Source organism: Lepisma saccharinum, chromosome 22 (genome assembly GCF_977018435.1).
Source record: "Lepisma saccharinum chromosome 22, izLepSacc3.1, whole genome shotgun sequence".
Lineage (NCBI taxonomy): Eukaryota > Metazoa > Arthropoda > Insecta > Zygentoma > Lepismatidae > Lepisma > Lepisma saccharinum.
This window is the reverse complement of record NC_139250.1, coordinates 64,504,545-64,565,492: the sequence shown is the minus strand read 5'-3', so window position 1 is coordinate 64,565,492 and position 60,948 is coordinate 64,504,545. Positions and strand designations below refer to the sequence as shown.

At 37.7% G+C, this 60,948-nt stretch overlaps 1 protein-coding gene across 1 annotated transcript; it reads right to left on the bottom strand.

The window, feature by feature from the left end:
• Positions 1-252: 252 nt before the first annotated feature.
• Hs3st-B (Heparan sulfate 3-O sulfotransferase-B) lies at positions 253-39,423 on the bottom strand. Its single transcript, XM_083143997.1, has 5 exons — positions 39,139-39,423; positions 29,811-30,360; positions 21,942-22,115; positions 13,417-13,624; positions 253-10,069 (listed from the first exon to the last, which is right to left on the bottom strand). The coding sequence occupies exons 2-5, from the start codon at positions 30,320-30,322 to the stop codon at positions 9,833-9,835; spliced, it is 1,131 nt and encodes a 376-aa protein (XP_083000123.1). The 5' UTR covers positions 30,323-30,360; positions 39,139-39,423; the 3' UTR covers positions 253-9,832.
• Positions 39,424-60,948: the final 21,525 nt, after the last annotated feature.

Sequence of the window (60,948 nt, the reverse complement as noted above, 5' to 3'; positions counted from 1 at the left end):
CAAGTGACACTGAAAACATTAACATGAATTAACTACAATATATGCTATCTTGTAGACATGTAATGGTGTGAAGTTGCTGATATATCACTATGCTGATATGAAAATAAACCAGCCAAGTTTGAGTTCAATTTTAAAATGGGAAACCTGTGAATAAAACTAAACTCCTTGATTAGTGTGTGACCATGACATTGGTGAGCTTGCATCACCAAAAAAAAAAAAAAAAAAAAAAAAAAAAAAAAAAAAAAAACTGTCTTTAAAAGGTTTATTTTACAAGGTACGCAAATAATGCATTTATCTTCATACAAAGACAAGATGATTGACTTCAGGACTGGTTACAATCTGTTGAGATGATAAAAGTTTCAATAATTTTGATAAACCAATATGGCGTTATTGGCACATTCCAATAGCACACCAATTAATTGATCCCATTTCAATTATTTAGTATCTTTTCTTGTTTTGTTTTCTCTACCTATGATGATGAGGGAGAATGATGATAACATGAAGCCATTTTCTCAACAGAATGCATTTAACCCCTTTTTAAGTATGAAAATATTAACTGAAATTCGGTAACAGTTCCATATGGGCACAACGTATTTCTTCAATTTTACAGAAGAAACTACTTACGGAACTGAGTTTCTGTGGCATTTTCAAAGTTCGTGAAGGTATTTTCCGTCATCGTTGAATGTATTCGACCATGAATTCATGTATTTCTGAAGAGGAATATATATCCGATGCACAATTGCCGTTGCTTCTATATGCATCCTCTACGTGAACCAGATGTTGCATACGTTTGATGATGTAACCCCTTGTCAGTGTTTCCAACCTACGCCATGATTTTCTGATGTTGAATTCCACCACGAACCCTTTTTTTTATAACTGTTTACCTAACCTTAAGTGAATGGTTTTTGGGGCTATGCATGAATGGTTTGTGGGACATTTTTCGGTTACGAAGGTTGGAAACATTGAATTCCACACTACTCAAGCTGTGCCCGCCATATTGCATGTTACGGAAAGGAAAAAAGGAAGAACAATAATTACTCTTAATGTGAAACATTGAAATTATTTTCATGAAGAAAGCAACATACCACCTTGAAGAATGTTTCAGAATTCAGAATAGATAAGTATGAATGTTAAAAATGACGAAATAAACGAGTAACAGGTGTTGTGCCCATAGGGAACTGGTAATGAAATTTAAAATCCCGACTCATTCCACACAAAATGGTGCATAAAATACATGTTTGGCACAATTCACATAACTAGGAACATTTTACATTCTTAAGCGTCATTTTGAGTAGTAATGAAGCAATTATTCAGAGAGCAGAAATATGTAGGAGAAAAACTTTAAACTCACTCTGTGAAAGAGCACTCTCCTATGCACATGCAAACTCTAGAGGGAGCAGCATTGGAAAAGAGGCCTGGAGGTGAAATGTCACCTCTGAGTGCACTCGGTGCTCGCCAGGCTCTACAAGTGCATACAAGTTGGCAAAACCTGTTCTAAACTACATAGTGCACACTAAAACTGAGTTTCTCTTTGTATATGCCCAGTCGGAAGAAATTTGGTATTATTGCATTCAAACACAAATTCCTACAATTATACTCTTTATGAAAGACGACAGTTTTATTATTTGAGTTGTCCCGCCACAGGAGTTTTAACAGGTATTTTATAGATTCCGTCACTGGTAAATTTCTCCTTGCTGCACATAATATACATAGACCCAAAGCACGCTGCAACAAAGATTGATGAGAGTTAAATGGACCTGTAATTGGACAGACCCTGTCTACGTAAGCTCTTTCACTTTCCTGCATCTACCATGCTAGCTACTAACTGTGCTCCTTTCAACTTCTTCGTTGCAGACACAACTTGTAACTGCTAACCTAAGGGTCAACATATTAGTGCTATTCTAAAGCTAAAAGTATTTCAATTATTGACATTATTCCATTCTAATTGTTTTAAACATGATTAACTAACAGAAAATCTATTTGTGCTATTAGTACATTGAAACATGTCATGTTCTAAACATATGAAAAATAGAATACTTCTAAAGAAAACTGTAAGTACAAGTCTTGTAGGAAGACCACATATATTCTGGTGCTTATATATTATATCTACTATGTATGGACCATGTTTTCTAATGCTGCTTCCACACACACACACACCAATAAATGTTGGTATCAGAGTCTGCAATTATGTTGGAAGTATGGAGTAGTCAATGTTGAAGTATCACCCAACCCAATGAAGTTATGGTGTGATTGACAAAAGAATGAAATCAAGTTATCCTTTGTCAAGCACAATCGGACCAACGTGTAACGATGCGGAAAAGTCCAGGTTGATTTCGTGGGACGGATGTGAAGAGAACGCAAAGTTCAGCTGCCTCACTGTACATTCAATTAGTGCAAAGGATAAATATAATTAAGTGCATGGAAAATTGTGTGTTCCTTACTGATTTGCACATCAAGCTGTTTCAATCACACACTCTTGTCATAAGGCTCATAACCTGCACAACATATCTGGTGACAAGTGATGGCTTCCAATTAAGGATAACAATGTCACTTCTTAGGGTTTTCTTCGCAGGAGCTGCTTCAAAAACTAAATGCTTGGCCATGGAAGTAGGCAGGTGGCAGAAGTTCGCGCTGTTGCCATGTTGGAGCACAACCCCACGTGTTCGGAAGTTTAGAATGAAAGATCTCGTTGTAGAGTTGGTCTTTGTAATCCACGTGATACAAACTGACAGTATTTGCTCGAAAGGTCAGGAATGACACAGAAGTGCCCCGGAGAGATGTCTGATGCTCGAACTAGGCAACACAGCCTGGTTGACGTTGCCACAGATTGCGCTGGAACCAGCAACTTTTATCCCACTCTCGCTCTGCTTTTCCCATATGTGGCACCAGCACTATTCTGCCCATTTGCCTATTCTCATGCGTTTACTTCAAAATTTGTGTGAAAATAGTGGCTTGACCTGGAATCAAGAATGGGTTTTTGTAGCTCAGTGGTAGAGCACTGCTACGGAATGCCACATCAAGCTGTGGACTCACAGTAACTTGAGAACACTAACGCCACCTCATTACAAATGGAAGAACTAATTTAGAAACTATTTTAAAGTTATGACATTTCATTAACACTATTGTGATTCTATATTTCAGTAATGCTATTTGGTCAGGATGGCTAAAAAAATCTACACTTCACCATCCATAAAGTATTTCCCTTGCATTTAACTTTCTAGTAAAGCAAAATTCTTCACAAATAATTGACCAATAAAGCAGGAAGCTTTACAGTAACATCTGCAGCTAATAATAACATTTTGGTATAGATAAATATGAAAATATTTGTTTTTTGAAAAATCCAGATACCCTACCCAGGACTGTATCTGCAACTTCTAAAATTTACTACTTTCCACACTTCGATAGGAATTAATTAAGTTCTGGCATACTTGATTTGGACTAAATACTGAAGTTGTCATCACACAATTTCAAGCATGATATATATTACAAAATTTCAAATACTTGTTAACTGACAACTTGTAATTTAATCATTTAAGACTGTGTGTTGCAGTCGCAATGTTAATAACTACACCATGTTACAGAAAAATAATTAATGTATTATTAATAAACACATTTTGTTTAATATCTGTAAATACAAACAGCAAATTTTTCTTGCTACAAATGATGACATTCCTCAAACCCCTTGTTCATATACTCAGTGAAGATATAAGCAGCATGTACATCTGATTACATTTTGCAAATAATCAACCAATGGCTATAATGACTACAAATTTTACAACTGAAGACTTGTCACACTAAAATGGAACACATGGTAGCTTCATGTGTAAAGAATCATCATGATTCTGCATACATATTGTTTATGACATTGTTTTGTGTCAAATTTACAAATATATTATTTAAAGCAGCTTTTTCGTTTATTAATTTTTCAATCCAGTTTTCACACAACACTATCTTCATCAGGCAACTGCTGTTGCATAAATATAATAAATAAAGCACTGAAGCTCTTAAAAATGATGCGTCTGGGTACCAGTGGACATTAAATTGAAACAGCTGGGTAGAAATGTGCTGGTGTCATGTATGCAGCAGACAAAGCGAGCAAGGATATTTCTAGGGTCACTTCAGTCTTTCCTAGGGTTAGCAAACACATACTATTTATTGGCCATGTCATACATTATAGTCTAGTACCCAGCATCTTGGAGGAGGGGTGGGGGGGGGGCACCTTGAAAAAGTTAGTAACGTCCTACATTTTGAGGATCACATGATTTGCGATGAGAAGGTGAATTGCCCGTCCTGCACCATAGCCGTGCGGTGTAAAGCATCGTGCTTTGGGACACTTGCAGGTTCGAGTCTCCTGGGGGAAGCAGAACAACTTTTCTCCTGAGATTTCGGCCTGTGTACGGGACCAGTGGTCACCTGCCATCATGATGAAATTAAGCAGCTATGAATGAGTAGCATAACCCAGTGACGGAAACCTATCAGAATGACGGAAAGGGGTGGGGGGGTGTGTTGTGCTGACCACATGTTGCCCCATAACTGATTGGATGATCTCCCACCTCTGGTGGTAGTGAGGCCGGCAGTCGGTAGGCTGCTGCGTCACAGGTTATTATTATTAAGTGTATTGTCTGAAGAAGCAAATATTAAACAGAAAATACTTATCTCCTATAGATTTGGTGGAGTATGGTATTTATAGTAGACACTGTACTATAATTTTCTCATATTCTGTAAAAGATTTGGCACAATTTGAAGGATTTGTAATTATATTTTGACCAAAAGGAGAATTTGCGAACAAACAAACAAAATGGCTCTTCGATGCTAGAAAATGTGTGGAGTAATGTTATTGATTATTAGTTTGGACATTTTGAACATACGACTTTTCACTTAAAAATTATTATTTCTGACCAGAAAATGTTGACTGATTGATTGAGATTGTGTTTCAAGTTCACTTTATGCTCAGTAAGGCTAATCAGGGCTGGACCTACAGTTTAAAGTGGGATCCAAACCACTATGTGCCTCCACCGGGTATTGAACCTGGGACCCCTTGAGACCAGAAAATGTGTATCATTATTTGCAAACATTTCCTTACTGTGAATGATTGTATTCTTCAATTGGGGAGAGTCAGCCCTATACTCAGTTTTCGACTCTGACCTTACCAATAATGGTACTTAAACCCTTGACATACATAATTATCCAATAAATATCTGTGTTCATTCTGTGTAGATCATATTAGGCCCACATTAGACGAAAGCATTTTCCTTAGCATTTGTCCTAACATTTATGGCAGGACCAAAATGCTATTTTATTTTCTTCCCTCAGCTTATATTCGGGCATCATCTTTTTTTGTTTTTGCTCCTTCAAATTTTAGGGTGCGGCTTATATTCGAGCCAATATGGTATTATACATTGTAATCGCAAAAGTTAACCAAAATGTTCCATGAAATACTTCCGTAGTATTATCTGCTATAAGATTTTTGGAAGCATTTATGCTACCAAAAATGTTAAAAGTAAATTCTTCAGTCTCAAGCTGCCCTTAGAAAACCAGACTGCAAATACGCACTTTTGAACTGATGCACCAGCACCATTGCACGAAGGGCACAAATTCTGCTAATCATTTAATTCCATGTCCCCCAATTGTAACCCACATTGGCAACTGAATCTACGCAAACACTTGCAACCTATCTCCATAACTATTATGGTCATCTCCCCACGATTTCTTACACCAAACTACGTGCTTATAATCTCCGAAAACATCTGTGCATGTCCCTGCCAACACCGACACAAGCAGTCACTCTGACACCAATGAGAATCAGTACATGTGTAAGCAACTACACAAAATATTTCAGTAAGTACCTATTAATACAATTAAGCATATACATCAAAGAATTCAAAACAAACGACAAACATAAAAACAAAAACACAGAATTCTTGCAAGGAACTTAAAAAATATTCATAAAAATGCTTCCACCACAGAACAGACATATTTGTCCAACAAATCTCCTCCTTTGCACGTGGAAGTCATCGCTGAGCACCGAATGCTAGATTTCTTTCTCAGGTACTTGTAATAAATCGCCTCTAAATTCATCAATAAAACATTATCAAATGGCATACATAAATTACAAGGAAGTGGTATAAAAGTCTCCAAGGCAACATGAGAGCTCACACAATTATGTCAATCTGTTCTGACTAGTCTTTCAGGTACAGGAAAGAAAGATAGTAACAATTTCAATGTTCTAGCAAATATTTCAACCTACATTAAACAATGTAAATGTGCTTGCAAAATAAAAACTATATTGTATGGCATGTATTACAGAATGCAATGTTGTAAACACTGCAGAGAAATATGGCACCTTGACTGTTTTCTTTGTTGTAGTTTTGAGGTAGTCTCTAATTTCAATGCACCTGTTTCTATTACTAATACTGTTTAGTTGAATAGTTTTCAGTACTCTGGGATAGGCTTGAAACTGCTATTTTCCAATAAGAAACATATATTATAAAATGTGTGACAACTTAATTCCCGGAATGGCCTTGTGAAAGCAAAATTTGCTCACCTGTGCACTAGTGGTCACTATCGGCATCAAAATGCTCTGTGAACCTATGCACTGCTGGAAACAGTTTTCAAATAGTTTTTCGGGATACCTTGCGGTAATGCTGCCATGTTGCATTGGATATCAGGATTGAGGGAAGGTTAGCAAATCTTTGTCTCTTCATAGGAATTTCTTATTTTTGTAAAGAGTCAGTCTAGGTGGATGGTCCATTTTTGTAATGGATTTGTTAGACAGGAACTTGTGAACTCTCAACACCACATGAGCTGGAGCACTGTCATGGTGGAGATTCCACTTGTGGTGCCAGAATTGTGGTATTGTCCTCCAGATTGTCAACATTTCCAAATAACACGGTTGATTCGCCTTTTTTCCTTGTTCAATGAATTCATAGAAACAACTATGGTTTTCATTGTTTGAATTAGGCTATTTTATGACACTTCTCTGCCAGTTTTGGCTAGATGCAATGATGGGGAGGAGTAATGATATGATGAATTGATGAACAGACACTAATCAAAAGGAATGCCCAGGCTGTGATTCAACCCAGGACCCATGACGTTACAGTTCTTTGCTAACCTCAACTGTGAAGGTTGGCTCAAGCAAGGTCTTGAACATGCTTTATTTCTTTTTCCACTACATATTCTGGTGTTTTGTTTCAGTGTCTTATTGACAACACACTGTTTCATCATCACTAACAACCTTATCCTCTCTGCTTTGTGTAAAAATCAGATGAAAGATGAAGCCGACATTGATTTTGGTCATCTGTGAAGATTTTAGGCACCATCAATGTGGACTTTTTTTTATGTTAACAGTATACCACAGACATGTACTACCCTCTGCTGCTCAGGAACGAACAACTTGTTTTGCCTGTGGCTCATGTAAATGCAAGTTGGAACATGTCCACACATGCTTGGGTATGTGAGTTTGCCTGATATACTGCAACCATTCCAGAAATTATATTTGTCACCACACACACACACACAAAATCTATTGTAACCAATTTTTAAAACTTGATAAAAATACAATGCCTCAATTTTACCTTAGTTGCATCCACAAAATTCAGAAATTATGTTTCTCACTATTTTTAGCCTCAGGTTTTTGAAATGAGAAATTTACCGTATTATGTGTATGAACCTACAAGGGAAAGTACCCCTTGCTCTCATAACTGACAAACATTACCACAGTAAGTGGTATATTTCACTGGGAAGCTATATGCATAATGGACACATAAACCCATCATATTCTTTAAAAATATGAACAATTGTGGCATTTTTGCACTTCATAAGATGGATGTATAATCTAAGATGAGAAGAAAATTCAGAAAATATGGCACAACTTTCATGATAAACACTGGTGTTAATATGCATGGATAAGTAATGCACGAATGTCCAAGAAATAAAACAAATTTCATTGGAAGTACAGACATTAGAATCTTTCACCTCTATCTGTAATACTATTGTGGTAACTGCACACAAGTAGGATAGGGAATGTGGCTAATTTTAATTAAAATTAGTGCTTGTCAATATTGCAAAACAAATGCCTTAGTTATTGTATATCTCCGCTTGTATTACAATGTACGAGAATTGGCACATTGCAAAATATTAATGAAAAGTGAGAGAAAAACTTTCAAACTAATGATACAAGGCTTTTGGAGAAATGGATTTACTTCCAAAATGCACATTGCACATGTTTTGAGCAATCAATGAATGTGTATGTTGATATTCCTAAAATGACCTAAAAACTGTTCCATAACTCCTAAAGCTGCACTCCAAAAGGAAACCTCTTGCTTAGCGTGTGGAGAGTCATGTCCCACCCTCTAGCCTCTAAAAGTTAAATCACTTCTACACCAAAGAATATTACAATAACAGAAAATTAGAATCTAAAAATACTGTTAAATATAACAAAAAATTAATTTCAAAAGACATATTACTCCAATCATTTAAAATTGGCATTGTTGATTCAATGCTAAAAACATATAGAAGTGGTTAAGTTAATGTCTAAATAAATAAGTACAATAAAGTAATACATTTCATTAAGAAACTTGGTGCTCATCAGACAAAATGTTCTTAATATGAAATATTGAAAGTACTTTCTGCTAAATTATTGCTGAATTATTATCCAATTCTTGCTTAATAAGTTATATAAGTAAATTAATTAAAATGAGAAACACTGAGTTTGATATATCGCAGACAAAAATTGGTTTATTATCGCTTATATATATTTACTTATATAAATATATGTGCATGTACTTGATATATGTATACATGAATCATGAAATTTATTTTGTAGTTTATCATATTGGTAAAATTGTGCTTAGATAATTTGTACCATTACTTTTATCTCCAGTGGAAAGTTTTTGGATATCTTAGAATTGCAAAAATCAAACTCCATGTCTTGACACAGAACTTAATGTGGAAAGAATAAATGTTAACTCTTGTCTTTTAGTTTTAAAACTAAAAAAAATAAAGTAAATCTATAACTTACGCATATCTAACTACATTTTCTCTCGGTGCCAAATTGTGCTGAAAGACCAGTTCCCGAATAATATTAATTCTTGCTTCAAAATCAAAATTCTAATGTTCAATTCGTGAATTGTCTCACGCTACGCATCGACATCTCTGCTTTTGTGAACTTATTGTGAGTTCTCTTGTATGCCTAGCACCAAACAGAAAAAAAAAGAAACTTCTGTTCCACAGAAGCAATGTATTCAATACAAACACGCATAAATCCTCTAAAAGTTAACATGTTTGGAGAGAGAACGCTACGATGGATGACATGAAATTATTGCTCATCGCAGTCAAAGAACTCCTCGCAAATTCACTGGCTATCAAGTGCAAATCACTCAACCTAAATCGTAGAAACTGTCTCCACTTAGGCATTCACACATTATATGCATACATGGTCGTGAGCATATTAAGTACCCACTACTTGAAGACATCGACATTCGACACACGTTACTTCTTGTAGAGAAAGAGATAGAAGAAAGAGCCTCTTCTGGAAAAAGGCAAAAACTTGCATATGTACAATAATACGTCATCTGCTGTACATTCCTGAACGTAGACTGCAAACATCACAGAATCTTATATTTTTTAAATGAGATCAACCGCACCCATAATATAGCTTATTTTAAAACTGTAGTTTTGCAAAACTGAAAAACAAATGTACATATATACACAAATATAATGATTATTTCTGACTTTTTTTGGTAAATAAATTAAAAACACTGGTGTTCGTGACTTAAATAGTAAGAACAAATGGCACAGTAACAAAAATAATATTCAAATGCATTTTTGGCTATCATAGCCATCCAAAATTAATACCGGTCAACTGATAGAAACGTGCATTAAATGGTCGGTAGAACTCACGCAATCGCTCTATGGCTTCTGGCTCAATGTATGGATGGTTCCGGCCTTTTGTCTTGCCGAGACAATGAGGTTCCGAGCTGCCTTCTGACTTCATCAGACATGGAAAGCCTTTCGTTGAGTTGAAGTAGAAATGCTTCTCGGTAATCACCCTCTTCAAACCAAGGAAATCCTTCAGAGAAAAAATGGAGAGAAAAAACACCATTAAAAAAATGAACCTACATTCTGAAAAGGAGTAAAGAGTAAATCACTCATAACAGTGGAAACATTAATGGAAGATGAATAAAAAAACACGCTGGCAGTGACATATTTTTCCAAAGGTAGCAATCTTGATTAGCAATGATGTTCAGGACATGCTTTTCCTCACGCATTTCTAGCAACACATTGGGTATTCAACTCAACATGTGCCTTCTAAATGATGACCAGTGGCATAAATAACACCCCGCAACTCCCACGGTGTTTGGGGGAGGGGAAGCTATGGGGGTGCAGTGATGATAAACATCTTGCACTTTATTCTAAATCAGTCACATGGAGAAATCATAAACACCACCATTCTTGAATGCCAAGTGGCCTCCTCTCGCCTGGTGTTTTCATATTACACGTTAAAAAAAAAAAAACTCTTCATTGCATGCATAAATGGAATGTTTGCTGACACCTGTCAGCACCGGTGTTATTCTCTTCACCTCACGGCCAGTTTAATTTGATCTTGTTGCCTCAAGGAGGAATGTACAATTAAAATAACTTGCTTGACTTTGAAGAGCTTTTCCCTTCGGATGATGCCCAAAATAACACTCAGGCAAAACTGCACATTGAACAGGAGACCTTGATTCAGCTATTCTCTCTGTTCTACAGCTCGATTAGCAATGAATCACGATAAACATAGGGTTGAAACATTGGGGTGTTCACTGATTCCATGTGCTCTGCAACGTGCTCCAGTCTCACCGAAACTTGCTGTGTCTTCCATGTAATAAGACTGCCCAGTTGGCGAATCTGGACTTCCAAGTTCGTCTGCTCAGTGATTGCAACCGATCAAGTCCACACCTGCTAATGTACCTAGTCTTACAATAAATACTGTCACAAAGTTTTAAGTAAATAGACACAAAATGCTGAGATATTGTAATATCCTAATAACATTACTGAAATGGATGCATGACAAATCAAAATCACAAATCATTATTCAAAATGGCCACGCTTAGCACGCACACATTCCGTACGTCTTTGTGGCCACACATCAATTGAATTACGCAACACATCGAATGGATAATGAGCAACTGCCTTCAGAAGAGGCCGCTTTAAACTTTCAATATTGGGATGTCTCTTCTTGCAAACCATCTCCTGAAGCTTAGACAGGGTATAGGTCCGGACTTGCAGAAGGCCAATCCGAAGTGGAAATTAAGTCTGGTACATTTACCTCCAGCCACTGCTGTGTTGTTCGGGCCCCATATGTTGGGGCTGAATCCTGCTGGAAGCTCCACTTCTGACCATGGAAGAGAGTGTTGTTGACATTCTTGACAAGTCTCTCAAGCACTGTCTGCTGGTACACTTTGGCTGATGTTTTGACCCCTTTTTCACAGAAATGAGACGTGCCCTCATAGCAAATGTTCCAGACTTCATTTCCACTTCAGATTGGCCTTCTGCAAGTTTGGCCTATACCCTTTGGACTACAAATTGTGGTCGCAGCTTCAGGAGATGACTTGCTAGAAGAGACATCCCAATATTGAAAGTTTAAAGTGGTCGGTCTCTTCTGAAGGCAATTCTCATTTTCCAGTCGATGTGTTGCGTAATTCAATTGATGCGTGGTCACAAAGACTTACGGAATGTGTGCATGTTAAGGGCAGCAATTATGAATATTGATTTGTGATTTTGATTTGTCATGCATCCATTTCAGTAATGTTATTAGGATATTAAAATATCTCTCAGCATTTTGTGTCAATTTACTTAAAACTTTGTGACAGTATTTATGGTAAAACTAGGTATGTACTATTTTGTTTTTATATTCCAAATTAAATAACTGTTCTGTTGCAAATATACAGCTATATGGGAATAGAACCAGTCTCAGTGGAACTATATTCTGTGCACATGTTTAGGTCTATGTGTGCGAAAAGTTGCTGCAAACTTAACCTGTTACGCAGCTTAGGCATGTATTGACTAGTGGTCAGGGGTAGAAAACACTTCAAATAATTAGGTGGCAGATTTTTTTTCTTTTGCAAATATGGTGTAAGAAAGCCATGAATCCGACTAAAGTAAAGATACATATTTTACATTTTAAAATATGATGTTAAAACATTCAATTATTAATTAATGCAAGAAGTTTCTTAGATATTATAAGAGAAGATAAATATTGTGAACAGACAAGTAATACGGGTTTCCTGAATTTAACCTTTTTATTTCCTCTTTAACCTTTACACCGCCGAGCAGGTTTTCGAAAGTAACCCCTCTCTGGCTGCAGCCTTTGAACATGATTTTTAAATTTTTACACCTATTTCAGAAAAACGTTATATCTCGGAGACTATTTGAGCAATCTACTTCAGGTAACTTTTGTTTTGCAGCTAGAACATCAGCGCATGCAACCGTGCAGGAATCAAAATGCCAAAGTCAATAAGAGGGGTTAAGTGGGCCGCAGCCCACAACTTTCAATGAAAAAATTATAAAAAAGGGGATTTTGTCACATATTCGATAATGTAATGGTCCCAGATACATGAAATGACTTTCATTCGGTTGAGAAAGAACCATTCTTTGAAAATAATGCTAAAGTTTACCTCTGCTTCCCAAAATAGCGGGGAAAGAGGGGCAAACTCCCAATTTTTATGATTTTTTCATTGAAAGTTGGGGGCCACGGCCCACCCAACCCCTCTTATTGGCTTTGGCATTTTGATTCCTGCACAGTTGCATGCCATGATGTTCTAGCTGCAACACAAAAGTTACCTGAAGTAGATTGGTCAAATAGCCTAAGAGTTATAACATATTTTGTCAAATAAGTGTACAAATTTAAAATTCGCGCCAGCTTCCATACGTAACTTTGGAGTTGGGGGGGAGGGGTTATGGGGGGGGGGTTTCTTCCACATGACATTTCAAAATCTTGTCTGAACATCTGTCAGCGTTTACAACCTCAAATACAAATATGAAGGTGCTAAAAGCACATGAACTTTTTAATCAGCATGATGGGTTACCAGTGACCCATCGGCCGACTACACCTATATTTTCTATGGGTCCCATGTGACCCATTGGCCGAGTAAAGGTTAATATCATTTTCATTTGTTGTTATTAGTCCTAAGTACTTAAATTTGGAAACTGATTCAAACGAGTTATCAATAATTAAATTTTGATTATTACCTAATGCTTATTTAGTTCTCTCTTTGCTAACTTCCAAACCTATCTATTTAGCTGCTTTGAAAAATATTTTAGCATTATTCTTACTTGTATTTATATGATCCCCTAATAAGTCTACATCATCTGCATATGCTAACAACTAAGACCATTAAATTTTAGTCCTATTCTAAATAAGAACTAAAATGCTACCTGGACTCTTGCTAATTCTGCCGCTGGGTCCACCACTAGCTGCTCTCCACTGACAAACAGGAATTGACTCAGAGGGAAGAAACGAAGCCACCTTTCTAAATGTCTCGCATACACACCAATTTTCACTGGTCCCCATGAAGTATCCACAAGCCCCATGCTTTTATTACAGAATGCCAACTCTTCAAATCGCTTCATGCTCCTCTTTTTGCTGCAAAACAAAAAAATGTGAAAGTTTATTCCCCTAAGTAAACATGGTAAAAATGTATCTACAAGAAAGTTGACCATGTGCACAATAACCTTAGTCACATCAAAAGGGAAAAAAGTAATGAATTAACCTGATATACATATATTTGGTTATTTGGTGTTGATTTTCTACAACTAGCAGGGTGCGAAATCCTGGGGGAACAGGGGGGATTTCCCCCACCAACAATCTTGACCTCAAAATTCCCTCCACCAAAAATTTTCAGATGACTTTTTGCATTAACAACCAAAGAAGCAAATAGTTTTTACTTCAAGTATACTTTACTAAGAATAAAATCGAAAACACATACAAAGTAGTGTGATTGTGAGCGTTCAGTCAGTCTTCTTCTTCTTCTTTTCTCTCTCTCTCTCTCTCAAAACCAAAACTATTTCATTTCAACAATTACATAATACAACTAATTCAACTATTTTGTAATTTATAGACATCCTTAAACAGTTAGTAAATTAATTACTTTGCTATGTTATAAATATCTAATACAGTATCTGTAAAAATAAATATTAATTCCTTTGTATGTATTTCATAATAATCTATCTTTAAATATTTAGTTATTTTCTTTTATATTTAATAACATTAAAAATATGTATATCATATAATAATTACACAAATATAAATCTATGTGTATATATTTATATTTGAATGTGTGTGTGTGTGTGGGTGTAGATTAATCTTACTGCTCATACCATACAAGTCTTAAATGACTTCGCACCCTGATAACCTTTACGATGAATATAATGTGCACTTTTTCCAAAATGTTTGCCACCAAAAACTGCGGTGCGTATTATGCATGGAATAATTCGGACAGCCAACATGAAACCATACAGGGTCATTCCATTATTTTGTGACACTTGTATTGATTTTTCATGTTTACGGAACCCTGTCATGTTGTATATGGTTGTAAAGCTTAATTTCTGCAGTTTCTGAATGTGGCAACGGTAATCCATTCAAGATGATGACACTAACGTGCAATGAGGTAGAAATAAGCTCATCACAAAATGAAGGAACGTTCTGATTTTTATGGTACTTTGGATGAAAGAAAAGATAATGAAAAAAAAAATAATAATTAAAATATATTACTGGCCAAATAATATTATATATATGGAGTGGGTACATGCCTCAATGGAAGAAATCTTGAGCTACTAACGGCTTGTTTGAGGGTCCCAAATATGCCTTGTATAAATGTTACGTTAGTCACAGAAAAAGTATATATAACAGTTGGGCTGAAAAGTTCATAGGCTGACTCATAGATGGCGTTACTAGAATTAAATCCATGTGATTTTTACTTAGTACTAACCTTCAAATTTATACGTGTATAAATTTCACAGCTGCCGGAAAATTAGTTCGTGAGATATAGCATTGTGAGTGAAGCAGCTTTGTTATTGTGAAAAAATGGATAAAAAAGAATTTCGTGTGTTAATAAAGCATTGCTTTTTGGCGAAAAAAAAATACTGTTGAAGCCAAGGCTTGGCTTGATAAACATTATTTGAACTCTGCACCAGGAAAATCAACCGTTGAGAAGTGGTTTGCTAAATTTAAAATAGGCGAAATGAGCATCGAAGACGATGCACACAGTGGACGCCCCAAAGAGGCTGTTACCGACGAAAACATCAAAAAAGTTCACAAAATAATTTTAAATGATCGTAAAGTGAAGTTGATCGAGATAGATGAGACTTTAAAAATATCAAAGGAACGTGTTGGACATATTGTGCATGAATATTTGAACATGCGAAAGCTGTGTGCAAAATGGGTGCCGCGCGTGTTGACAATCGATCAAAAGCAACAACGTTTTGATGATTCGGAGGAATGTTTAGCGATATTCAACCGTAATATACACGAATTTTTCCGTCGATATATTACAATGGATGAAACACGGCTCCATATCTACACTCCAGAGTCCAATCGACAGTCAGCCGAGTGGACTGCACGTGATGAACCGAATCCAAAGCGTGGAAAGACGCAACAGTCGGCTGGCAAGGTTATGGCATCAGTATTCTGGGATGCGCATGGTATTATATTCATCGATTACCTCAAAAAGGGCCAAACCATCAACAGCGATTATTACATAGCGTTGTTGGAGCATTTAAAGGATGAAATCACGAAAAAACGGCCCCATTTGAAGAAGAAAAAAGTGCTGTTTCATCAAGACAATGCACCGTATCACAAATCAATGAAAACGATGGCAAAATTATATGAATTATACTACGAATTGCTTCCCCATCCACCATATTCTCCAGATCTGGCCCCCAGTGACTTTTTCCTGTTTGCAGACCTTAAAAGAATGCTCGCTGGAAAGAAATTTAGCACTGATGAAGAAGTAATCGCCGAAACTGAGGCCTATTTTGAGGCTAAAGAGAAATCGTACTATAAAAATGGCATCGAAAAATTGTATGACCGCTATAATCGTTGTATCGCCCTCAAAGGCAACTATATTGAATAATAAAATCGAATTTTGTCAAAAAAGTATTTTTTACTATGTTAGCCTACGAACTTTTCAGCCCAACTGTTATATTGAAGCTTTTCTAGTAAAAGTAAAGAAGGCTATTTCGCACTTTGCAATGTAATGTTCTGCGACACCAAGAAAAGCAGTTCCAAGCCTATTACAGAATGAATAAGGTGGTTAAAGAGTGACAGCTAAACACAGTTGAGGGAGAGGGGGTAGGTGGTGTCGGTTGGTGATTTATTGTTTACACAAGACGATATTCTGCTCTTGGACCACATAGCAACAGGTGACTCACTGAATAGGTATGATGTCATTCACTCTTGATTGGCATAGCAACAGCTTTACGACCTACAACTAAGAAACTGAATTATACTGCACATTATATAGAGATATAATTGTTTGTCACTTATACCCATCAAAATTAGGGTGTGCATTATACACACGTAAATACGGTAACTATAATTATGTATTAATAATAAAATACAGGAAATTTTATGTTAATTTTAGGTATTTTTCTCCCAAGTTCAAGTACCAGTGTCCAAGGTGTGTTGTTCCAGTACTGACACATGTACCATAGTTTGAGAAACCCTGTTGTAGGTCATTTAATCCACCAAGTTATAACTTCATAGTTTCCGTTGACAATACTGGATATAACTGTAGCAAACTTGATTGAATAAGAAAGAAATGTCTTACATTTTCAAGCAAAGAACAAAATATTACATGATAAAATTACATATTCCCATTAACAAGTATATCATTCACTTCAACATGCAAAATTATGTGTGAAACATGAATATTTTGAACCTCCATCCAGCATAACAAATTGTATGTGAAAGACAATTGTACATTAAGCATTGCAGTGTGTTAAGCTGTGGGCAGTTTGGAAGTTTTATTAGTATTATTATTATAATTATTACTACACTGCTAAACATCATTGGACTGAAGAATATATCAACAATTGCAAAATTTTGAGTCTTCTTTATACGCATATAAGTTAACTAGAGCATATACCATAGTTCATTGCATATTTGTCGCCACCCCACAATTGTCGCACTTTATTTTTCAGTCCAAAAATTAGTTTATAACATTTCGATCTTGGGCTGTTCATGCTCGCAAAGAAAACCCCAGCTGAACACGATTTCGATGACCTCCATCAGTTGCAGTTCGCGGCCTTTCATTCCGTTCTCTCACATAGCTGAGATTTTTAAGAGCATGATAAACTCAAGATCGCACAGTACTGATGTCTACACATTCATCCCCATAAAATGCCTTCAGTCTCAGATGAATGTCAATTTGTAGCACATTTTCTGCAGTTATAAAGTCGATCACGGCACGCTACTTCAGTTGCTCCACCGACATTGCATGGTTACATGCTGCCATTTTCCTCGCTATAGTTCAGCACCCCCCTGGTGATAGGAGTTTGAAACCTTCAATGGAGAAGCTGGAAAGTCTTATAACTGCAATGTATGGTTGCTCAAAATCCAAAATGAGTTTACAAGGTAACTTTTCAGCATGCCCTCGTATATATACTTTATTGTAGATCCATTTCAGGATTGAAATGTTGTTGATTGACATTCCAAATTACAGTTTGCAGAATTTTAACACAAAATGTTAATAAGAAATGAAATTAGGCATACCATATTTAATGCAAAATATTGAATTTTTCACGAGTTTTGTATCTCTTAAACCAATTAAATCTCAAACTCAAAATTTTTACTGACGTTACTTATCATGGAGTACTGTATTGTGCACAAATTTCAGATTTTTAAACAACTGCTCACCAGAGATATTTAACCCTGAACTGTAGAAAAAAAAATATTAAAGTCTCAAGCTTCAAATAATTTTGACATATTCTATTGGTACACAGGTACTTGCACAAAAAAATTCAAGTGTGAAACAAACTGCCTTCCCCCCCAAAAAATATCCGAAAATGTCATTTTGAGCGATTAAAATACACAATTTTGACCTTAAAATTTATTATGAAGGAATAATATATAGAAAATTACACAGAAATATAATTGTAGCCTATAATGTGCTTAACATCACAGATTTTGTCTCATTGTTGTAGGACTTACCAGAGCTGAGATAAAAAAGTTGCTGCTGATGCTTACGAATGGAGAAAATGACACGCACCATAAAAAAAATGCCCGCCATCTTCAAATCGGTGATAGTAAAAATAAAATAACAGTGGTTCTGAACTGTCAACATATGAGGCTCACACCACACAAAAGATAAACTTTTTTAAAAATGGTCAAGCAACCATGTTGTATGACTTCATATGGATTGACCCTATAGCAACTTAACTGTGAAAAGAAGCAGTCTGTTTTATTTTTATTTCAAATAAAAAAAATGATCACATTATTTTTTTATTTAAAATTATGAATCCCAAATATCATCAGGTAATTCAAAGTCATCATTGTTTTCACAAAGTCTCTTGATGTTTTCTGTTACATTAAATTTTAAAGATGGTGGCTTACTCCATTTGTGAAAAAGAAAACTCCATACTGGATCTGTGTTACCATTTTCATTATTTAATTTATTCCAGTGTTCTTCTGCAATGAACGAAGCTTCCCAGATATTCAACTCTGTGTTCCCCGTTAATCTTTTTAAAACCCTTCTCTTTTTAATCAAATGCTTCTCTTCGATGATGTGAGTTGACAAACCTGTTCTTGGGTTTAGATTTATAATGTCCAAATCATGTTCGTGCCATCTTATTGCCATACATTCCTGTAGCTACAGCAATGCGTACATACAAGAAAAACTATAACTTTTCTATCATCTGGGTATTGATTGGATAACATAGCAAGATGTTGGGCACACCTGGTACTGCCCTCTGACATGACCTATGTTGCTGGTTCACCTCGTAATTTTGAAAGAAAAAAAAACTACTTTTTTATGAACATGCCATATTTAGCCCCATAAAATCATCTTTAATGCTTAAAAATTTATCACTCTTTTATCAATTTCAAAAATATCCACACAGACCATCGCTACACATTGAAAATTTTGCAAGCAACTCCGCAGCTGTCTTTTATGTTATGTTGCTGTTTTTATTTTAGACAAACTTTTTTAACATTGGTAACTTTCTCTGCATACTGAATGCAGTCGTCGGAAATAGCTTGCTACTTGTAGCATTGCTACTGTAGCTAGCTACAAAATTTGTAGCAGTAGCTGTAGTGAAGCTACAAAATTCCTGTAGTTGTAGCGAAATTTTTGCTACAGCTACATTTCTTCTCACTATTTAGAAGTAAATTTGGAATATAGCAACAGCATAAAAAAAAATCGACAATGATGCTTACTTTTGCAATGAGCTACTTTTTTTTAGTTGCATCGCTATTTTGGGGAGAGACATGCCTCGTTTGTGCCACCCCCAGAACAAATTCTGTGGATATCCATGGTGTAAGAGACAGAAAAATGTTGTTAATTCCTCTGTAAAACACAACTTGCAGTGCAAAAACGAGCGATTCTTTTTTCACTAAATGGTAAAGCAATCAATGGTTCAGTATGTTAACATCTTTGATCATTGTCAGTACATAGGATCTCACCAGAAATAAATTATTGTTACAAGAAGGATAGAAATATACTTTCAGAACTTACTGACTTTCCTGCAGAAACGACAATTTTCTTTAGTAAATATAAAGTTTCTAAATTTAAGTAGTTATCCTACTTTTATGTCGCTTTTCTGTAACTTTCGCTAATCATGGCAATAAGGATGAAAGGTTTATTTAGCAATTAATTCTCTTTTCTAGAATCTCTTTGTGCCACTTATGGCTAATTGGTAGCGTCCTCGCCTTGTAATCAAGGGGTCCTGGGTTCGATACCTGGTGGAAGCACTTGGCACAGTGGCTCAGATCCCACTTTAAACTGTAGGTCCAGTCCCGATTAGCCTTACTGTGAATAAAGTGGACTTAAAACAACAAATCGATCAATCAATCCATTATGGCTATTTGTGAGAATGAGGAAGAATGATGATGAGCAGTGTTGGGAATGGAGGAGCAGGGTGATCCCATCCTCCGAACTAGGGTATTCTCCTAGTTTTTGTTTTGAGTCAGTTTTATGCACAGATAAGCTAATCAAGACTAAATCCGAACCACTATGTGCCTCCACCGGGTATCAAACCTGGGGCACTTTGATTACAACCCAACCCATGGCGCAACAGCCCTCAAAGGGCATTGGCATATCTCCCGACTGCCAGTCTCCCTCTCACAATCCTACCTAGAGGTGTGGAGATCTTCAACCAGTTATGGGGTGAAGTGGGGACACCACGTCGAACCCCCAGCTGTTATAGGAGATATCCGTGACTGGGACTTTGATTACAATGTGTCAAAATTTCCACTGCGTCTTCAGGGAAGCAAACTTACGTAAAGCATCGCTCCACCTGCTTCTCATTTATACCATAGAAACATCCCCAAGGTTCGGGCAAGGAACTAACATTCCATTTAAGAGCTAAGAAGATAAAATTGATAAATATCTCATCTCATATCGCGGTGGCTCAGTCGGTAACGCGTCTGACTACCATGCTCAAGGTCCCGGGTTCGATCCCCGGCCGGTTCAAATCCGGGAACTTTTCTAACGGTGGAAGCGGCCCCGGCACCCACCCAGCGTCGAATAAAATGGGTACCTGGGGGAAACCCTGGGGGGTAAAGGTGGTCAGGGGTGTGATGCTGATCACGTCACCCCCACTCACGACCGGATCAAGAAAGTGTGGGGCGTTACCCCCACACCCCCTATACGCCTTCATGGCATGGTGCTATGCACAGGGGAACACTTTACTTTTTACTTTTTTTACTCATTTTTATGTTATTTTCCGTTTGCACAACACATTATACTAAATTTCGATACATATGATAAATTCCAAATTATTTTTATATGACTTAATGAGAACACACACACACACACATGTGTAAGACCTAGTCTCATTAATCTTCCATGTGGGCAGCATGAATATTTAATAAAAAAATGATTACAAAGATAGTTTGCCCTCCAATTATCGCTCCTTCTTTCATTATTTCATTATTTAAATCTGCACAGATGGTAAAACTTATCAGTGTATTAAAAAATTTAATATGTATTCTCAAGAAAAATATGTTGATATATAAACATAAGTAATCCTACCAAATCGTATTTGAGTGTAGTTGTAATCACTAATTTGGGTATCATCCTAATTGCAATACTCGTCTATCAAATTTGAATTGATTTACTGCTTACATAGGTACGTTACTCTCAAACACTATAGTAAAAATAAATATCTGAAGTAACAATGTTATCAAAATTATCCAATGACTGGAATCATGATAAAAAATAACAATCTATTTTCCAAAGTACAAATATTATACATAGGGGCTTCATTTGAATATCCATGTGCTTGTTTTAAGTATTTTATTCAGAAGTAGTGCAAAAGTAGCAAACAGGAGTAGCATAGCGAGCTATATTTTGGTAAATGTAGATGTAGCGAAGGTACTTTTAAAATTTAGAATTCTGATCACTGACTGAATGATCATGTAGAGCGTGGTTTTCTTGTTTAATATTTTAAAAAATACCCACATAGACGAAGATGATAACCAGTTTAAATTCCATGTCTTATCACTTTATGTACAATAAATTTCAAGTCTTTATCACTTTTTGTACAAAAGTTATGTACATTCAAAGTCCCGGTTGCATGACTTTTTGCACACTGTGTATGTGAAGGGGATTCATAATATTCATGTTACATAGACAGTCTTGCATGTCAAATCAAATAAAATTGATTGAAATGTTTAGTTGAATCATGTAATGTTTCCTTGTAACCCCACAGCTTAAAAAAAAAAGCATCATATATGAACATACCTTGCAGCCTGAGTGTAGTCCGAAATGGCCCTTGTTACTGGATCCCTTACTACAACTATCAACTTGATATGTGGATTCATACGAAACACACGCTGAGGAACTTCTCGAGTGACAAAGTAACTGGGCGACTTCTCCATTGTGATCTGTCCTTCTAGTGTCGGGGGCATGCACGATCTGGAACAAGGAAGAGAACACACTAGAAACCATGCGAGATTCAAGAATGCTGATGTAGGATGTAAAAATGCATATAATCTTGATATCCACAGAATGGGAAATGAAACAAAATGGTTCCCAAGTTCCTCTCAGTGTTGGAACTGATCATAGGTAAAGAGGAACTCTAAATAACACAGAGTGTGCCATAAAAATGGGTTTACTTGTTTTCGTTGGAAGAGTTTCTGCAACACTTATTGTCATTTGCTTCAAAAGTGTACGGCATTCTATAAAAATGGTGACTAGTATCGATGTTATTTTAATCTCGGTACACATGATCTTATTCCATCAGCCAATGCAATCAGGACGTGCCGGAATAACTTGGAAGCTTCGGCAAGTGCATTGAAGCAGAAAAATTCCTATTCACATGCTCTAACATGCCATGGACAATTCTGATCGCCGATTGACCAAGTGTCAAGGACGAAATAGTGGTCACCTGCTGGAGGTAATTTTCAACATATCAACATGACTGTGAGTGTGCATATTTTGCAAATGCCAATGTTTAATAGTGCAGATGATTTGTTTGCATTTTTTGTCTAATAAAACGTAGTTAGTTTCAATGCATATTAAAAAGCCCTTTTTACACCACACCCTTTATTATTTCCAGCATATGGTATTATTACAGTACATTTGGAAACATTTCAAAATTGTTTAAACAAATCTCCACAGAAAATTTAGGTCATAAAACAAACTTGGGCATGTATTCACTAAATCTCATCTTCAATATCTATACTTCTTCATTTCACTACAAGATAAAAAAAACATTGCAACCTTAATGAAACTATGTGATACTTAGGTGATAATTATGGGCTCACATTTTATTTTTAAAAAAGGTGGAAAAGTCTGTGCAGTTGCAATCAATTATATAGTAGTACAGTATTGATTCGGTTCAAATTAAATCTTCCCACTTAAGCTATCTGAGCATAGAGTAAAATTTTCATGTCCACTGTACTGTACCATGAAGGCACAATGAAGGATTTTGAGGTAGGCCCCACACATTCACAATCTAACCATTCTGAAGGTGATGTGATCAGCACTACACTCTCGTTCCCTGAGGCTGGGCGAGAATCCTGTAATGCCTATCACAACACAGCAATACTCTTGTCAAAATTCAGAGGTTCAACCAGAACTCTTCAGACTTTCCATCAGATTTCAACTCCCTGTTGTAGTGTACTAGTGTACCATTGGGACAGTTAGCAGACACACACATTGAAGGGTTTTTCACTGGACAGCAGTTTCCCACCAAGAGTCCAACTGGCCCATGGCAGAGAATTGGGTACATCGACATCTAGTAACATGGAAAACTTTACCGATTCTGAGCTAATGTATTCCAAAAGAACATTATCGATGGCATAGCGGTAACATCATCGATACCCGGTGGAGGTACATAGTGGTTTGGATCCCACTTTAAGCTGTAGGTCCAGTCCTGATCAGCCTTTCTGTGCATAAAGTGGACTTAAAACAACAATTCAACCAACTAAAAGGGCATTCACTTTCATTGGCTGGCCCTTGTTTCACATTATGCGAGGACATTAAACTGAAACCATACAAAAACGTCATACTGTGTGGTCTATATAGACGAACCATATTTTTCATATTTGCAATAATACAAAAATATATTAATCTTTGTCCAAAACTGTTTGTAAATACATTTTGCAGGCATATTAAGTTGAAAAAATATTTAAAAATTAGTATTTTATGCTTCACAAGAATTTTACAATTTGCAGATAGTGTGAAAAATACCATGATAATTGATAATCATAAATTTCCCTGTTATATGAGTTAAGAAAAGTTCCTAGCTACATCTCTGTTATCCATTTTCACACGATAAGTAACGACTTGAAGGGGGTACAGGATCGAGAATACCCACACCACAACATTTTTGCTGCAGGTGTGTAGAGCAGACTTCAGTGTTTCAGACTTCGTAGCTTCAACACTCAACAGGAAAATAAGGCTGATATGTCACTGAGACACTTATATTTGTTTCATATATTTTTGATATAAAATGCTCGTTACAAATCTATAATAGACTAAGTTTTGAGCTGAATCTCAGCTTGAAAGTCTCAAGTGTACATCCAGACAAGAAACTGTGCGAGACACATCCTTCTCACTAGAAACTCAGAGGATTTACAATTAAAAAACTCCAAAATTGTGCTTCACAGTTTGTTTACAAACTTATTTTTGTTCTTTACTTTTTCTTCGATAACTCTGGAAAAATATGTGAAAATTAGTATTTTATACATATTTCTTAGCATACATCTGTTTCACATTTTTATCTTTGTAACTAATCATAAAGACTGTATACGTAGGAACACCCAATAAAACAAACGTAGGATTTTAATGTTTACCGTCTTTCCACATACAGCCCGAATGCCATCTTGCTCTATTGCAGATACAGGCCTCCAACATATGAAAAATGCCACACCAATCAGGCAGTCAAAAAAAATTCCCCAAAACCCACTATTTGGAGAAAACCTATGGTGGGGTACACTACCAGGTGTGCCGGTTAATAATTCTTAATTGATCCAAAAGAAAACAAGTGTATCTGAGAAGAAAGGTAACAAATGCTTTATTCAAGGTATGCACCATCACTAGCTATACATTTTGCCCATCTGGCAGTCAAATTGTGGATGCCCTACCAGAAAAATCGTTCACATTTTGAGGTGATCCAGTCAGCAAGCCATTGTTCGACATCTTCATCATCTTCGTAATTGTTGAAGTGTTGCTGGGGAAAGTGAGTGAGAAATCGATGAAAACAAGTGGTAGTCTGAAGGGGCTAAGTCTGGTGCATATGGCAGGTGGGGCACGAATTCCCAGCCAAGTGCAGAAATGGTGTCACTGACGCCTTTCGATGTGTGTGATGAGGCGTTGTCGTGCTGCAAAATCACTTTTCCGTGTCTTGTCACCCAATCTGGAACTTTCCCATGGCAGGAAGACTATCAGATATGGTTTGGCGACCAACATTTAACTCCTCTGCCAGTTGTTGTTGCATTTGCGTCTTCATCCAACAGTGCTTGCAATTCGGCATCTTGGATTTTTTTTCGGCTGGTCCGTACAATCTTTGTCTTTCAAGTCGAAATCACCACTTTTGAATCGTCGAAACCAACGCACACACGTGTCTTGCATTAGGACATTGTCACCGTACGTTTCCACAAGGATAGGATGGCTTTCTCTCGCATTTTTCTTTTGATTGAACAAGAAAAGCAGGACTTGCCGCACATGCTCCTTATTTGGTTTGAAGATCAACATGTTTACCACATAAAACCCAATATCACGATCACTCGCACTCGGTTGCACATCCACGGCATTTTGACAGGTACTGTCCTGGCAACACACTGACGTAACAGTTGAGACTGTGCACCAACCCTTGCTTCCAGCACCATCCAGCGACGAAATTAAGAATTATTAACCGGCACACCTGGAAGACTTTTATTTGCAACTAAAGGGATACAATGAGAAAAAAGTTTGAGAAAAGCTGCATTAAGATATATTCTTAGACAAAAAGTCTTTTTGAGTGTTCTAATGTGGTCTACTACATCTAATGCACACATTGCCCCAATACATCATATCTCATTTCCATGCACTGCAATATGCATATATCTTTACCATTTGGTTACTGTTATCTTGCTGCTGCTGTATTATGTTCCTGACATGAGGTGTCAGGGTGGCCACTCTAGGAACATGATAAAATTCAAGGATAATTCCCGGTTTTCAAGGCAAACTTTCCAAAAATTCAAGTTCACAAGCAGATGTTTTCTGTATTTCAACCTTACGTATTACTGCCTCTCACCACCCACACACGTACACACGCAAATATAAAAAACAATATAAAATGTCTGCGTGATTCCAAAGTTTCCAAATATTCTGATTTAATTCAATTAAATGGTATATACACTTAAAGGTGTGGGGTCTACATTTGCCATTTCACATATTCAAGCTCGAAATACATTTACAAACACAAGTTACAAATGTTACAGGATGTGATATAATCTACAAAAATTATTAGCATATTGGTTACGTGCGTATTACTCATGATGTATAAATAAAAATATGTTACAGAATTTAATTTCGTCTACTTACGTAAGTGAGTATATGTTCGTTGTAAACTAAGTTTCGGAAGCTTTACTGCTTCCTTCTTCAGGTGGTCGTATTTTAGGCTCGGAACATCAAGCCACGTCAGAGAAGTGTCATGTGAGAATATTAGGTAAAAGGTTGGATTTAAAACACTTCATGGTGCTCGACACATACAAATTTAATACTACCTTTGTTAAAAACCCTTAAAAGGGGTTTATAGGATCGAGTGCGACTGCGGTATGGAATATATTAGACAAACAGGCAGGAACATGCGTGTTAGATGGGGGGAACACGATAAGAATATCAAGGAAAGGGATCCGAAAACGGGGCTTGCAGAGCACGTAATAAAGAGTGGGCATAGGATCATAAAAAGGGAGGTTATCAAAAGAAGTAACAGTAAATTGGATAGGAACGTATACGAAATGGCACTTATTTGTGCAGGAAACAGAAATAAACTGAACCGAGACGACGGCAATTTTGCATGATGTATGGATTAGCTTTTTTAAAAAATTGCATAATATGAATGACAAAGTGCCCCGATAGGCTTCCATGTCACCTCGGAGGTAAAGAAAGCAGCCGAAGTGGAACGCGAATTCTCTTTGGATTGGTGAAGGAAGAAAAAAGGGGAGGGACCACTCATGGGAGAGGAACTACCCCACAAATCCGTAGCGCGGCACCAGTTGCTCGCATGGTTCACCATGGCAAGGAACTAGGGCTTTCAATGGCCACTCAAGCACACCGTGGTGGTGATTTTAACATGTTTTTTTGTGAGTTTTAAGGGTTTTTAACAAAGGCAGTTTTAAATTTGTATGTGTCGAGCACCATGAAGTGTTTTAAATCAAACCTTTTACCTAGTATTCTCACATGACACTTCTCTGACGTGGCTTGATGTTCAGAGCCTAAAATACGACCACCTGAAGAAGGAAGCAGTAAAGCTTCCGAAACATAGTTCACAACGAACATATACACACTTACGTAAGTAGACGAAATTAAATTCTCTAATGTATTTTTATCTACAAAAATTGTTACTTGTATAATAATTCATACAAAATTTTACCTAATCAACTTCAAGATATCTTATCTTGCAATAATCTTACACCTGTCAGATAGATTGTTCTACAAAGGACACTAACCAGGTAAATGGATTACGAGAATTCTGTTTCATTTTCCACGTAGCTTTCTTTCCCTTCCTCGACAAAAATAAAAGCTAAACTGTAAAAAACTTGCTTCCGGGCATTTATAAACATTTATAAATTCAATGGGATTTGGATTTTAATAAAAGTTGGAACTTGCACGTCTACGGAGAAAAATTCATGCATAGTTCCCAGAATTCAAAGAATTCCCGGTGAGTAGCCGCCCTGGGTGTGAAGGGGTTTTATGTCCCTCAATGCTCTTGTTGTTAGGTAGGCAGGTTATGGCTCTTAGCCTTAAAATAATGTCCCTAAATGGTTTCAACAGCTGATGACACTGCTCAAGTATGAAAACCTCTTCCACACATCATTATCCAGGTCTGAGAACAGCTGCTTGCTTTTCTTCAAATCATAATTTCTATGGTACATAATACTTACTGAACTTTTAACTGTGGTATGTTATGTGCCGGAATGAGCGAAGCCAATGATAAACAACGGAGAAATAGTTGGTGAAAATGATGATAGATGGCAGCACAAGCAGAAAAACGGAAAGTAAATTATTAATGAATTAGGAGGAACTAGAAAGTGATTGAAACCAAACAAAACAAATAAAAGGGAACGAATAGTGATTAAATGGTTGTAAATAAAGTGTGAAAAACAAAGGAATACAGGAAACTCAATGGTGGACATACTCCACGTACATTGTACATATAGAAGATTAAAGAAGTTAAGCAGCTGATTCAAAATTTGTTTCTTTTCCTTCTGGCAAGAAGGTAGCTTCTTGCTACAGTTTTGTTTGTTACCCTGGTGGCGCTATATCCATATTTGTCGCCCGCAAAGCATATCGAGTAGCAATAGAAACAACAAGGAGGAATAAAAGGTTATTATTCCGTGAAAGAAGAAAGAAGATGATGATCTTTCAGTAGGAAAAGGAAAAAGAATATAATCTTTCCATAGAAAAAGAAAGAAGAAGATGATCTTTTCCTGAAAGAAGAAGATGACCTTCCCATGACAGAAGAAAGAAAATGATGACCTTTCCATAAAAGAAGAAGGAAGAAAATGTTGTACTAAGAATTCATGCATATAGTCTTTGTATCATGGAAGTTTCAGAATATGTATCTTCTTAATTATATCCATTGGTATATATCGCTGCTGTTTGATTCGCATTCCAAAGAAAAGAACCCACAACCATAGAAATTAGCTGTGGTTTACAGTCTTGCACCCAAAAGACAGGTGACATAATTAAGTGGTGCCCCTAACGTGTGGCATACACAAACAGAGGTGGCAGGTAATTAGTATCCTCAAGCTTCAGATTTACTTCGGTAATGGTTCCAAATGTTTTATGATTTTTCAAAGCTTCATAGGAGAAAGACGAAGCATTGCAGAATTGTAGAAATTATTGTTAAAGTACCTTGGTGAAAGTAATTACCACTGTTTGGAATTCAGAAAAGTGCAATTTATAAAGACTCAAAAATGACCTTATACAAGCATCCACATTTCTCATTACCAATACATTTTTCATTCATAGAAGAAAGATAAAATATCACAGAATAGTGGTAATGATTGAAAGAAAATCTGAAGCTTCCTGAAAGAAATTAACATTGTTTGCAGTTCTGAAAAGTGCTATTTATTGGCAAAAAGGATATGTAAAAAACACCTTACGCAAACATCCCTGTATCCCATCGACAAGAATTTCGCAGACTATTGTTGACACGAGGCTCAAATGGATTTCAAGTTTGAGACCAGCACCAACATGACAAAATGTTGAAAGCATTTAGGGAAATTATTGTAATGCTAAGAACCCTAAACCTGGCCTGCCTAACCTAATCATGAAAGCATTTAGAGAAGTGACCTGAATACTAACAGCCCGAAACCTGACTAGCCTAACCCAACTACGAAACCTTTTGCACCACACATGTGACCTATGTGGCAGCAGGAGTTTGTATCCAAGGTGACAGTAAATGAATGGTGGGTTGCAAGAGAAGAATCATATAGGAGTATACAGAAGTGAAAAACCATTCTCAAGTAAACACACAGTAATCGCTAAAACTCGTAAATATGTGTTAACAGACATAAATAGAAATTAACTAACTCTCTAGCCTTCTTAAACCCGAAGGTTCATGGTTGCAGCAACACAGGCCTTCCATCTTTCCCTATCTTGAGCAAGATCTAATTACTCTTTTCCATCCCTACAGATTTCCCTTAGGTCCATCTCAACGTTGTCCCTCCATCTTCGTCTTGGCCTTCCTACAGGTCTCTTACCATCAGGTTTCCCAACAAGAAATTGAACAATGAAAAAAAAAATATCTGTACACCATGATGAAATCGGAATTAAACAATCAGAACTTGGGCTTTACTTCTATGCACTTCCCCAGCTCTAACACACTTTCTAATAGTTACATAAAACTTGTGAAAATCATTACACATTCAGAATCAGTACCCAAATATTTCTTACCTGTACCATTCCAGGCCAAGTTGGTACCATCTGTCGAAGAAATGAACTTCAAATCCTGCAGCACGGACATTTGGGTGGATACGAATGAATTCTAGCAGAGCCCTCGTGCCACCCTTCTTGACACCAATTATCAGTGCATCTGGGAGGCGGCGAGTTGTCTTCAGGCCCTGCTGCTTCAAAAAGCGATACTTGGGAGTGTGGAAAACACTTACAACCACAGATTCGCTGATCTGTTCGTCATCGTTTGGCTTTGTGCCTCTAGTTTTGTACACTACGTTAACTTGCTGAGGAGAAATTGCTATCTCCTGGACTAAATTGGCACTTTTTGTCTGAGATTCGTCTTCTGCTTTTCCAAATACATTTGACGACAAGCTTCTCAGGCCTCGATGGTATTCTTTGAAATTTACAACCAGGCAGTAGTTGAAATTGTACAGCAGAGATAATAATCCAACAAACAAAATTAGAAAAATCACAAAAAACTTCTTCTTAATGCGACATAGGACTTCCATCATTTTTGGCACCGTGACATGAGGTGTGTTTTTGAGTGAACCTACAAGAAAAAAGCACATCCATTAACAACTTCTAAAAGTTGGCATATATGCCTAAGTTCAAATAATGATATTATACACAGTGCTCAATGTGGGAGGGGCATGGGAATGAGCCCCTCCTTCTACTTAAACTCTTAAGCGTGGATGGCATACATTGAGAACATTAGGTGAGATTATGCTAGCTGTAGTATATAAAAAGGTGGCCGCGGTGGCTCAGTCGGTAACGCGTCTGACTACCATGCTCAAGGTCTCGGGTTCGATCCCCGGCCGGTTCAAATCCGGGAACTATTCTAACGGTGGAAGCCGCCCCGGCGCCTACCTGGGGGGTAAAGGCGGTTAGGGGCGTGATGCTGATCACATCACCCCACTCACGACCGGATCAAGAAAGTGTGGGGCGTTACCCCCACACCCCCTATACGCCTTCATGGCATGGTGCTATGCACAGGGGAACACTTTACCTTTACCTTTTGTAGTATATAAAAAAGAAACATAGGAAGAAGATGAAAAAGAAGTAGAAGAAAGAATATAAATTAGAAGCAAAGAAAGTTGTCTGCTGCTGTGTGGTGCAGTTTGTGCATAACAGAAAACTTAGATATGGCTCAAAAACCAAATTTGTGTGATGCGAACATTGAGTTGCCTTGTTTGAAGATTTAAGTCCACTTTATGTGCATATAGGCTAAATGGGACAGGACGTATGGTTTAAAGTTGGATCTGCACCACCATGCAATGTGCCTCCACCAGGTATCGAACCCGGGAAGAAAGATGGGAGTGATGAAAATAAATTTTGCTTAATAAAAGTCAATTTTCCAGCAGCAAAACTTGTTCAGATAATTCCACACTTAAGGGGTTAAGAACATTTATGATTAGCAGGACTCCAGGTAGAATAATTTGCATAAGCATACCCCAAACTTTTTCATCGTCTCCATGTTGAACCACAACAACAACTCTTCTCCACCTAGGAATTTACAAATTCTCCCTCAACATATGGAAGCACTTCGTTCTTTAGTTCAGAGCCCAGGGGAAGAACTCCATCTATGCTACATGAGAAGATCATGTGGAAAGAATTGTCTAGTGTATGAGTGAGCCTTATTCAGAATATGAACAGAAAGGAATTAAATACCTCTGATGATACAATTAAAGGTAAACTACACGAACAAAAACCATAATTCTGGAAATAAAACAAAATGAACGTAAAGTTGTACACACGTTATTGATAACAAGTGTGTTGCACGGGCATGGCAAGAAGGAGGTCTTGGGGGTTCAATCTCTTTCCTCCCTGAAATATCTACAAAATAGTAGTACTAAAAAGAAATCAGAATGCGGTACTTTAGTATTATACGGACTACCTAATTTCAGACAGTCTGTTTTCTGAGACAGATTAGGTTAGGAAAAAGCCCCTCAATTGAATGCCTGACCTTGAGCACAAGCAAGGGGGGGGGGGGGGAAGGGTGCGGTACATGACTCATGTTTGCAAGGGGAATATCATTTAACGTACACAAATGAGGTAGTCCGTATGATAATAAAGTACCCAGAATGCACTAAAAATTACCTAATACTGCCCATTACATTTCATCTTACAATATTTAAGTTGCCATGTTATCAATTTCTTTCTAACACATGCAAATAGCTGACTGACCACACAACAATTAAAACTTTCTTACACTTTAAATCTACTCTAGTAATAATCATGTAGCTTGAAAAGTCTATCACCTCACATGCAAAGCAAACGGAAACTAATTGCATCTTGTCCTAGAAGTGAAGGAGAGAGTGTAAATACACATTTCAAGTTTTTACTAATCACAATGGGTGTACAGATCATGAAATTTCAGTTCAAGGATCAGGGAAAAACCTGTCACAATCCTGGTTTCGCAAAACCATTTAAATGGTGTGTGGGATTCCAACCAGTTGGGAGATTTAGAATGGCCTTATATTAAAAGGGTTTTATTCCTAAAGTTTTCTGCACTAGTAGTGTCAAATTTCTTGGAAACATGGAACTTTCATTTCAGAATCTCGGAAACAACCACATCATGGAGAAATAGTGTGTAGAATTTGCAACTTCCATGCACATAAAAGAACCTTCCTGATGAAGTAGTAGTAGCTAGAATGAGCTAAATATCATATGTTTATGCACAAAGATCAGTAAACTTGACGTCATTTGGAACGTCCCTAACTGCCATGCATCAATAATACAGAAATTTGGATTCTACACTAAGCTATATGTTTTTCTGCTGCGAGTATGCATAATTCAACAATGGGTGTTCAGAGAAACACCCTAAATAATGAAAAAAAATGTATTAAGTTCATATGCACTTGATATTTAATATTATACATTATGCCTCTCTAATAATTTAATGTTAACCCTTTTTCCCCAACACTTTCAAAATTACACTTCATGTAAATAAGAACACCCTAGAAAGTTGTGAGACATCAAGCAAGATTTTTTTGTAATAACTATTCTTCTCGATTAATTTATATGAATAAACAGAGGATCATATTTACTAGCCATGTCAAAAAGTGTAATCATATGTAAAAAAAAGTGTCAGTTATTAATAACTATAAAAATAAAAGTATTATTTTTCAACACCATGACAACGATAAAGTACTTAAATATGACAATTGCAAATAACGTAAACAAATAACGTGCAAATTTGAAGGTTTTCAAGTTCTTATATGCTTTCTGTTGTTCCCTGTCATCTTTTTTTAAAAACCTAAATTTACAGCATTGACATAATTTCTGAGGTTGAGGCATAATTAAACCTGCAATTTAATACAATAGCAGCATGTTCAGCATCCCCATGTATTTAAATGGGAGAACACAACTATCATGTTGCCACCTACAATAGCGTTCGTTGGTCAGATGAATCATTATACTCATGCAAATATAAAAATCACAGTTTTCTAAATTTCCAAGACTGGCTGAGCCGATGTACCAGTATCAGAAACTATCAATAGGAATTTATTTACCAATACCAGCCGATATTTTCTGCCATTTCTGTCTTTCACAAGCTACACAATAATGAGGTGCGCCACTTTCACAGACACTAATTATTCTTAAACTTATGCACAATTTGATAACTTCCTTTTCATCTTGCACCAGTTTTGTGTGAAAAACTGAATTAACATGTAATTTAATATCCAAATGTAATTCATGAATATTTTACATAAAGAATTTTGTAAATTGATGCATACAATTAGAGTGGAATAGTAATATACTAACAGTAATCAATATTTTTTAACAACTTCAAATTAGTATAATTTTCAAGCATCGGTATCAATTAGAGTATTGATATCGGCTCAGGCCTAGTATACACAAGATTTGCCATGAGGAAAGAGTCCTTCAGACAGCAGTGATTGAGAACCTACTTTTCACATCATCCTTCATCAAAAATCAAGAATGTCTGTATCTTTAAAATGCAGAAATTAGTTTATCTGAACTTCAGTCTTACTTCCATGCTCATTTCTAACATTCTCAAAGCTTTCCTTATCCTCCTGTGCAACTTGTGAAAATAATTACACAATTGGAACTGTTACCAAGAAATAATTGTAAAATAATGAAATCTCTTATTTGAAGAATTAAGGAAAAGTAAATTCGGCTAATGAAACTAAACTCAGAAATAAATGGTTTGTATTACCTACAAGACTCCAAATTTCACTCAAAAAACATCTATAGGTTCACCACCATTACCCTCTAAAGGTAAAGTTCTGCCATGTTGGAAACCTGGGTAACACTTTACTATACCGGAGATGGATTTCTTCAAATTTACAGGAGAAAGTACTTACGCAAATCATTTTCTGTAATGTTGTTGATGTTCGGGAATGTAGTTTTGATCTATTTTAATGCGAATGCATGTGGTTTTTCTAAGAAAATCTATTTCCAATGTGCTATTGCTGCTGCCGCCATGCGAGATTCAAGAATGCTCATGAAGGATGTAAAAACGCATATAATCTTGATATAAACAGAATTGAAAATGAAACAAAATGGTTCCCAAGTTCCTCTCAGTGTTGGAACTGATCATAGGTAAAGAGGAACTCTAAATAACACAGTGTGTGGCATAAAAATGGGTTTACTTGTTTTCGTTGGAAGAGTTTCTGCAACACTTATTGATTGTCATTTGTAGCAGCAGCAATAGCGCGTTTTGTGCTCTCGTGCTGATGTTGTCCGTATATGCTAAATTGAACGAAAGGAGTGCTAATGGAACCTACCCGTGGATGGTTTGTGGGAAATAAGAAACAACAGTAAGTACTCGTTAATGTAATAAACAGATATTATTTTAATTACAAATTCATTATTTCACCTAAAGAAATGTTCCGCCATGCAGAATAGTATGTTAGCAATGTAAAAAATTGCGAAATAAATTATTGATAGATGTCTCCGGTATAGTAAAGTAGTACCAAAACCTGCTTGCAACGGTAGTTCGCTGCATTTTTTTACTCGTCCTGCACTCGAGCATCTAGTTGGTTACACAGAGCAACAACAAATCGCCTACTTCGTTGATTTGGTGTCAAGTAGTGTATTTGGTGTATGCACCATTTTCACTATGTTCTGGAGCGGTGTAATGCATGGTGTATTGTCACACAGTGCGTGCTAACTAATCAAATGAACGTTTGCAGCAGCAGACATTGTTTGAATATTCTGAACTTGAGAACAGCTATTTGTCTACTTCATTGAATGTCATTTCCATGCATCATCCTGACACCAGGCTACACCTAGTGTCAAAAAGTGCAGCGAACTAGTACAAACCGTTAATGCCATAACAAACACAGCTATAATTAACCTTTGCATTCAAGTGTATGTTTTATTTTAACCGAAAGAGATGCAGCAGGGAAAAAAGTCATGACCTGGACCCTCTGTACCCTTCCCCCTCCCCTCCTGCTCAAGAAAGTGAAATATTTTGCATGGTTTATGAAGATTTTGTTGCTTATGAACATCTTAAGCTATTTTTACCTCATGGACATGTGTTATTGTGAAGTAAAGTATGTCTGTTACTTCACCATGAAGCAGAACAGCCCGAAGACTTCGTGAAAGTGATATATAGCACACAACCTGGCATTCCACAACAGCAGCTTTAAATTTTATGTCGTTAGGTTAGGATGGTTAGGTCTGGCACTGATAGTTATTTTTGACGTGTTCTTTCGATGTTTGAGTGTGCATACAAACTGTTGTTACTCATAAAAAGCAGTGAAGGTACTCCAAAATGGCAGGTTTTTACTTAATGGGCCATATTTTAGGATCAAATATCTCCGTAATTTGTGTTGTCTGTGTGCTGGAACCAATTTTATAGTACATAAAACATCAAAATCTGTATTTAAAAAAAAGAAAAAACAATTCTCGAGGTCAGTCAGTAGGTCAACGGCCCCAAAGCCATAACATGCAGAAGTCATTGGGACATTCAGGGGTGCATGGTAAGCTTTGTCAACAGTAGGATCCGATTCACCAATGTGGTGATTTCCACAAACACACCATAATGCAAAGACAAAACCAATGCCTCTATCAGTGCATATGTTCCATTAATAAAGCCACAAATCGAAGTTTCAGCTACACAATCATACTGATTGACTCATATTTATTTCATGATTATCATATGTTGGTGCACAGAAAAAAACATCATGGAAATGGTATTTTATAATGCCATTCCATGACCAAAGTAGTTTTGATGTTTTTTTTTTAAATTGTCAGATACCGATGCAGGCCTGTAGCCAGAATTTCATTTTGGGAGAGGGGGTAACCCCTTATCAGCAGCTGCCATCTAAAGGCAAAAAAGTGGGGAGCAAATTGTCTGTGTACTTCTTTGTAAACAACTTTCACCAAAAAAAATAATAACGAAAGCAATACTCAATACACTAAGTTGAAAACTGGAAATGCATGGGGATGAACATTTGAAGAAACTAATTTGCTCCTTTTTAAAAAGCAAAGTATTAATCTAGGTAACGATAGTATAAGCCGGAGACAGATTTCTTAAAATTTACAGGAGAAAAGACGAGAAAGTACTTACGGAATTGCGTTCTTGGGGACTTTCTGAAGCCGGGGAAATTGTTTTTTTAGAATCGTGCAACGTATTTTGCCTGTAAATAAGGTATTTTTTGTCAATCATGCATCTCCGTTGTACGATAGCTCGTGCCACCATTACCGTCTACTACGTGAATCAAATGTTCCGTGTCTTCGGTTATGTAACCCCCTCACAGTGTAGCAACCATGCGGAAGTTTGACAAGATGACGTGTGAGCGGGTTTTTTTTTTCCAATGTAAGGTAAGACTCTAGTTAACGTCCTTTTCCTAAGGAATACGTGTCATATATCGTTGGAAAGCTTATTTTATAAGGAATTCAACAACGTAAATCCCAAAGCAAGCAAAAATTTCCTGAAGGAGTAAATCGAGAAAAACCGATGTTGTCCGGATATGCACAATTGAACGTACTGAGGAATTTTTTATATGATGAAGCACATATTTAGGGGTGAAATGAGTGCTAATGGAACCTAACCTAACCTCGTAGGCAGACCTCGACCCCGTGAATGGATAGTGGGGCTACCGTGAACAGAAAGTGTAAAAAGAAAAAGGTTCTTACCCGAGGAGGTGCCACACCACGAACGCAAAGAAGCAATCATCATGCAGATAAGGACGTAAAGTAGAGTCTAGCCTCAATTTTCGCTTAAAAACCCTTTGTGAATAGTTTGTGCGGCATTTATCGGTTCATAACTTTGGAAACACTGCACATCAGCTGTCGATAGACAACGTGAGTCAAAAATTTGCACGCCGAATTAGCAACGACCAATGAATGATTATAATGTTAAAAATAACGCTTTTTCCATGGGAAAAAAAGTGATCCCCAGCTTGAATAATCTTCCGCTATGCATATGAGGTAAGTAGCAATGATTTTTATTTGAAAACAAACGAGTTTAATGTGTCTCCGGCTGGTACCTAATCGATGAGAAAGATCATGTCATTGGCCACCCACAGTCATAAGCCACTGCTGTCTTGGTGTCACTATATTAATAGAGCTTTCACACTAAAGTGACATGCAGCATGTTAAGTAGCAGATGTTGCGCTGCTTTGGGGAGGGGGGTTGTTACACTGTCTTTGAAGCAAAGCATCCTTCTCTGATGGGATATTGATGTAAAAACCTTTTAAGTGTACTTCCACTACGTGAACCAAATGTTCTGTGCGTTTGATGATGTAACCCCCAGTCAGTGTTTCCAACCACGCCGTTCTTTTGCAACAATTTTCAAGATGACAATTTTAACTACATGCATGGTTCATGGGGCTATGTATGAATGGTTTGTGGGGCTATCCGTAAATGGTGTGGGGGGCTACCCATGCATGGTTCATGGGGTTTTGAAACCCGAAAAAAAAAAATACGAAATCAGTAACACGAAAGTAGGTATTTTTCAGTGAAGAAGGTTGGAAACACTGCATACCCACTGATAAAAGACAACGCTAGTCAAGATACTGCCCTCCATATTGTGTGTAACGCAAGCGAAAAATGAACGAACAATTATACCAAGCGAAATCCCACCTTCAAGAATCCTTAGCAATGCAGAATACGAGGTTAGGCCTATTGTAAATTACGATTGTGCTGCATTGTATTACGTATTACTACCGTACTATGATAGTCTCTAAATACTTTACATTGTGTTAGCAACATATTCCTATGATTTGTACTTTTTCGATACCTTTCTATCTGAACAGAAGATTAAAGATTCAATTCCTTGTCAGCCAAACTTCCCCATATTCTTTCATGAAGTTTACAGAAACTTAATAAGGGGTACTACTTTACTATACCTGAGACACCTGGGAATCATATCTTTCGCATTTTTTTACATTGCTAACGTACTATTCTGCATTCCGGAACACTTATTTAGGTGAAATTATTGAATTTGTTAGGAAAGTAATGTATATTTCTTACATTTACGAGTACTTACTGTTGTTGTTTATTTCCACACACAACATGGCGATAGCTTACCGTTGATCGTTCCTTGAGCCAGAAAAACCATTGACGTTAGCCCAAAAATTCACGATAGCCCCACAAACCATCACGGGGACGAGGTATGCCTACTAGGTTAGGTTAGGCCTGTTAGGTTTGGTTCCATTAGCACTCCTTTCGTTCAATTTAGCATATACGGACAATACGAGAGCGTATTGTGCTCTCATGCAGGAAGCAAATGGCGGCAGCAGCAATAGCGCGTCGGAAATAGATTTTCGTACAAAACCACATGCATTCGCATTAAAATGAATCAAAATTACATTCCCGAACATCAACAACGCTACAGAAAATGATTTGCGTAAGTACTTTCTCCTGTAAATTTGAAGAAATCTGTCTCAGGTATAGTAAAGTGTTACCTAATAAGGAAGCATAATCGCCAAAGCAAGTTATTTCGTCAATCTGCATTCGGCATCTGCGAAGTACCCGCTGCATTCGGTGCAGTATTTTCATTTCAACCTCAGAAACCGCATCGACACAGATGTGCCAGTACGGATATCAAGAGAACAAAAATATCTTAATACAAAACGCACACATGTCTAAGACTATAACATCCTATACTCCCTTACATTTGTTGCATATTCTGAACTCTGAAATTATCGATACGGTATCTCCATACAAGTAATCAATTTTGAAGTCTTGTTTGACAATTCAATTCATGATTTACGCAACGGCTACTAAAGACGAGATGTCAATAAAGGTAGTTTTCTACAAGCTGCGCTCATTTCTACATGCAAGATGCTGATTATTAAAGCCCACAAATTCTAATACTGGAAAGATTAAATACATTAATGTTTCTAACTACCTTCTTCCAAAATAATTGTTTTTCAGCTGCATTATACACCAGCTGCCTTGTTTCGTCGTCCATGACATCTTTCTGCTTGAGGTTCGGGAAGACTACTCTTCATGCAACTCAGTACCACAAGTAAAGATATTTCATCACTTTCGTCTTCCAAGAGCTTTCATTTTTGCGTTTGCACATCAAGTAACTTGTTTATGTCACATTGACAAGAAAATCAACAAAGCATGACTTTTCGTTTCAAAAATATATAAAAGATTGACAGAGCTACTTAGAACAAGAATGTGCAGTTCCCTTCCTGCCCTTGATACTGGACAACTCGTTAATATCATTTTACATGCCCACGATTCTGGTAGAATGGGATGCATAAATATTACTAAGGCCGTGTCCGAAAGGTACAGTGGGATCCATGAGTAATACCTTGCAAATTGTCCATCACCATGTTCGTGCACTTTATTTGACCCAATAACAGCTTCAAGAATTAAAAGAAAACTCAAAACAAGCTGTTGACAACTTCTGCACCAGCATACATAAAAATCCATCGCTTAAAAACACACAGGATGTAAGAGAAAAATTAATGAAAATAGTCATGGACAATTTGCACGGTAATACTCATGGATCCCACTGTACAAGACGGAACTTGAAGCGAGCAACCTCCAAGTCAGTAGCAGATTCTGCCTATTCGCACATTCGCACTTGCACACCAAAATTAAATATGTGATGCAATTATTTTTTTATTATATATATTCCCTGAACACTATCTCCTTCAAAACATCAAACGTTCCCGCACCCCATCACCAGCCATATAAGCTGTTTTTTACGTCTTCAGTTCGCGGAGGCAGCAAAAGGGCAGCATCCTTAAAAATGGCGGCAGCACAAACACGGTATACCACACAGGCCCGTAGCTAGATGGGGGTAGGGGGGCAACTTCCCCCCTGAGGGCCTGCTTTACCCCCCTGTGAAAAATACAGAACACATTCCTACCTGGAATTCTCACTAATCTTTACAATTGTATCATGTGTAACTCTAGCAACATAACAGAACACTTATTGATTTTGTGATTTATTAGGGTGTATAGGATTCCGTATAATGTCGTATCAGGATTGAGGGGGGATTCCCTTCCTGATTCAAAATGATACCGCAATTTTCAGTATCTAGAACAGTTGTGACATTTTGAGTAGTCTTGTATTAAATGTGCCTAATGTGTTCGGATGTTTTTCTTGGATGTGTTGCTATGAACTTGGAACTGCTTAAATTTTTTTGTTTCCCTAGTCTACCGTTTGGTAATTGTGATTCATGTGGTAGAGAGAGGGAGTCGCTTCGTATTAAATGGTTTTAGGTAGAGAAAAACGGCGCTGATAAAATACATACTTTACAACGTTTACTGTACACGTATGGAAGAATATTTTAGCTTTTTCAATTGTAAACATGCCTTTCGTGCTATATGCGCTCGGAAACCACAGACAAAAAACGCAGCTTTGCGAACTCACAGATTATCTTTCACATGGCCAAACTTTGCTCTGATTGGCTGTTCCACAGAATCTCGTCGAAGAAAGTTAGTAGCAATTAGAATATGTCCTATTCACGATTAAAATTAACCGATATGCCATCTGCCGGGATTTTCAGGAAGTACTCTAAGTAGGATACGTTGTGTTGAAGTCGTTTAAAGCATGGTGAATATGCGAGAAAGTAAGGTCTACTGTTCAGGTTTTTTTTTGTTTTTTTTTTTGCTCTAAATAGTTTTATGGGTCAGAACAAATTAAAAGTTTTCATGTGTTTCCACCCCGTGGAATCAACAAAATGAAATTTGTTAATAAATCAGGGAAAACGTAATTGACAGAAGATTGGTATGGGGGATATAACACTGTAATTCGGCAAGGAAATTACGAAGAATGCACGAGTCTGCTTCCTTTATTTATCGAGAGATAAATATATATTTCCATGAAAGTAAAGTTTTAAATTGTACTTTATAAATAAAGCTTTTTTTTTCCGAAAAATCATGAAGCGTCTTAACCAATGCGTCCATGTATTACCGGTGTTACGCATGTGTGAAATTTGGAACAGGTGCAAGTCGATTAAGAGGGAAGATGAAAATAGTTTGAGAATGAATTAATGTCAAATGTAACCAGAAAAAAAAGTGGATATGCTAATGTTACTGTTTCATTCAGTACGATGTCCTTTTTCAGTGAGTATAGCCTGGTCATGAAATCGTGAATATTATTATTAAACCAGCCTTTCTCTTTCGAGAAAGAACTGCAACGATATGTTCGCATATTTCTCCTGTCCCAGCTTTTCAAGTACAGGCTAATTTCAATTTCTTTATTTTCAAATAATTTCCGAGAACCCCAGATACAACATGACGTGCAGATGATACAGCACTGCTTTGGACAACCAGTGCGTATACATACTTCGTCTGCATTTTCCGTGTTATTTTTGCCTATCATAATTAAATGCTTCGTTCTCAGTACAGCTTCACATTTGTTAGAGTACCTGGAATTCACATCGCATTCGCAATATTTAAAAATAATGCGTAATTTAAACATTTTCTACCATACCAGTCATGACAACACGCTGCTCTTTTGTACTACTGCTGAATGTAAACAAAGATCTATCCTACTTAGAGCGGCCATATTGGAAGCGACACTAGCGCTCAGGTGGTAATTTTAATCGCGAATTCCTCAAAACAAGTCAAGCAGTCAGCCAGGCGGCCATGATTTCTACCTAGAAAGTCAGTTCATCGCCATCTAGGGCATTCCAACTACAGTAGATATCCAGTTCCGTGTGATAGGGGCTTTAATCTAAGAATAGCAGGAAATGGAATATCATGATGGAATTAGTTTTTACGTGTTCCTTGCATTTTTTTTCTTCCAGACGGCCAGACTTGGAAGGGGCACAGATGATGCTCGATTTTTATTTTTTTATTTTTTTTTCGTTGCAGTTTCAAGATATCATCCCTTTTCTGTTACTTATCTCTTTTGGGGGAGGGAGCAAGTAACTCTGTGTACCCTGCTATATCTGCCAATGCGACACAATATATTTAAAATTTGCCCCCTCTAGGATTGACTTCGGCCCCCCTACAAAGAATTCCTGGCTACGGGCATGATACCACTTCGCAAGTTTAGATGCTAATAACTGCTGAAGATTTTGGAAAATAATGTTTTCTCTTAAAAGAATAAGAGAAAAACATTAGCACTGTTGAAAAATGCAACACGTGTAACCCTTGGCAGTCAATGTGAGTACATAACATATGTTATTCAAGTTGATATACCACTTTACGGACACACTAGCATAAAGTTGCATTACCCGTATATTAGGAGTTGTATATTCTAATGAAACCCTTCTGATACGGTTTTCAAATATATTCTCCAATACGAACTAGTCAATTAAATTACATAAATTTCACAACATTCAAAGTGCAAAAGTTGTGGTGTTTACATTAAGTTACCATATTATAGACCGTGTTAAAAATGTAAACATAAACATTGGTGAGGTCTTCCCGGACGATAGTCAAGAAAGGTATTTGTTAAAAGTTCTACTATGAAGGAGTGGACGGCTAGAATCCGTCGGATGATCAACTGCAGACAGTGGCGAAGCGTGACATTTTTACGTAGTCATCGCAAGACTTGCGAAACGTCAGGGTCAATCTTTCAACCCGGGAAAGATAAATTCTCTATTCCGTGTGGTGTGGCCTCGATCCGTTGCTTTCGCGTGCATGGTGAATGCAGGCCCGTACCCAGGATTTTTTTTTTGGGGGGGGGGCAAGCCCAAAACCTTGGTTATATAATGTGCATATATATATAACCGCATGTTTAGAAGTAAGAAAAGAGATTACTTGAAAAGCAAAATTAACGAAATTGAAACAAACAGCAAAAATAAAAATATAAGAGATTTATATAAAGGTGTAAATGAATTTAGAAAGGGGTGGCAAGCTAAAGTAAACTTGATAAAAGATAAAGACGGTGATTTTCTAGCTCACCCAAGTGATATTCTAAATAGATGGAAGAACTACTTTAATGACCTTTTAAATGTTCATGTAGGAGATAAATCAGAAGTAAATGAAGTGCACACAGCAGAACCTTTAGTTCCAGAACCTAACTTGACTGAAGTTAAAGATGCTATTAAAAGGCTAAAGAATAACAAAGCACCTGGCATTGATTTAATACCAGCTGAGTTAATTAAATATGGTGGAAATTCATTAATATGTCAAATTCATAAATTGATTTGTTTAATATGGAATAAAGAAGCCTCATCCCACTCTATGCCATGTCCTGTTTCTCTCGTGTGTTTAAATATCGCATTTCTCTCTCTCTTAAGCCGTACATCATCGCTAAGTTGTTTCAACCTGTCTTTCAGCCTCTTTTTCGTTTCTCCTATTAGTATAGGTAAAATAAGGTTGGAGACGGAAATAATTACTAGAAAGCTGATTCCTTCTGAAATACGTTCTTTAGGTCTCCCTGTACTTCCCCAGAAAAATCCCAAAAAATCCTGCATGGGGAACACCCTTAAATTTTGAATAAACGACCGCCATCTTGGATTTTTCAAAAAAATGCGATAACTCAGTAATGAACAATGATAAGGAGGTGCTCTTGGTGCCAAACGTTTCAGTTTTGGAAGAAGGAACTTATTACTGCAAAAAAAAGTGTATAGTGCAAATATATTTCTCACGATTCCTTTGACAGCATTTTCGCCTAGCTCCTCGGCTGAGTCACAATTAACTCTATCATCGGCAACAATTCCTGAAGACAGGGAAATGAGCTCTTCGGATTTGTTGAAAGGCGAATGTTGATTCAGCCAAACTAAAAATTTCCTCACTGGTATCTCGAGTCTGCCACGATCTTGATAAAGAAATGTGCTGGTCGGAGGATTCACCTGTCACTCCTGCGAAAGCTTCCACTGCTTCCATCACCTGGAGACTTCCTGGCATGGTGCAAATCCAATGCGTTACAATGCTGTCAGACATATTTCGGCCTTGTGTCAGCCACCGCTAACCTTCATAGATGGCATTAAGACCTGCTCTACGGTCATGTCCGTCCAAACGCCGCACCAAAACTTATCCGATCGCCGAACTGCAAAATAACCCTGACTGACAAAATGTTCAAACTCTTGATCCGACAAAGTAGTCTTAAGTTTAGACATATTCTGGAGGTAGAGATGGGCTGATTTAGCGTAATGAATATGGCCAGCTGCATGGAGGAGAACTAACATGCGTTTAACGGAGAAGAGATGAAGGTTCCAGCCGCCTGTTCTTTCCGCTCTCACTAAGTCATGCATTATAGAAACTTGCTTAAAATACTGCAGCCATAATTTAGCAGTACGACTTCTTTCTTCAAGTGTCTTCATCACACTGAATACAGCACTCAGTAAAGGTTTGACTTTGGATAGGAAAGATTCTGCGGAGGAGGACAACTTTAACACCTCACTGTGAATTCCCCTGAGAGTTTGAACGTCAGGCTGATCAAAAGTCCGCCTTCCTCACAACACTCCAAAATCAAGTGAGCGATAGCTGCCTGAGACAGCGAATGAGCTCGTAATGCTCTTGCATAAGCATGCCCATTAGCCATGTGGACAATAGCGTTCTTGGAAAATACCTCACCCCACATTTCTTCCATACTACTGCCACCCATGATTTTGCCCACCGCACCCATGTAAACTCATAAGCAGATGAAATCCACTTAATCTCACGATTACCTTGGACAGCTCATCAGATTCGTCTGCCTGATAGACTATATCCATGGCTTTAATGAAAAGTGGCTGATCAAATGTCACAGTACACCTTTGTTGCCGCTTCCTGCATTCTTCTACCGCGAAACGAAGGCATGTGTTAATTGAGGTGGGGTTAGAAGGTTGAAGATTGACGAAGGGCAAGGGTATCACTGCTGACTTTTCATAGGATCTTTTTCCTGTGGCAATCTCCATGAAACCACTCCATCCCGTATGAGGTTCTTCAGCTGACTTGGGACCTGCCATCCAAATCCATTAGTATGAGGTTCGATTTCTGCATCCATCGTCCGCAATTCCAGGGAGATGACGTCCTCCATTACCAGGCTATTCAATCCATGGTGCTTGGGTCGGTCGTGAGTGACGATTGGGATTAAGCCAAACTTTCCAACAACAGTTGCCGTTGGTATAATCTTCGGTCGTGGAACACGAGAACTCGTCTGAACAGCTGAAGAACGTGTCACACACTGCACTTCTCCCATCACGTGAAAGGTTCCCATGTCCATCCACAGTGCGAGTGTTATGATCAGCATTATCGAAGACAAACTGCACAAATCCATGTTTCTGAACTTCACTTGAAGTGTTCATTGTCACGGAAGTTTCATACTTACAGAGTTCACTGTAGGAAACAGTGCAGCCTAAATTATGCAGAAGGTTAATTAGATGTTTTGATCGGAAAAGCCTATGAAGAAACACTCCAATTTCAACCTGCACAGCTGACACAAATGAACGTGGATGCACCGAAGAAATGATAGAGTGCTCAACACTCAACACTTCTTATTGCAAGGTGGACCATTACTGGTTTCATTAGACCAGAAAGCAGATGAGTGAGCATCTCACCTACTTGATTTTCTCCACCTTCTTCGTAGGTTGGATATGTCGAGCAATCATAAACTTTAGATCTTATCTCTTCTTGGAGGATGGTAATAGCCGCATCTATAATCTTCTTATTTTCTTCGACAGCGTTTTTTTTTTCTGTCGCTGTACCACTTGTCCATTAAAATCGTCGATGCAACGGGCCTAAAAGAAACATCAGTCCCGAAACATTTCTTGCTGGATGACATAAGAACAGTATTGCCGTAGCGTGCTGATAAAAGCTCCCGCAGACGCTTTTCACTGTATAACTTGTCACTGTCCGGACTGAACTTTAATAGCATCTCCATAAGGTCAGACAGCAGGTACTGGCAGTCATCGTTGTAATCCAGGAAGTTGCATAATTTATTGAAAGCCTCTAACTTCCGATCACATTTTCAGATGGCTCGCCTGGCATACTTGAACCAACAATTGAAAATCGTGCATCATAGTTTTTATGATATTGCGCTTCGGTCGCAATCAGTTCACATTCGCTATTAATGCGATTTAGAACTATTTTCCCCCACTTGTTGCACCTATTTGCACACATATTCCGAATACTTGACATTTTTTAAAAATTTTCCACTTGGCATATTTTTGGATGGCGATGTGGGTGCTTGTTGCAAGCTTCCTTATCAACGACTCCCCGCAATAAAGACAGCACGTTTTAAAGTCGAAGGGATGTAGGTAACTTTTGAGGAGGGGGTTTCTTGCATTTGTTCCTACAGGTAGAGACACTGGAACGTAATTTCCATGTCTGGTATAACGTTTTCTGCACTGTACATGCATTCGCACATGACTAACGCCCTCAATTTTCCCCCCAATCCCATCTTTTCTCTTTATACTGAGATTCCTCAAAGTCTCTAACCCTCTTGTCACATTAAGACTGTCAATGTCCACCATCCCGCCTTCACCGAAGAAAATGCACTCCTCCTCCATCTTCTATTTAGCTTTCCAACAACCGCATACGATCACTAAGACCTGACAAGAAAAAAACTGTTAATAATGGTAATGCCGTTTTTTCTGAACATTCAGTTTTTTTTTGTCAAAATTCTTATTGATTTCATCAAATTTTTACTGTAAACTGGACTTTTTTTTAGAAAAGATGTTTTAATAGATTATACTACACAAACCATGCATTTTAGTGCAAAACAGCAACTCCCTATAATTGTCCATTACTGATTTATCGCAGTTTTTAAAAAAATCCAAGATGGCGGCCATTTATTCAAAAATTTAAGGGTGTTCCCCATGCATAATTTTTTGGGATTTTTCTGGGGAAGTACAAGGGGACCTAAAGAACGCATTTCAGAAGGAATTAGCTTTCTAATAATTATTTCCGTTTCGAGCAAAATTTAGGTCTAAATGTACTATACTATATGTACACACTCTGACATTCTTTACATTGCACTTCGTAGATAATCCCTTCCTCTTCCTCTTCTCTGTTTTCCGTTTTCTTGTTTGCATTCTTTGCTATTCCTAAGATGCTTCTCCCTCCCATCCTATAAGATTTAATGCCCGCTTTTCTAAGCACTTTGCATATTTTTTCTGTGGTATTCCCCATACTCGTTATTCCAAACCTTCTCTCTTTTTCTTTCTCTTTTTCTTGCTCTTCCAATTCTCCATGCCACTTTTCTTCCTTCTTCTGTTTACGTCCAGACTATCCTCCTTCTCATAGCCATTATTTTCCAGCTGTTTCCATTGGCTATTTATTTTGCCTTCTTTTTCACATTCTTTCGTGAATATATTTTTGATTCTGTCCTCCATAATCTTTATAAAATTTATTTTTGTCACCTCACTTACATCATTTCTTTTGTGGCAGAATACCCCTGCTGCACACTTCTTCTGATGCCAAGAGGTTTCAATTTCTTGTCCTCTCTTCCTTTTCATTAATATATCTAGGAAGCTTATCTTATCTTATTATAAGAGAAAATGAAGTATTTTCAAGCCGATGAAAGTTCAAAGCAACTACGGGGGAAGGGATTGCAGATGCGCAACCACAAGGGGCAGAGGGGCATTGCTTATTCCTAACCTTGGATGGAAATCAATTCTACTGGGGCAAACATTGAAGTAAAAGAAAGCAAGACTAGCAGAATCTAAGTGTAGCAGGACAAAAGGATACTCAAGATGGAATTAGTTTTCACGTCTTTCTTGCATTATTTTTCCAGACGGCCAGAAGCACCTGCAAGGGGGCACAGAGGGGCAATTGCCCCCACGACTTCAAATTTTATACAAATAAAAATACATTTTGTAAAATTTTCTTGCTTGCTTCGCTCTCAATATCTGCTTTTCTTACAGTCTTGTCAAGATCATAGCCGTAACTAGGGGGCGGCGGAACTTGTCCCTGGGCGCCGAACAATTTGAATGAGAAAAATTGTAAAAGAGAATGCCATGGCATCCCATGAAATTTTTTGCATCCTATTAAATCAATTAAGGGCCGTTTTTTCAATGTTCAGTTAAGGTTCATGTTAGCACGTAACTGGAAGTTAGTGAAAACTTCTGTTTTTCAATGTACAGTTAGCTCGTAACTGGAACTCTGGTGGCGATTATCTTTACTGGTGCTTCTTCTTGCAGTTACCAGCCTAACTGGAAGTTACGAGGCAACATGGAAGCCTCGTGCAGCTATCGAAATTCCACACTCGCAACTTCACTACCAGATTAAACAAGATATGATTCATAAAACTTTTAAATTGGTACAGAAAAAGACTTTTTTTGTTTGGCAGAGCTTACCAACGTCCATGCAAATATGGAAATTAAGCAGCGTAGTTGCTAGAATTCGCTTGGTAAGGTTGTGTTAGAGAATTTGTGGCCAGGATATCCAGTCTACTAGAGTGCGCGTCAAATCTCCTGCATATGGCCTTGAACTGCTGAACAGCACCAGCGAATCGCAGACGTGCGGCGTTGCCTAGTTCAGAACCTGTTTCACCTCGCTATTAAATCGTGTACCTGGCGCTCGGATATAAATATATTATTTCAAGTGTCAGTAGTTCAACAGATGGAAAGATAATGAATTTGCGAGTATGTACGAAAAACAAGCGTGATTGTAGCTTATACCGTTCCCTCTGTAGAAGCAATGTCATTATAAACGTATTTGCATTGTATCGTTTTTGTTCTCCCTTCGTTCCTGTTGCATTCCGAAACTTTCCGATTATCGAAGGGAACAGGGCAGGTTCGTTCCCAGTGATGGTAGAAGGAGAAATTGACGAACAGGATACCGTCACTGTTCGTTTTTCCCACGTTTTAGTGTGTGTGTGTGTGTGTGTGTGTGTGTGTGCAGCATGTCGTTGAGTAAACCAAGTGGTAGTGATAGCGAGAGAAGAGAGAACAATACAGTGTTGTACGAAGCCAGGCACGACGGGTGATTTTTCAGGTGTACAATTTTTTTTAAAAAAAATGTTCGAGTGAAGAAGAGAGCAGTAAAATTGACTTTAAGAAGTGCCAGGCTCTAACAGCTCAAGCGTGTGGTGTGAATCAAGCAACCGTTTCTCGGATATGTTCGGGGGCAAAACAATGTGGATCGGGGCCTGCTCCAATGTTTCAATCACCTAGAAAGCACATTAACGTACCAAAAAAGAACGACAAACTTAGATAACTTTGAAAAAGACGTAGTTCGTAGAACCGTCTTTGAAATTTACGATTGTGGCGAATTTTCTACTGCCAAAAGGATAACGTACTCTTTACGGGGCAAAATATCTTACAAAGGCTGTACAACTTCCACTTTGAGAATATTGAAACAATTATGCAGTCCCTCTGGCACAATCAGGTATGTTCTATTCTTCCATTAAGTTTATTATATGTTATATTATCTAATGTTCCGTGCTCTCCGTGACAAGGCGTTTCGCTCAACCACGCTGTCTCTTTTCCGTGTGAGATTTCGACATGGCACCGCTGCAGTGCGCTGCTATTGGCTATCGGCATATGCAGGAGATTTGACGCGCACTATAGGCGGGACAATCTCCAATCGGTAATTTGGTGTAGTGGTTAGCGGCACCACCTTTCGGAGCGTATTGTGTTTTGTAATACGAGTTCGAGTCCTGGTCAAGTGTATTTTTTTTTGTTGTCAATTATTTATTACGTGTGTTGCATTTAATTCACGCTTTATTGTTGAATGATCTTCTCGAATAAATATTAGAGTAAATTTTAAAATTATTTTTACTCGTACCTTCATATTTTTTGAAGTTTAGAAAGCATGCTTACTATTAACATCATGTTTTTTCGCTCAACAACATGCATAGAGAGGTACAATGTATGCAGTCACATGTACAATATTTACATATTAATAATAATAATAGTGTTTGTATCAACAAACCGTTATTATTAATGTCTCGACTTTCGACTTCTTCACGCTTCTTCTACAAGAAAGTATCTGCGCTTGCGCCTCATAACATCATTTCCCCCACGTGGAATTGGCCTTTATTAGAAGAAAACCAAATTTGTAGTGCTGTCTTTCGTTAATTTATTTCGTAAGCATACAAAATGGATGCGCAGCCATTGTTCCTATCGTTTCAAAATGCAATAACGTGCTTTCGAGCGCGGCGTGCTGGTAGTTCTATATTTAAACGCCAGGCTGTGTGCCAGTCGACGCGGTTCGAAACTATACTAACAGATGGCGCGCAGGTCGATTTCCTGTAATTTCCATGCTTCAGAATTGCCAACACACTGTTTCTGAGAACGAACCATGGTTTAGTTAACTGGCAGTAACTTTCACATTGAAAAACCCGGTGCTGATTAAGACTGGCTGTTATCTCCAACTGGCAGTTCGTTAACAGAAAGATTAACAGGACATTGAAAAACTGGCCCTAAATTGATTGTCAGGGATCATTGCACAACCCTCGTCACACGATGTGCACAGGCCACACTTGTTGACATTGCCTGAATCTCACATTTCACGATATGTCTGGATGCCTTGAACTAAATGCATAAAACCAGTCTTTTCCAGCTCTCCCATTTGGAAAAGGATTGCTTAGTTTGTTTTCTTCACATATTCTGTAAGCGGCCTCACAAACGTCTTTTCTGGTTAAACCAAATCCAACTCTCTGTAAACGAATAATTCTCTGTCTTAATTCCAGTTCCATTTCCTAGGACAGCACAGAGTCGCGACCAAGTTTTCGACTGGGTTGTTTGTCTTTTCGCGATACCCAGTCCCTCAAAGTTCTGCGAGGAATTTGGAACAAACGTGCAGCACATGCTATCTTCATCCCTTGTTTGATGGCCGCCATAGCTTGCCTCAAGTCATCTACTAACCATTTGGCCCGTATATTTCTACATTTCCTCGCCATCTGAAAGAGGAAATTAACCGAGAATAAATATCTGTACGCCTCGAAAGTAACTGAGCAAGGATAAACCTATTTTCGAAATGAACATTTCCTTAAATTTGAGTTTAACTTGAGTGGCGTTATTCCCCGACACGATGATGGCGTTATTTCCCGAAATAACAGATTGCAGTTTAACCAACTGTTCTAAACTTACGACACCGACCATAAAAACCGTACAAACATCGTTCACTTACGTAATAAACGTATTGTGTACATACAGCATTGTTAACATTTAAAATCTAATCCTACAATATGTAACATTTTCAATATCGCTATATTATAAATCTTATGCCCCTATCACACGGAACTGGATTTCTAGTAGGAACGCTCTAGTTGACGCTGGACTGGCTACCCATTTGCTAGTTTTCGCCTCACACGCTACTTGTTACACCGTACTTGTCGATAGTCTTTCGTTCCCAAAATGGCGGCCGCGCGAGATGTAAACAACGTATCACTTCACACTTTTAAAATACGATAACTATTCAACCGTGAGGAATATCGCTTCGTATTAAATGGTTTTAGGTAGAGAAGAATGGCACTGATAAAATACATACTTTACAACGTTTACTGTACACGTATGGAAGAATATTTTAGCTTTTTCAATTGTAAACATGCCTTTCGTGCTGTATGCACTCGGAAGCCACAGACAAAAAAAGGCTACTTTACAAACTCACAGAATATCTTCACATGGCCAAACTTTGCTCTGATTGGCTGTTCCACAGAATCTAGTCGAAGAAGTTAGTAGCAATTAGAACATGTCCTATTCCTCAAAGCCAGTCAAGCAGTCAGCCAGGCGGCCATAATTTCTACCTAGAAAGTCAGTTCATCGCCAACTAGGGCATTCCAACTAGAAATCCAGTTCCGTGTGATAGGGGCTTTACATAATCTGAAAATTGATATATGCTTAGTTCAATTTTCGGCTACAGAGGCCGTCGTCCCCTGAATAGCTCTACCGGTGCTGCCAACAGCGGCAAATCGTGGTACTTGTGGGCTAGCCGTAACCTCGGTACACAGCCGCACTTGCACTCGATCGCCTGGGAACGAAGCGACAACAACCAGCCTTGCTGCACTGACTTCCTTTTCCTTGCCGGAGGAGAGAGACGTACCTGACCATGCTGTTGGTAGAATAGAGGCCAGCCATTTCAGCCAAGAGCGTGATGGGCCTGCGACTTAGAACATAGGACTACAAACGGAGTGTGGTGCACGTAGCAATAGAGGCAGAACTTTGTGTATTAGGTACGTAAACTCTCCCCGTGCAATAGGAACATTACATCGCATTTTTGCAGTAATTGTGTCGTAAATTTTACGTTCCCCCTTTTTATTTTCACTTAAAGGCGATAAAGACTTGTACGTTCAATACCCCCCCTTTTGTCCTACTTGAGTGCGTGTTGATAGACAAATTGTCCATGTACCCCTGTTTGTTAAATGGACAAAACAATAATAATTGGACGTGACGTATATGAACAGAATTTAGTTACGTTGGTTGATCTTTGTGCTCTAAACGTTTATTTAGGTTATTTGCGCCTAGTGCACGCATCAATAATCAAATAACGTGCGCGCGCTAATTTAATGAACAGTCGAGCCTCCATCTTCGCACTAACAATGCAATTTTCACCACCCATTTAACGTTTGTCTAGTGATTCAAAATCAAGTTTAATTAATTTGGAACTTGTAGAGAAAAGACTGCGATCCTTTATTGACTCCCTAGTTGGGACAGAACTAGTTATTCCAGTTAGTATCTCCCCCTCCTTTGCGGTAGCATTAGAATACCCAAGGATCAGAATAATAACTATAATATTCTGGCATGGTTATACCCAATTGCATTAATTAATGTATTGGTTAAATGTTGAATTTATAATTGTGTGATTCAGTGTGTTGCAATAATGCATGCATGTGTACGTAACGCGTATTTATGATTGATGCTCAATTAAATGCTAATGGTTGAATAGGTGCACGCGGGACGTGCTATAAATGAACGCGTGGCTGCACGCATTTTGATAAACACAGACATTTAATGTATGGTTATTGTTAAAGTTGATACTGTTACGAGCAGTCTTGTTTTGGGGAAATAAAACGGTGTTATTGAGCAATTATATTTATCTGTTTATAGTTGAAATTTTAAGTACAATATTTTGCTTACTTCCTTTGAATCCTAGTTCGTTAGCTAATGTAAGAAAGGTACGTCACCCGACGAATGATAACCAAAAATACGAGTGGTTTTGATGGGGCATTTGTTGTAAAAAAAAAAAAAGAGAGAGGTAAAGACGTTGGTTTAATTACTAAAACTAATATATACAATGGAGAAGGCTTAAAAGGCTATTCATTGTCGGGACCCTTCGTTTAGGCACATGTAATAATCATATACGTGTGTTTCTCTTACAGGGCCTTTGTCTCGCGCTTCTCGCGGGTTCTGCTCGTAAACTCCCGCATTATCTTGCGACAAGTGCGACACAAATTTAGAATTTGTAACTAATAGTACGGGTCTCAATTTCATTTTTGCAGCTGCGGTTGCCGCGCAGCCGCTTCCAATTTAAATATCGCGAGCAACCGCAACTTGACCCCAACTAATACGTTACAAATAGAAAAACACTCGCCTTTGTCGGCGCGATGGAAATGTGGAACCTTTTTCCTCGAAACGCAACTCAAACGTCTACACTGTTCAAACTGTTTTTCTTAAATGATTGCTCGACAATAGCAACCGTTCTTAGCAATGCTACCAGGCACCATTGTTTATCGCATTATGGTGAGTCACCCCTTAACTTTACATGCGTCCATGCTTTCAGAGTTGAAACTTTGAAATGGCGTTATTTCCCGCCTGGCGTTATTCATCGAAGTTACCTACACACACACACACACCATCACACAGACAACCCCCCCACACACACACATGTACCCATCAATGCAATAAAACTAAAACAGTCAGATAAAATTAGGTTTTTCTTTCCCGACTGAACTTTCAAGGCTTTTGACCCCATAATCATAGGGTCTGCGCACGCCTATGGCCTGTCTAATTTCTACGTTCTAGGGGCCTAGGGTGAGAATGACAACCACCTTCGCAGCTACGGCTCCATTTCTTACTAGTCCAATTTGATATAATTTTAAAATCTTATCAATGACTGTAGAAGGACATTTCCTCATCAAGACTGCAGTTCGAAAGAAGTCAAAACAGGGAGCAAATATGGTGAACTGTCCCGACCAAATTGGAACAGTTAGTAGCTTCTCATAAATGATTATGAAACTAAAATTACTAAATATAGTAGACTGCAGACTTCTGCAGTCTGTCTCTCTCCAGAGACAACCCATTAATTTATACAGGAAGAAAATCTAAATTCTTGCAAAATCTTAAAAATTATCCGTTAATTTTGTAGGTTTGCATCAAAATATATCATCGCTCGAGGGGAGGGCATGGCCACCTTGCCCCCCCCCCCTGGGTACGGGCCCGGATGAATGCTTGCTTGGGTCTCGTGTCGCTTGTCACTTCTGTCTGAAATCTTCCTAGGAGATCTTTCAATCCGAAGCGACACGCGTCTCTTGGAAGCAAACCATCAGTAATCAATACAACCTTTCAAACCGAAACAACAGGACAAGCTGCAAGTGTCGCTCAGACTCCAAATGGCGTGTATCTAATTGCCTCGGTCTATTGGTCGCCCATGCGTCATGAATGCTTGCTTATAGAGCAGGGGCGGATCCTGGATTCAGTTTTTGTGGTAGGGAGCACCAATTTCCAAAAGTGTACACCTTCCAGCGGGCGCGTGACGCATTTTTTACGTCATTTAGTATCATTCATTATGAGCAAGGATTTTTATAATATAAACGTAAATGTTGTTGGGTCTACATTCATTGATATCATATCTGACGTTAATATAAATGAAACATATTGAAATACAAGTTAGAATGCTGAAAAAAGAAGAAAAAACAGTACGTAACTTATAACATATTTATAGCGCACCACGCTTTTCATCAGCAGGCGCGTGTCGTACTTTTTACGACAGATATTCCTGCTGAAAACCTAAATGTTACAAGTCTATGTACAAACACTTTACATTCCAAGTTGAAGAGGGACCGAGTCGAGTAAAAATTCTCTAAGTCATATGAAAAATTATGGGCAGTCTATGGCAATATCCTGTGTACACACTCCCGCCTCCCCCTTCCCTCACCTCACACACACCAACACACACACACAAACAAACACACACACACTATATCTCGTATAAACTAAGTAAAATAAACCAAATAATAAGAACTTACTTTCACATTTTCGGATATGTCCGTCCCCTCAAAACATCCTGGGAACGAGCCTAGCTACCAAAGTAAGTCAAGTCGCGATTAGCCTTTCTGTGCATAAAGCGGACTCAAAAACAAAATCAAAATCAATCAATCTATTCTATTCGAGAAACTTGAAGGATACACTGAATTTCGCTAACGTCTACGTTTTGTCAACTCATTTTCAACAATGACCTGACGAAATAATTACAGAACAGGAGCAGGCGCGCAGCGCAAACTTTACGACACGGTGTTCTGATCTGAAATAAACAACAATTGACAGAGTATAACATATGGATTAGTAACAATGACTGCTAATATGCAACACAAAATACCTCTTTGAGGAATACATAAAAAGCATAGGTCGACGAATTCAAAGGAAACACAAAAAAATTAAAGAAAATTACTTTTGGCGTAAATTTTGCGCAGGCGCGCCCGCTCGAATTAAAGTTTACCATGGTGAAACAAGTCTTTATACTTTAATATTTCTTTAAGTACCAATTCCAGTCATCTGTACTAGGGATGGCCAGATCCGGATCCTGGCAGATCCGAAATCCGGATCCGATTGGTTCCGGATCCTAATTTTTTTCGGATCCGGATTTTTCAGATCCGGATCCGTTTTTCCATCTAACATGAGCGCTTCTTTGGAAAGTAAGAATGTGTTTATAACATATTGTTACCTGCTAATATAGCATATATATATATATATATATATATATATATATATATATATATATATATATATATATATATATATATATATAGTGTGTATGCGCGCGTGGGAGATTTGTAATTAATACACTTACAAGGGAGGTCATCTAAGTGTCCCCCTCCGATTTCCATGAAACTTGGCAGGTGTATAGAGGGGCCCAAAGGAAGAAATACGTGTTTTTGTGTTTCAGCTAAAAAAAATTGTTTTAGTGGGCAACACCTCCCCTCAAATGTCAAGATGAGGAGAAATTGAAGTGGGGAGCTGACCCCGAAACCACGTAAATATGGCATAGGAAGAAACTGGGGGCATAGGGCCCCTCTATACACCTGCCAAATTTCATGGAAATCGGACGGGGATACAGGGGTCAGATACCCACGTCAATGTGTCCTCATCTTGACATTTGAGGCGGGTTTTGCCCCCTAAAACAGTTTTTTAGCCGAAACAAACAAACACGTATTTCTTCCTTTGGGTCCCTCTATACACTTGCCAAGTTTCATGGAAATGGGAGTGGGGCACAGGGGTCAAATGCCCACTTAAATTTGTCCTCATTTTGACATTTGAGGGGGTTTGCCCCCTAAAACAGTTTTTTAGCCGAAATCAAAAAACATGTATTTCTTCCTTTGGGTCCCTTTAAACACCTGCCAAGTTTCATGGAAATCGGAGGGAGACACAGGGGTCAGATCCCCACGTCAATGTGTCCTCATCTTGACATTTGAGGCGGGTTTTGCCCCCTAAAACAGTTTTTTAGCCGAAACAAACAAACACGTATTTCTTCCTTTGGGCCCCTCTATACACCTGCCAAATTTCATGGAAATCGGACGGGGATACAGGGGTCAGATACCCACGTCAATGTGTCCTCATTTTGACATTTGAGGGGGTTTGCCCCCTAAAACAGTTTTTTAGCCGAAACCAAAAAACACGTATTTCTTCCTTTGGGTACCTTTAAACACCTGCCAAGTTTCATGGAAATCGGAGGAAGACACTTAGATAACCTCCCTTGTTAGTCCTACACTTTGTAATTATATAACACTGCATACATTATAATGTTTTATTTTAATTTGTAAAACTGTAATTGTTGAACAATTGTGTAATTTTTGTATAACATTTCTATCTTGTTAAATGTGTTAATGGTTTCATCCTGGAATGGAATGTCTCACATTTATGTGTGTTTCCATTTCCAATACATTCGAATGAATACATATTCGTTTCAATGGCATTTACAAAATCACGTCTGACATTTTATGTTAAAAAAGTAAGATCAGTTTTGTGCACGAGTGTGTTAGCCGATGCGTAGCAAAGTATTTTAGGAACAACAGTTGAAAAAATCTTGAAGGACTAACTAATGAAAAATTTCTTTGTAATCGAAGATCATAATACCTTTTAAGGTGTGGTAATATTATAATGGGATTGAGATACGAAACTCTCGGATCTGGATTTTCGGATCCGGATCCAGAACTTTCGGACCCGGATCCGGAATTTTCGGATCCGGATCCAGATCCGTAATTTTTGGATCCGGATCCGTAATTTTTGGATCCGGATCCGTAATTTTTGGATCCGGATCCGGATCTGTAACTTTTGTATCCGGATCCGGATCCGTTTGGCAATCCCTAATCTGTACATCCGGCCAAGTTATTAAGAACAACTAGATTTAAAAATTACATCGTAAAAGAAAACAATATATTAAAAATAGCGTATTCCACACGAACACAGAAACACACAAGTTACAGAAGTATTTTCATATAATAAACAGTCTGTTTTACTTCATTTCTTAATTCTTTTTTGTTTTATAATTGGTTTAAACATTTCTTCTATCGTTTGTTTTAACAAATGAGTTATTCGTGGAGATTCCCGCAGGAACTTAAGTAGTATAAAATACAATATTATAAACCCAAGAAAGTATGAACCCCCCTCAAGCAGATTTGGCTACACTTAAAACAAGCTCAACATGCCCATATGAGCTTTTTGCTCAAGTGTGGAACCCTGTCTAATCCAAGATTTTTGTAAAAAAGCCCTTATGGATTCCATGAGAAAGTATGACCCCCCTCAGATTAATGAGGCTACACTTACAAAAGGCACTTCTGTGAGATTGCTGTCCACAAACTTGTCAAAAATATGCCCCTCTTGATATTTTTTTTGGCCACACTTAAAACTAGGCCAAGACACACACACATACACACATATATACACATACATACACATATTTACTTCTGGTTTAAGTTCAATTGGATACCAGGTTCAATTTGTTTATCTAATATTAAAACAATGCAATATGCAGAGACCCTCTAGAATTGCTCCGTGACTCTCTCATTTCTTACATCATAAACATATGATTTTTCACCTATGAGAATAACACTACATATGGTGTCATCAGGTAATGCCTCATGAAATTCACAGATAATTTTAATGTTTGTCCTGTCATTAACCACAACTTGTTTTCTTTTTGAAGTGTTGATGACAAACATGGGCCTCTGTGCTTTGAATTCATCTGGTGTGTAATACATGTCAGTATTGCCAGTAGTGACCCTCTTGAAAGCCGAAAAGGCTTCATATAATTTAAGGAAATCATTCTTGGACATGTCTAAATTATAATTTTCTCTAGGAAAGACCTCATTTCTGCCATTTTTAAGATATGTGTTCTTGATGTTGCAGCTATCAAATTTACTTGAATTTTTTTCCTGATTATTGTTTCTTCCAGTCTGAAACAGTACCACTACAAAATCAGGCATGTCATATTGAATGCTGGAGAATGAATTTGTAGCATCAAACTCATAATAAGAACCAGATGCGGGCTTCTGTACACATTGATATGTATAAAATTGCAGAGGAATATGTGGATTTTTTATTATATCTGCTTTGTATTTAAGAGCATAACTGGCCTCATACTCAACAACAGGGATTCTTAACTCCATAGTCTGAATAATGCATTTGCCTGCATCAGGTAGGGTATTAGGCAGAGCTTCCCCTGCAGGGTTTAATGCACTGTACCTCATCAAAGCATTGTTATCATTTGCAGCTCTTCTAAATGTAATTCTTAAACCACCCTTCCACATAATTTCTTTGTAATCTGAGAAGAATCCTGGCAATAGGCGCATGGGGAACAGCACAGTGTGGTTCTTAGATAATATCTTATCACCAGCTTCAAATCCACCGATTTTGTAGTATGAAGCCTCGGTTTTGGATAATTTTAATGTGGCCAAAGCTGTGGAGGTAATGCCGGGATAATCCACTCTGTTTATAACAACGCCATGCTTTCTGATCTCAATTTCAGAGAATAGATGCGGCACAAAATTGTCTACAAGTCTTATATTTGAATTTGCCGGATAATCTGTTCCATCGAGCTTTACAAAATCAAATTTGATGTATAGATCTGCTCTGTGGGGGTGTATAAAGCCATCCCCTACATCAAGATCAACCTCAATCTCTGTGTTGGGTTGATTTAAATTTGCAAATGTCCTCCTGTTTGGAGGGAATGATTGTAGCTCATAACTCTCAATATTTTCCATTTTCTTCTTGTATGTATTTTTATTTAAATGTTAATCTCTATGATTGCAGTTGTTGTGGCTCCAGCAAAATCAACTAATTCTTCTTTTTCATTAGTGACCATCAATTCAATATAATCTATTCTATTATGACACACAGGAAAATATAATGTTGGGGATGGATTGTAGATGATGGACTCCATAAATTCAGAATTAGGTTTGAATGTTGCAATAATGCCTGTTTGTTTGTGAGTGCCTATGCCATTTGATTTGGTGATCATACCCTCAGCCACATTGCAGTGAATATTTAGAGTCTCTATGGCCAAGAATTTAGGTATATTCATAGCAGTGTGTTTGATGCCTGGTTCAAGTTTTGTGTTGTTCTCAAAGCCTAACAGCTCTCCTATAGTACCCAGATCCACTGTTTCTGTGGCAGATACAATTTCTACTCTGTGAGTGACAGAATTTTGACTTAACACTATACCTCTGGGTAATTGAGCATTTAGAGTGGATAGATTATATTGCCCTGGAGTAATGACAATTTTTTCATCCCCAACTGCAATTGTGTTGTTGTGGTGTGTAATATTAGGGATTAGGTACATGCCATAAAATGCCCTGAGAGCTATTGTTTTGGGATACACTATGTCATCATGCAATTTGAGTTTCAATATTGAATTTTGGCTGGTGAGATGAAATACCCCCATGATGTTTCAGATACCACAAGGCTTTTTGAAAATCTTCAATTGATGGTTTATTTATTTGAGACATATATCTAAGAACTGATAAACACAAATGTCCACAATTAACATCTTTGAAGTTTTGAACACGGGCATTATTGTAATAAAGATTAGCTGAATTTAGATATTTTATTAAATTTTCAGGTGGAACACCTCCAAATGAATCAAAAACAAATGCCTCATCTTTTAAATATTTAAGATAACAGATCCAGTGAGTGCCCTGATTTTTGTACTCATCCAAATTAACAATGCCACACTCTTTGTTGAGTGGTTGTTCTGGCAAAGAATCAGACATGTACACACCTCTAAAATGTTTGATGCCCAGTGGCTTGATTAAAGCTTCAATATCTTGGTTTGTAAGCGGCTCTTGTTTTTTTTAAACTTATTCATGGCTTTTTTAACACCTTTGCCTTGTTTCTCCATGGCCAGGTTATGGCGCCTCTGCTCATCTAATTCTGCCCTATTCTTCTTGGCATCTATTACTGTTTTTGCTATTGCAGCTGATCCCCCGGCCAAGCTCCCCACAGCCCCGAGAGCAGCTAAGATGGCAGGGATGGTAAATATAAATCCCCCCACATGTGATTTTTTTCTTGATTGCTGTAATTTTTTTAATTGGGGGGTACTAAGCAACAATTTCATACCATGCCCTTTTGCAATACAAGAATTTTTTTTCTTGCGCTGCTTTTTGGTCAAAAGACTGTCAATAGTTTTAAGAGATTTGAGACCTGCATAAGGTATTTGAT

What these genes read in the sequence shown, in the direction of transcription:
- Hs3st-B (XM_083143997.1), bottom strand. Translation starts at nt 30,322, where the DNA reads ATGATGGAAGTCCTATGTCGCATTAAGAAGAAGTTTTTTGTGATTTTT. An exon ending in CTTGGCCTGGAATGGTACAG is followed by an intron (nt 22,116 to 29,810) that starts GTAAGAAATATT and finishes TCCTTGTTCCAG; the next exon opens with ATCGTGCATGCCCCCGACAC. An exon ending in GACTACACTCAGGCTGCAAG is followed by an intron (nt 13,625 to 21,941) that starts GTATGTTCATAT and finishes TTTGTTTTGCAG; the next exon opens with CAAAAAGAGGAGCATGAAGC.